At 43.6% G+C, this 62,500-nt stretch overlaps 2 protein-coding genes across 2 annotated transcripts; one reads left to right on the forward strand and one right to left on the reverse strand.

The window, feature by feature from the left end:
• Positions 1–23,428: 23,428 nt before the first annotated feature.
• Positions 23,429–26,000, reverse strand: LOC126993578 (zonadhesin-like). The gene is made up of 2 exons (XM_050852715.1): positions 25,907–26,000; positions 23,429–24,992 (listed from the first exon to the last, which is right to left on the reverse strand). The coding sequence occupies exons 1-2, from the start codon at positions 25,916–25,918 to the stop codon at positions 23,592–23,594; spliced, it is 1,413 nt and encodes a 470-aa protein (XP_050708672.1). The 5' UTR covers positions 25,919–26,000; the 3' UTR covers positions 23,429–23,591.
• A 19,760-nt stretch (positions 26,001–45,760) lies between these two features.
• On the forward strand, positions 45,761–48,948 carry LOC126993582 (uro-adherence factor A-like). The gene is made up of 2 exons (XM_050852717.1): positions 45,761–48,032; positions 48,749–48,948. Exons 1-2 carry the CDS (start codon positions 45,761–45,763, stop codon positions 48,946–48,948), a joined length of 2,472 nt encoding a protein of 823 aa, XP_050708674.1.
• Positions 48,949–62,500: the final 13,552 nt, after the last annotated feature.

Consider the following 62,500-nt stretch of genomic DNA (forward strand, 5'->3'; position numbering starts at 1 on the left):
ATAGTTTCTGATTTACACATTTACATTTTTTTACAGTCGCGTCTATTTACACTTATCTAATTGTTTGCGTTTGTATCGAATATTTACACACTTGCTATCCATTCACTACAACTAATTTGTTCTCACTTATAAATTCTGCGTCGGTAGTTTCTGATTATACACTTATTTACACTTCTTTTATAATCGCACCTGTTCGTCAGTGTTTTTTTGCGTTCCTATTGTTTATTGTTTACACTCTTCCTATCCATTCACTTCTTCAACTAATCAAACCTCACTTACAAATTCTGGTTTTGTTTGAGTTACACATTTACACTTCTTTTCCAATCACATCTCTTCTTCAGTGTTTTTCAGCGTTCCTATATTTTTTATTATTTACACTCTTCCTATCCATTCGCTTCGTCAACTAATCAAACCTCACTTACAAATTCTGGTTTTGTCTGATTTACACATTTACACTTCTTTTCCAATCACATCTCTTCTTCAGTGTTTTTCAGCGTTCATATCGTCTGTTATTTACACTCTTCCTATCCATTCGGTTCGTCAACTAATCAAACCTCACTTACAAAATTTTGGTATTGTCTGATTTACGCACTTATTTACACTTCTTTTACAATGGCATCTCTTCTTCTTCTTCAGTGGGTCTTTTTTTCATATCGTCTATTATTTATACACTCTTCCTATCCATTCGCTTCGTCAACTAATCAAACCTCACTTACAAAAATCTGCGTCGGTAGTTTCTGAATCACACACTTATTTTCCTTCTTTTCCCTTTTCTTTCTCTTTATCTATGTATTCCTATTTTTATTTATCTCCAACTATCTCCATTATCTTCCTTCCCTTCGTCTATAGCTACTCTTATTTCTCCTTTCTTCCTTTTCATGGTTTCAATTCATGTCATCTATAGTTCTGGGTCTGTTCTGACGTCTATATTAAGTTCACATCGTCTATAGTTCTCATTCATTATCATTTACTTTTTTTATATTTCAATTCCAAACGTTTGTATAATGTTCCTGTTATCTATAGTTCAGGGTCTGGGTCTCTGTTCTGACGTCTATATTAAGTTCACATCGTCTATAGTTCTCATTCATTATATCTTTTTTTTATTTCAATTCCAAACGTTTATATAATGTTCCTGTCATCTATAGTTCAGTGTCTGGGTCTCTGTTCTGTCGCCTATATTAAGTTCACATCGTCTATAGTTCTCATTCATTATCATTTGTTTTTTATTTCAATTCCAAACGTTTATATAATGTTCCTGTCATCTATAGTTTAGTGTCTGGGTCTCTGTTCTGTCGTCTATATTAAGTTCACGTCGTCTATAGTTCTCGTTCATTCAGTATTATTTTTTTTTTATATTTCAATTCCAAACGTTTATATAATGTTCCTGTTATCTATAGTTTAGTGTCTGGGTTTCTGTTCTGACGTCTATATTAAGTTCACTTCGTCTATAGATCTCATTCATTCTATTTATTTTTCATTTCAATTCCAAACGTCTATTTTCCCCTTTGTTTCTTTATCCCGTTTCTTATCTGGTGTAGTGGTGTAGTTTTTCCTGTCTTCATTTGTTATCTTCATTCTTTCTTTTTCTTCTTCTTTTCCTATGATTTGAGATTTTAAACTTTTCTTAGGCGAACCTTTTCTTTCCCCTCTCCTTTTTTTTTTTTTTTTTTTACAACAAAGGAGGCAGCTCAAGGGCACACAAAAAAAGAAAACAATAATAAAAAAAAAGCCCGCTACTCGCTGCTCCTAAAAAAGAAACAAAAGAGGTGGCCGAAAGGAAGATCAAATACGGGAGGAGAGGTGTCCTGATACCCTCCTCTTGAAAGAGTTCAAGTCGTAGGCAGGAGGAAATACAGATGAAGGAAGATTGTTCCAGAGTTTACCAGCGTGAGGGATGAAAGAGTGAAGATGCTGGTTAACTCCCTTCAGTTCCCCTCCCTTCCCCTCTAATCCCCTTCCCTTCAGTTTCCCTCCCTTCCCCTCTAATCCCCTTCCCTTCAGTTCCCCTCCCTTCCCCTCTAATCCCCTTCCCTTCAGTTCCCCTCCCTTCCCCTCTCCTCCCTTTCCCTTCAGTTCCCCTCCCTTCCCCTCTCCTCCCCTTCCCTTCAGTTCCACTCCCTTCCCCTCTCCTCCCCTTCCCTTCAGTTCCCCTCCCTTCCCCTCTCCTACCCTTCCCTTCAGTTCCCCTCCCGTACCCTCTCCTTTCCTTCCCTTCCCCTCTCCTCCCCTTCCCTTCAGTTTCCCTCCATTCCCCTCTCCTCCCCTTCCCCTCCCTTCCCCTCTCCTTCCCTCAGTTTCCCTCCTTCCTCTCCTTTCCTTCCCTTCCCCTCCTCCCCTTCCTTCAGTTTCCTCCATTCCCCTCCTCCCTTCCCTCCTTCCCTCTCCTTCCCTCAGTTTCCCTCCCTTCATCTCTCCTCCCCTTCCCTTCAGTTCCCCTCCCTTCCCCTCTCCTCCCCTTCCCTTCAGTTCCCCTCCCTTCCCCTCTCCTCCCCTTCCCTTCAGTTCCCCTTCCCCTCCTTCCCCCTTCAGTTCCTCTCCCCCCTCTCCCCTCCTTCAGTTCCCCTCCTTCCCCTCTCCTCCCTTCCTTCAGTTCCCTCCTTCCCCTCTCCTCCCCTTCCTTCAGTTCCCCTCCTTCCCTCTCCTCCCCTTCCTTCAGTTCCTCCTTCCCTCTCCTCCCTTCCCTTCAGTTCCCCTCCCTTCCCCTCCTTCCCCTCTCCTCCTTCCCTTCAGTTCACCTCCCTTCCCTCTCCTCCCTTCCTTCAGTTCCCCTCCTTTCCCTCTCCTCCCCTTCCCTTCAGTTCCCTCCTTCCTCTCCTCCCCTTCCCTTCAGTTCCCCTCCTTCCCTCCCTTCCCTCTCCTCCCCTTCCCTTCAGTTCCCTCCCTTCCCTCTCCTCCCCTTCCCTTCAGTTCCCTCCCTTCCCTTCAGTTCCCCTCCTTCCCTTCAGTTCCCCTCCCTTCCTCTCCTCCCCTTCCTTCAGTTCCCCTCCCTTCCCCTTCAGTTCCCCTCCCTTCCCCTCTCCTCCCATTCCCTTCAGTTCCCCTCCTTTCCTCTCCTCCCCTTCCCTTCAGTTCCTCCTTCCCCTTCAGTTCCCCTCCTTCCCCTCCCCTTCCCTTCCTTCCCCTTCCCTTCAGTTCCACTCCCTTCCCCTCTCCTCCCCTTCCCTTCAGTTCCCCTCCCTTCCCTTCCCTTCCCTTCCCTTCAGTTTCCCCTCCTTCCTCTCCTCCCCTTCCTTCAGTCCCCCTCCTTCCCCTCTCCTCCCTTCCCTTCAGTTCCCTCCCTTCCCTCTCCTCCCTTCCCTTCAGTTCCCTCCTTCCTCTCCTCCCCTCTCCTCCCTTCCCTTCAGTTCCCTCCCTTCCCTCTCCTCCCTTCCTTCAGTTCCCTCCTTCCCTCTCCTCCCCTTCCCTTCAGTTCCCCTCCTTCCCCTTCAGTTCCCCTCCTTCCCTCTCCTCCCATTCCCTTCAGTTTCCCTCCCTTCCCCTCTCCGCCCCTTCCCTTCAGTTCCCTCCCTTCCCTCTCCTCCCTTCCCTTCAGTTCCCCTCCTTCCCTCTCCTCCCTTCCCTTCAGTTCCCTCCCTTCCCTCTCTCCTCCCCTTCCTTCAATTCCTCCTTCCCCTCTCCTCCCCTTCCCTTCAGTTCCCCTCCCTTCCCCTCTCCTCCCCTTCCCTTCAGTTCCCCTCCCTTCCCCTCTCCTTCCCTTCCCTTCAGTTCCCCTCTATTCCCCTCTCCTCCCCTTCCCTTCAGTTCCCTCCCTTCCCCTCTCCCCTTCCTTCAGTTCCCCTCCTTCCCCTCTCCTCCCCTTCCCTTCAGTTCCCCTCCTTCCCTCTCCTCCCCTTCCCTTCAGTTCCCTCCTTCCCCTCTCCTCCTTCCCTTCAGTTCCCCTCCTTCCCTTCCCTTCAGTTCCTCCTTCCCTCCTCCCTTCCCTTCAGTTCCTCCCTTCCCTCTCCTCCCCTTCCCTTCAGTTCCTCCTCCCTTCCCTCTCCTCCCTTCCTTCAGTTCCCCTCCTTCCCCTCTCCTCCCCTTCCTTCAGTTCCCCTCCTTCCCTCTCCTCCCCTTCCTTCAGTTCCCCTCCCTTCCCCTCTCCTCCCATTCCCTTCAGTTCCCCTCCCTTCCCCTCTCCTCCCCTTCCCTTCAGTTCCCCTCCCTTCCCCTCTCCTCCCCTTCCCTTCAGTTCCCCTCCCTTCCCCTCTCCTCCCCTTCCCTTCAGTTCCCCTCTCTTCCCCTCTCCTCCTTCCCCTTCAGTTCCCCTCCCTTCCCCTCTCCTCCCATTCCCTTCAGTTCCCCTCCTTTCCTCTCCCTTCCCTTCAGTTCCCCTCCTCCTTCCCTTCAGTTCCCTCTTCCCCTCTTCCTGTCCTTCAGTTCCTCCCTCCCCTCAGTCCCTTCCCTCCCCTCTCCTCCTTCCCTTCCAATCCTTCCCTTCCTCTCCCTTCTCCCATCCTTCCCTTCCTTTCCTGTTTTTTTTTTTTTTTTTGCTTTATATTAATTGCAGTTTTTTCACATATTTTCTTACAATATTTTTTCTCGCTCTCTTTTTTATTTACTTTCTTTTCTGACTATCTTTATTAACTCTTTCATCACTATCTTTACCACTTTCTTTATTCCCACTTTCTTTATTAGCGTCATTTTCACTCTCCTTACAAATCGATTTTCTGAATATTTTTTCAATTTTTTTTTTCATCATTTTTAACTGTACTTTAAAAATCATTCTACGCCTATTTTTTTATAACTATTTTGAAAGAGATAATTTATTCATAATCGACCGTTTAATTCACCTATGCACACACACACACACACACACACACACACACACACACACAGAGAGAGAGAGAGAGAGAGAGCACATAATCTATCCAACAGGACAACCGCTAATCCCGTTTTCCTTAATTATATCAAAGAAAACGACACAAAAAGAAAACGGAGGTGATTAAAGGGAGACTAAGATGTAGATATAATTATGTGGACTAATTAAACAGGTGTGTGTGTGTGTGTGTGTGTGTGAGAGAGAGAGAGAGAGAGAGAGAGAGCAAAAAAAGTAACTAAAGATTTATATGGAATAGAGAACGAATGAGAGAGAGAGAGAGAGAGAGAGAGAGAGAATCAAGGAAATTCAGGTATTCATCTCCCCTTTACACCTGTCCATCAAGGCGCCTAATGAGGACAGGTGAGGGAGGAGGAGGAGGAGGAGGAGGAGGAAGAGGAGGAAGAGGAGGGTATCGAACTAAATAAGGAAGAGCAAAGGACATGTCAGAGGAGAGAAGAGGAAGAGAAAGGGGGAAGAAGAAGAGGAGGAAGAGAAGGAGGAGGAGGAGGAGGAGGAGGAGGAGGAAGAGGAGGAAAAAAAGGAGGAAAAGGGAAGTGTCGAAGAGAGGAAAAGGAAGAGGAAGGGGAGGAAGAGAGAAGGAAGAGAAGGGAAGGGGAGAGAAAGGAAAGGAAGGGAGGAATGATGGGAATGGGAGGAGAGAGGAAGAGGAGGGAAGAAGGTGAAGGAAAGGAAGAAAGGAGAAGAGAAGGAAGGGGAAAGGAAGGGAAGGAAAGGGGAGAAGAAGGGAAAGCAACGGAGGGGAGGAATTAGGAAGGGGAGATAAGGGAAATGGAGAGAGAGAGAGAGAGAGAGAGAGAGAGAGTAAGAGGAAGGGAACGGATATGAAGGGAAAGAGGTAGAGAGGGAAGGGAAGGGAAGAGAAGGGAAGGAAGGAGAGAGAGGAAAGAAGGGGAGGAGAGAGAGAATATGAAGGGAAGGGAGGGGATGGGAAGTGATGGGAGAGGAAAGAGAGGAGAGGGGAAGGGAAGGGAAGGGGAGGAGAGGGGAGAGAAAAGTGAGGTAAAGGGAAGAGGGAAGAGGGAGGGAAAGGAAGGGAAAGGGAGGAGATGGGACGTGTGTGTGTGTGTGTGTGTGTGTGTGTGTGTGTGTGTGTGTGTGTGTGTGTGTGTAAAATAATGAGCAGAAGAATCTCTCTCTCTCTCTCTCTCTCTCTCTCTCTCTCTCTCTCTCTCTCTCTCTCTCTCTCTCTCTCTCTCTCTCTCTCTCTCTCTCTCTCTCTCTCTCTCTCTCTCTCTCTCTCTCTCTCTCTCTCTCTCTCTCTCTCAAACGCATCTTACCTGAGATAAAATTCAAATCCTCGCCGCTTAATTAAGACCAAAGGTGGATCATGTACAGGTGAGAAGGAGGGGGAGGAGGAGGAGGAGGAGGAGGAGGAGGAGGAGGAGGAGGAGGAGGAGAGAGGATTGTGAAGGGGCAGGTTACGTTAATTGGCTCCTGCTCTTCATCCTCCTCCTCTTCTTCTTCTTCTTCTTCCTCCTCCTCCTCCTCCTCCTTCTCCTAACATCTGTCTCTATCTGTCAAAATATTGCTACAACACACAGTTACTACTACTACTACTACTATTACTACTACTACTATTACTACTACTACTATTACTACTACTACTACTACTACTACTACTACTACTACTACTACTACTACTACATTCTCTCTTTCCATAATCATCATATTTATCATTGTTTCTTCCTCTTCCTCCTCCTCCTCCTCCTCCTTCAAGCATCACTACCACCACCATCTCAAGTAGTGGAGGAGGAGGAGGAGCAGGTGATGGTGATTGAGGATGAGAAGGATTTGGAAGAGGAGATAAAGAGGAGGAGGCGGGAGGGAGGGAGGAGATGGACACATGGAAGGTCAGGCAACAGAAAGCATCTCGGCTGACTTGGAGGCCGCCTGCTCTTGTGACTCTAAAACCTCCATGTAATTATCTAACTTAAGCAATTATGAATGATTAAAATACATAGACATTGAGATTCAGGTTTCCGTGTGTGTGTGTGTGTGTGTGTGTGTGTGTGTGTGTGTGTGTGTGTGTGTGTGTGTGTGTGTGTGTAAATCAACGTCCTTCCTGCAATTTGGGGACCAGAACTGCACTGCAAATTCCAGATGAGGTTTTACAATCAAAGAGGAGGGGAGGAAGGGAGGAATGAGGTGGAGGAGTGGAGGAATGGAGGAGGAAATGACGTGATGAAGGAGCAAAAAGAGGATACTATAGATCCTTCAACTCCTTGGTATTGGTGGAAGTCTTCTCAGTATTTTTAAAGAATTTTCAACTAATCGATTACAGTGTGTGGTTGTTGGTGGCGCTGCTCTGCTCCTCTGCCTGTTGTTTCTGGTGTTCCTCAGGGCAGTGTCCCTGGACCTTTATTTTTTAACATTTTTATTTCTGACTTGGGCATTAACCTCGAAAATAAGCTTATTTCATATGCTGATGATACAACGCTATACTCCTCTGTTCACTCTCCTAGCAACAGAGGTGAAGTTGCTGCATCTCTGAATAGGGACTTGGCAATGATCGCCGCTTGGTGTCAACTTTGGGGCATGAAGCTTAATGCTAATAAAACGCATCCCATTACCGTCAGTAGATCCCGTACCTTGAATCCACCTCATCCTTGTCTGCATATTTTTGGTGGACAGATTAAGGATGTTTCTAGTATTCGTTTGTTGGGAGTCACTCTTGATTCTAAACTGACATTTGAGAAGCACATCCGTTCCATGTCTTCCACTATTGCACAGAAGACAGGCTTGCTTCGTGAGTGATTCAAAACATTTCCTCGTGACTCAACTTTAATCAAATATTTTTATGCATTACTTTTGCCCCACTTTGAGTATTGTGCTCCTGTTTGGATGTCTGCTGCCAATTGCCATTTAAAGTTATTTGACAGAGCTATCAATTAAATTAAATTTATTTCTCCGGCACTTGTTTTTTATCTTGATCATCGGCGTCACGTTGGTGCCCTTAGCATTTTATTTAAAGTTTTTAAGAATAATCGGCATCCCTTACACAATGCTTTGCCTGATCCTTTTACTCCTGCCCGGGTCACGAGGTTTGCTCTTAGTCAAAACGATCTTGCTTTTAATCCTATGAATTTTTGTACGACACAATTCTCACGATGTTTTCTTCCGTCGTTGACAAGTTTATGGAATCAGTTACCCAATGATGTTGTCCTTTCTGCAGACATTTCTACATTTAATTGTCTCGTGTGAATGTCGTTTTGAAACAGTAATTTTATTTTTCCTCCTTTTGGCTTTGACTGGCCAGTTTCTTAACTATTCGTTGGCTTTGCTTTTCTCCAGTACCTTTCTGTATTTTGTGTGGTTCAACTTGTTGCATCTGCACCCTGGAGGGAGGCTTTGGTAGCTTGTCATAATAATAATAATAATAATAATAATAATAATAAATACAGGGGTTATTGGAGGGGAAAGTGGAGGCAAAAGTGGAGACAGTGAGAAAGAGTAGGAGAAGGAGAAGAAGGAGTAAGTGGAGGAGGCACCTTGATACACACTGACACTTAACTCATGACACAACAAAGTGACGGTCAACGCGATTTTAAAGGACGGTTTTTGGCACTTACTGTATCTGAAGGTTGGTGGATGCGGTGAGCTGGAATCGAACTGGGAATCTTGGAATCGTGAATCGAGCACCGTTACCACTGAGCCATGCGGTCCTGTAGAAGAAGTAGAGATTGTATAAGGTGAGTTTTAATATTTGATCGAGGTTTATAAATGGATGAAGGTGAGCTGGGATCGAACTTGGGGCCTTGCAATCGTGAGTCGAGCACCGTTACCACTGAGCCATGCGGTCCTGTAAAAGCAGTGGTGAGGTGAGGTGTGGTACTTGGTCGAGGTTTATAAATGGATGAAGGGCTTTAATAAGGGTGATTTTAATAAGGTTTTGGAGATAAGAGACCCAGGTAGGACACGTAGCAATGGGTTAAAGTTTATAAATGGATGGATAACTTGAGGTTTTGGGGGTAAGAGAGCCAGGCAGGACACGAAGCAATGGGTTCAAGTTTATAAATGGATGAATAAGGTTTTGGAGGTATGAGAGCCAGGCAGGACACGAAGCAATGGGTTCAAGTTTATAAATGGATGAATAAGGTTTTGGAGGTAAGAGAGCCAGGCAGGACACGAAGCAATGGGTTCAAGTTTATAAATGGATGAATAAGGTTTTGGAGGTAAGAGAGCCAGGTAGGACACGTAACAATGGGTTCAAGTTTATAAATGGATGAATGAGTTAAGGTTTTGGGGGTAAGAGAGCCAGGCAGGACACGTAGGAAAAGGGAAGGGTCGAGGAGGGGAAAAAGTAAGAGGAAATGGAGGAAGAGAGAAGGAAGAGAAGGGAAGGGGAGAGAAAGGAAAGGAAGGGAGGAATGAAGGGAATGGGAGGAAAGAGGAAGAGGGGAAGAGGAAGCAATGGGTTCAAGTTATAAATGGATGAATGTTTTAAGGTTTTGGGGGTAAGAGAGCCAGGCAGGACACGTAGCAATGGGTTCAAGCTCCATAACCTCACATTCACCAAAGACACAGGCAGGAATTGGTTTGCTGACAGAGTGGTGGATGAGTGGAACAGGCTCGGCGGTCATGTGGTGAGTGCCAATACGATAGACACACTCGAGAACAGGTTAGATGAGTTTGTGGAAGGTGAGGTTAGGTGGATTAGGTTCACAGGAGAAGGAGGAGGAGGAGGAGGTGGAAGAAATGGTGGTGGAGGTACTGGAAGAGGAAATGGAGGAGATGGAGAAAGAAGTGGAGGAAGTGGAGAAGAAAGAGGAGGAAGTAAAGGAAGAGGAGATGATGATACAGGAGGTGAAGGAGGTGAAAACGAAGGAAGTGGAGAAGGTGGAGGAGGAGGAGGAGGAGAAAATGGAGGAGATAGAGAAAGAAGTGGAGGAAGTGAAGAAGAAAGAAGAGGAATTAAAGGAGGAGTAGATGATGATGGAGGAGGAGGAGGAGGTGAAAACGAAGGAAGTGGAGTAGGTGGAGGAGGAGGAGGAGGAGAAGGAGTCGAGGAGATGTTAGGGAAACGAGGTGTCCCTTTCTTCTCTTACTTGAGGAGTAAATGAAGCGGAAATAAGAAGGAAGAATACGAAGAGGAGGAGGAAGGAGAGGAAGGAGGAGGAGGTGACATGAGGTGGAGGAGGAGGAACAGAGCAGATATTCAGTTATTAAATTTGCATACAGAACTTGCTGGGATAGGTCAGCATGTACGTGTGTGTGCTGTGTGTGTGTGTGTGTGTGTGTGTGTGTGTGTGTGTGTGTGTGTGTGTGTGTGTCTGTCTGTCTGTCTGTAACCAAGAGTAGCTGTCTCTGGTCTGTCTACAGATCTCTCCACCTGTCAAGGCTGCACATTTTTCTCCTACCTTCTTTCCATCCATCCTCCTCCACCCATCCATGAGGCTGAAACAAGAAAAATGAGAAAGACAAAATAGAACAATGACAGAGATGAGCACGAGAGCCACGCTCCAGCTAGAGAGATGCACCCAAATCTCATCTAACCAAATTCTATACAGAGAGAGAGAGAGAGAGAGATAAAGGCCTATTTCTTTTGCTTTATTTATTTGTCAGGTTTCATCTTTCCGTGTGTGTGTGTGTGCGCAGGCAGGTAAAGTGAGGCTTTTGGACGTGCTGTGTTTTCTTTTAACACACACACGACACACACACACACACAGCTATGCACACACACACATACACACACACACCCTATTCACACAAGCACTTCTCTCCCTCCCCCATTCTCTCTCTCTCTCTCTCTCCTTTTTCCCTAACGCCATTTCTTCCTCCTTTCTCCATATCATACATACAGATTTTTTCCTCCGTCCGAAGCCTTCTTTCGAAGGTACAATATTTAGGGTCATGAAAGGGTTTCCAGGTCGGAGGAGGAGGAGGAGGAGTGATGAAGGATTCCCGGGAGGAGTCAAAACTGGCAGAGGAGGAGCTTCAGGAGGAGAAGTGAAGAGGTGGGATCAGGGATGGATGGAACCTGAGGGAAAATGAAAGGAACATTGGCTGATCTCTGGGGAGAGAGGGAAAGGAGAGGATTAACGTGAGAGCTGTTAACCCGGTCCTCCTGGAAGAGAATGGGCCAGGGACCTGATAGATGTGGAATGAAGGAGAATAGGGCGGAGAACTTAATTTCTCTCCCAATTCTGGAGAAGACATAAAAAAGATGAAGAGGGAAAAGGGTGGAGTATCTAGGTGTTTTGGGCAAGATTAACGCTTGCTGAGAGGACAGACGAGGACAAATAATGAAACTGACTTCTCCTTTGGGCCAGGAATCTATTGGGTCTGAAAGGAAAACATGGGCAGGAATATTATAAAGAGGGAGGAGAGAGAGAGGAGCGGATCAGGAATAGAAGAACAAAAATAAAGGAATTTAAATATCTCGGAAAAAAAGAGAGAAAGGAGGGAGGGGAGGAGGAGGATGAGTATCATGGTGTTCAGAAGTAAAGATGGGAACAGGTGATTGATCAGATAGAAGAGGAAGCGAGGAGTTTGCCGCGGACAGCCCGGGAGTATAAGAGTGAAAAGAGGGAGAAGAGTGAAAGAAGAGGTCTTATTTCAGCCTCGATCTCTCCCTCCCATTACCGTTTGTCAGTTACTTGCTGGGTAATTTACAAGGCATCATGCCCCTTCTTTCATCCCATTTAGCTCATCCTTTTCATCTATGCTTTCCTCTCATCCTCTCCTTTTTTCTCCGCCTTTCCTCCTCCTCCTTTCACTCCTCGGTATGCGGGTGAACCTCCTTGCATCACTATTTTTCACTTCTCAGGGAACTGGATCCTTTTGCCTCTCTTCAGTTCCCTTCTCAAATCACTGTCTTCCTGTGCCTTCTTCCTTCCTTCTTTCTTCAGCAGCAGTTTTCATTGACTGCAGGTGAGTCCTCTTCTCCTTCCTTTTTCTGTTAAGACAATGGATTTAAGTTTCCTGCCTCCTAGTCAGCTCCTGCCCTTCAATTTTTTTTAGGCCTGGTGGTGTCCTCTTCTTTCTCTCAGCCCTATTAAAGCTCTCCTCTCTTCCACTTCTCTTCGTGAGTCTTTTCCCTTTTCTCCTCTTTCATGTGGGATCTTTTCATCTCTCTCTCCACTGGCTGTTCTTCCTTTTCCACCATTCGCTCTCTCAGTCCTATTCTTGTACCTCCTGGCTTTTCCTTTCAGGTTTAATTCTTTTAGTGCTTTTTTTCCTCCTCTGCTTTCTCACTTTCGTTGGTCTCTCCCACCCCTCTGATACCCTCTTCTCTCTCTGCCACTCTTCTTCCAGCAGCCTTTTCGAAATTTTCCCAGTAGCCTTGGGTTCCACTTCTGAAAGCTTTCTGTCCTCTTCTCCGCTCCTCTGTCCCTCAGCTTGCACTTCCTGAAATTCTCCCAAAACCAGGGACAAAACTGAGGACAATAGCTGAAAAGCCCGGTTGTGAAAGTCTCTTAAGCTACTGGGAGGCTCAGGCCCTCAGATTGTCTTGACCATTTGAACTACTGTCTCATCTGTGGAGGCATCTAACTCCCAAGCATTTTGGATGAACTTGTGCTATTTTTGTTTTACACTATGTTTTGTATGTGTCACACTTGTCTAAGTGTTTTCTGATTTATTCATTAATATTTTACACACATTGCTAACTCGTTTTTTATGTTTGTATGTTTTTTGTTTGCTCGTGGTGTGTGTCCCGTGTGTGTCTGTGTGTGTGTGTGTGTGTGTGTGTGTGCTGCCTGTGTGTGTGTCAAAGATGTGTGTGTGTGCTGTGTGCTTACACCCAGAAAACCTGTAGAAGTGTCAAGTGTCAACAATACCTTGAACAATAAATTTGGCGAGTTCATCAACAACAAATTTGTTTTGACAATAATGTGGCAGATGACTCAATTATCGATGGTGGAATAAATAACCCAAATCCACCACCACTGTGCACCACCGACCACTCACAGACAACAACGGGAGGACAACAACAACAACAACAATAATGAATCTATAACAACAGGACAACCCCAGCCTGGCTCACAGGCTAACTCACAGCCTGGCCCTCACTTTTTCTGCATCCATGTGCCTCACAGTGTGTGTGCCCCTGTGTGTGAAATCCGTGTGCCTCACAGTGTGTGTGTGTGTGTGTGTGTGTGTGAGGTGTTGCATGCCTGCACTGACAAGTATACGAACACTTTTAATCTATGAGTTTTTAACCCCTTTTCTTTTAACTCACAGTCTTTACAACCTGCAGCCTTTTCACAGACAACTTCCGCAGCCTGCCCCGTAACTTAACGCTTCTCTCCTTCTCATGTTTCACAGGATGTCTTTTCCTTCCTGTAAGCTTCCGCAGCTAAACCGAAGCAGGCGCTTTTTTTTCTCTGTTCCTGACCACAGCTTTTCAATAGGTTCCCTTAGGTGCTTGCAGCCCCAATGGAGATCTTTTTTCGAGACTCTTCCTTTTGCTCTCCATGGTGCGTTTATTTCTGCTTTCCACAGTCGTGGATCAGAGAAAGAAGAAAACGTGATGACTGCTTTTAGTGCTTCAGTCAGACAGGTTCAGTTCTCTCTCTATTTTCGATGATTTTCTTATTTTCTTCTTATTTTATTTTCTTATTTTTTCATTTCACGCGGGGACAATGACGTAAAGACAATTTTTTCCTGAGGAATTTTTCTTGATTTATTTTCTCTTATTTTTTCTTTTACCATTTTTATTTTATTTGCCAGTTAACATTTACCTTATCTTATTTATTTGATTTCTTATTTGCCTTTTCTTATTTTGGCATGTTATTTTCACCCTTTGCTCACAAGAAAACGTCCCAGTTCGTGTTTTAACTTGTGAACAATTTTACTCCCCCCATCTCCATCTTCCTGTTCCTTGCTTGATGGGCATTCACTTAAGAAAACCCTGTTGCATGCATCCATTCTCAATCAGAAGGTTTATATGTGACCAAGGGCTCTTCGGAAAGCACACCTTCCCCTCTATAAAACCCATTACCTCATCTTGTGGAACAGTTTTTACTACGATTCAGACTTGTTCCTTGCTGTTGGCATCCGCCTTAACCCTGTTGGAAACAGCCACGTTTCGGGAGGCTGCTCTGTGATAATGGCTCTTCGAAAGCCAAAAAACGCGGAGGCGAAGAACACCAACAGCTCCACCGTAAAGGAGCACTCAACCACGCAAAGCGACTCGAATTACATTAAAGAAGCTTGCTATGTAAGCAGCTCATGTATGTAGCCTATAACAAATTTGAAGACTTAGAAGTCCTCACAGCTACAAATCCATTATCACATCATCAGGTCACAGAGATCTTGGATGAGACTCTTCAAATAGAAATTTCATTGCGGAATATATGAATTACCAGGTTATACCATCTTTAGCCATGAAAGAGAACAGACAGGGTGGAGGCGTTATCTTTTATATCCACAACTCTCTCCAGCCAGATCCATGAAAACAGATATTATAACCAATGTAGACACTGGTCTTCATTGAAATAAAAATAAATCTCATCACTAAAATAGTAATAGGACTTATCTACAAGACCATAAAGAGCAGACTCTTGATATCGACCACGCATTAAATTGAATTATTATTAGAAACAAGTACTTGCAGTTGCAGAGGCAGTAATTGTTGGGGACTTTAACTTGCCAGTGAAAAGATGGGGTAGAACCGTTGAACTGTAACCATACAGAGCTCGACACTGTTACCTGGAATTTACTAGAAAGTGATTTACATCAACACGTTCAAGAACCGACTCAGGAAAATAATATACTTGACCTTATCTTTTCAACGACAGCTGATCTGGATTAACAGAAGTAAATGTTGGTCCAATTTTTAGTTCTAGCGATCACCGAACAATCACATTCAGCATCAATATGAAAGAAAGTAAAATAACTCCTAGTAAAGAAAAGGTGCCTGATTATCAGAGAGCGAATTTCGTAAGACTCCGATCAATTCTAGAAAAATAATTCTGACCTTTGGACTGAAAATCACGGCGGAAACAGATATTAATAAATCTTGGGGGCCTTCCAACACAATATTGAACAATACCATAAGTATTTGCGTACCTATGTACGTAACAGACGTTCAGCTTTTAAGAAGAAACCCAAATGGTGGAATAACGAAATTCAAAATAGCCTATCTCTTAAAAAACGCAGTATACACAGTAGATACATATCAACTCAGAGTCGAGGCATTTGACAAACTGAAGTTGGACAGAAATTCGCCACGCGAAACCAAGAAATTAATAAAACGAAGCAGGAGAATTTTTGAAGAATATATAGCGGAAACGAGTACAAATCTAATCCTAAAGAGAATTTTTAGCTATAGTAAATAATAAAAGTCACTCACTTGTGGTATCGGACCGCTTACTTAATGAGAATGGTAACCACACGAACGATGAAAATGAAATGGCTACAATCCTAAATAACTTTTTCGCATCCGTATTTACCAACGAATTGTTTATCACCTCAACCGCCGGATGTTAGAAGGACCGAAAAGATGTTAAGTGGCGTGCTCATCGTGAAGGTGACATTTTATGCACAATTGAAAAGATTAAAATGAAGCAAAGCTCTGGTCCAGACAAATTACCCCTTGGGTCTTAAAAGAAATCAAACATCAGAATTTGTAAAACCGCCTCCATCATATTCAATAAATCTTTAACAGCTGGAAAAAGTTCCGTCGGATTGAAACTAAAATGTCACACCAATTTTCAAAAAGGAGTTGACAAGTCTCATCCAGAAAAACTATCGACCAATTAGCCTGACATATATTGTTTGTAAGTTAATGGAGACTGTCATTCGCAATCAGTCTTCGAACTGTCCTATCATTCCTACGGCCGATGATTCCTCTGCATTACTCAATAACTTCTTTTTAATAGAAGACCCACCCTACAGGAACTTAACGACTCAAGGCTGGAGGCTGCAGAACGCAGCCTCAGACCTTACTATTATTTCCGATTGGGGCAAGAAGAACCTGGTGCCCTTCAACGCCTCAAAACACAGTTTCTCCACCTATCCACTCGACACAATCTTCGAACAACTATCCCTATTCTTTGACAACACCCAGCTATCACCTTCCTCAACACTAAACATCCTCGGTCTATCCTTAACTCAAAATCTCAACTGGAAACTTCATATCTCATCTCTTACTAAAACAGCTTCACCTCGAGGCTGGGCGTTCTTACCGTCTCCGCCAGTTCTTCTCCCCTGCACAGTTGCTGTCCATATACAGGGGCCTTGTCACCTCGTATGGAGTATGCATCTCATGTGTGGGGGCTCCACTCACAGCTCTTCTGGACAGAGTGGAGGCTAAGGCTCTTCGTCTCATCACTCTCCTCCTCATACTGATAGTCTCCTACCTCTTAAATTCCGAAGCATTGTTGCCTCTATCTTCTATCGATAATTTCACGCTGACTGCTCTTTTGAACTTGCTAACTGCATGCCTCCCCCCCTCCCGCGGCCCCCGAGACTCGACTTTCTACTCTTGCTCTTCCCTATACTGTCCAAACCGCAAACCCCTTATGCAAGAGTTAACCAGCATCTTCACTCTTTCATCCCTCACGCTGGTAAACTCTGGAACAATCTTCCTTCATCTGTATTTCCTCCTGCCTACGACTTGAACTCTTTCAAGAGGAGGGTTTCAGGACATCTCTCCTCCCGTATTTGATCTCGCTTTCGGCCACCTCTTTTATTTCTTTTTTAGGAGCAGCGAGTAGCGGGCTTTTTTTTATTATTGTTTTTTTGTGTGTGTGTGCCCTTGAGCTGCCTCCTTTGTTGTAAAAAAAAAAAAAAAAAAAAAAAAAAAAGCATCTCCACAGTGACGAGCAAGAATGAAGAAGAGCCCCAGACGGCCTTACGGGTGTCTACACAGTGACAAGGACATGAACAGAGAACAATGCACAAAACAGTCTTTGGAGTCTCTACAATAAGGAATTGTATGATGCTGGGATAAGGCACCGGGAAGCCCTGAAGATATTTGCACTAGGTTTGATGCCCTGGAGGGGTGTTTCCGTGAGGGAACAGGGTGTCAGAGATAGATTGATAGACTGATGCCCAATATAGAGACAGAGGGTCACTAAAAGCCTGGAATGTCTTCACAATGAAGAAACCCGGGTGCAGAGATCCTTTCAATTGCTACATGGAGTATGAACATCCCTGCTTGCCAGTTTTCTTCATTGAGAAGTCCTCATTGTGTACTTTTAATGACACCTCTCCACATGTTAGATGGCCATCCAGATAGGTATCCTTTAGGTTGTCAAGTCCCTTTTCTGCGCATCAGTTGTCATATCTATTCATGGTTCTCTGGTGCCTAATCTCTGCCAAGATTACAGCACTGGAGGAAAGAACATCTACAAGTAAAGATTTGAAAATTAGAGGACAGCATGGAATGGTAGCTACTGTGTATAGTTTATTCGTCATGAATTTTCTATTCCTCATGCAACAGGTTTCTGCTGTAGTGAAGTAGGGGAACCTAATTTTTATAAATGTCTATAGTAGTAACTAATAATGAATGGTCTACCACCAGTGACGTACAATGAGACCAAACTTTCCAGAGGTGCTTCCGTGGTTCTGATGACTGAAATGGCTCCCAAGTGGGCCCACAATGAGGTGTCAAGGACCTCTGCTTCCGTCACTCGCTTCCTCCTTCATGTCTGGAGAAGTGTCCTGTAGAACTATTCGAGCAGCACGATGAGTGTCAACAGAGGATTCTGACTAGGCACTGTAGACATTATTAGGAGTGAACTTATATGGCTGCCATAGGAAAGCAGGGATAATCTCTATCTTAGATGTTCGCTGAGGGTTATTAAGACACCAGAAAGCTAGCAAGTGAGAGAAGTGTCTCCAGTCTCCCACCAAATTCCATATCTGCAATAGCAACTTCTGTGAAGCCCCTACACTCTAAAGAACTCCAATAAATGCTCATAATTTGAGATTTACCTTATATATCATAAAAAACGAGCCGTATGAATCATAAGCACACAAGTGCCAACTTTAAAAGAGCTACAAGTGTATAAGAAACTGCATTATCCTCCCAACTCGTGCGTCATATCCATCAGCCTCACCTTTTAAGACAAAGGAGGTCTTATAGGTTCTGCTCTCTTGCTGTTTTGACGCTTGTGGAAGAGTGGTTCTTGAGGGCTCAACTTGCCTCAGTTTTCCTGACAGCCTAGCAGCATGGTAGTTACTTCTCTCCCTTCAACTGACTGCGTTTGACACTTCATCTTTCCCCCAAAAAGCAATTAAATACTTTATTCTGATGAGTCCTTCAGTGTCAAGTCTTGTGAAACATGACCACCAGGGCACTGATGCTGTGATGCTGCAGTTTTTTTTTTTTTTAACAGTACAGGAAGCTAATCAAAAGGCAAGACAATCAGAGAAAGGCCAGTAACGTACTACTACTGTAAAAAGATGACAAGGAAAAAAAAAAAAAGAATGATTAAAGTTTGTTTGAGAGGTGTCTCTATACTCCCTCCCGGAAAGATTACTGATTTTAACTCGTCTCAGTCTTACAATTATAAACATAGTATGCAATTTGATTCATCCATCAGACTGTCATTGCTGCCCCATTTCCCATAAAAGCAAAGTCAGTAGAAATTTGTCATTTAATCGAGTGGCTATCCATCCGTCGGATCTCTCTTTGAAGCTCTTTACTAACTTTTTTACTCTATTGCTTCTGTGAAACTCGTGACTAAGATGTTATGGAAGAATTAATTATATACTGCAGTAAAAATCTAAGCATCATTCAGGTAACTCTGGTCATGTGTTCCCCAGAAGCAGCAACATTTTGGTTTGCATCAATCATGTCTTTTACAACCCTGAACACTCACCATTGCCCTGTTCAGTGGCTTAGCTAAGACTGGCACCCATCGGAAAATGCCAAAAGGATGCGATGATCAGAGGCGTACCCAGAGCTGTAAAACGATGATCAGGGGCGTACCCAGAGCTGTAAAACGATGATCAGGGGCGTACCCAGAGCTGTAAAACGATGATCAGGGGCGTACCCAGAGCTGTAAAACGATGATCAGGGGCGTACCCAGAGCTGTAAAACGATGATCAGAGGCGTACCCAGAGCTGTAAAACGATGATCAGAGGCGTACCCAGAGCTGTAAAACGATGATCAGGGGCGTACCCAGAGCTGTAAAACGATGATCAGGGGCGTACCCAGAGCTGTAAAACGATGATCGGGGGCGTACCCAGAGCTGTAAAACGATGATCAGGGGCGTACCCAGAGCTGTAAAACGATGATCAGAGGCGTACCCAGAGCTGTAAAACGATGATCGGGGGCGTACCCAGAGCTGTAAAACGATGATCAGGGGCGTACCCAGAGCTGTAAAACGATGATCAGGGGCGTACCCAGAGCTGTAAAACGATGATCAGAGGCGTACCCAAAGCTGTAAAACGATGATCGGGGGCGTACCCAGAGCTGTAAAACGATGATCGGGGGCGTACCCAGAGCTGTAAAACGATGATCAGGGGCGTACCCAGAGCTGTAAAACGATGATCAGAGGCGTACCCAGAGCTGTAAAACGATGATCGGGGGCGTACCCAGACCTGTAAAACGATGATCAGGGGCGTACCCAGAGCTGTAAAACGATGATCAGTGGCGTACCCAGAGCTGTAATACGATGATCAGGGGCGTACCCAGAGCTGTAAAACGATGATCAGGGGCGTACCCAGAGCTGTAAAACGATGATCAGGGGCGTACCCAGAGCTGTAAAACGATGATCAGGGGCGTACCCAGAGCTGTCATACGATGATCGGGGCGTACCCAGAGCTGTAAAACGATGATCGGGGGCGTACCCAGAGCTGTAAAACGATGATCAGGGGCGTACCCAGAGCTGTAAAACGATGATCAGGGGCGTACCCAGAGCTGTAAAACGATGATCAGGGGCGTACCCAGAATTGTAAAACGATGATCGGGGGCGTAGCCAGAGCTGTAAAACGATGATCGGGGGCGTACCCAGAGCTGTAAAACGATGATCAGGGGCGTACCCAGAGCTGTAAAACGATGATCGGGGGCGTACCCAGAGCTGTAAAACGATGATCAGGGGCGTACCCAGAGCTGTAAAACGATGATTGGGGGCGTACCCAGAGTTGTAAAACGATGATCGGGGGCGTACCCAGAGCTGTAAAACGATGATCGGGGGCGTACCCAGAGCTGTTACAGGGTGTGTGTGTCTTTTTTCTACTAAATGTGGACCTTGGTAGGCACTTAAGGGGTGATGGGGTTCGGGGACTTTTGTTCCAGTTTTTCTTTTTGATTTTCTTAGACAGTGGACCTTTTAGCAGATGGAGTCGTCTGGCCCCCCCCTGGGGTATACGACTCTGATAATTGATATGACAGAAATATGCACAAGGCTGAAAAAAATCCCTCTCCTCGAGGTAACTGTCATCTCATAGGCCTGTTAATCTGAAGACCCTTAGCTACGCCACTGACCCTGTTCTGACCAGGGTTGAATCAAATACTGATTTTTTATAAGTCAAATACAAATACAAATACTTTTGTTCCTGAATCTAAGAATACAAATACAAATACAAGTACTGGTTCAAAAACTACAAATAAAAATACAAATATTCCTATTCCAGATCTCAGATACAAATAAAAATTCTAATGAAATTATGCAAAAAATATAAACAGTTTTTTTTTTTTTCACACAAGTTTACACTTTACATATCATAATTGCATTTTATCATCATTTATGCCCGGAAGGTTTCTCTTTTACTCGCTCAGGAGTGTAAAAATTGCCGGCCTTGCTAAACACCCTCTCAGATGGTGCCGACGGTGCACAGCACCCTTGAATATTCTTGGCAAAGTGCTTCAAAATTTTGAAGCGTTTTTGTATCACGCCAGTACCTCAGTGGGTTGACATCAAAAGTCAGAGGGTTTAGGGTGGGGGAGCATATTTAAACTACTCCAACCGAACTTTACGACCTGCTAAAGGGGGGGCTTCGCCCCCCTCGATCTCCTTCTAACCAGGGGCTGCGCCCCCTGGACCCCCCCAAATGTATATGCTATTTATTTCTGCGAGAGGTATTTCTCGCAACACCGGCTGCACCACCGCCGCGGCCCCGCCAGAAAAACTGCGCTTTCGTGAATATTATCCCCTATTTTCAACAATAAATAGTCCTTGAATTGGATTTTGAAAGCGTTTCCATGATTGTTGAACGTTTGTAGAAAAGTTATATGAAGAGCTAGTGACGTTTCATAAGGTAGTTAATGAAATACTGGCACGGTACTAAAACGAATCTTAACCCTGATCACTAAACAAGAAAGTGACATGCACACCTGTATAAGGTTAACGCGGTGATCAGCAGGACAGCACGCGGAGACTGGGACGGCCACCTGCTGGAGATGAGTGACGAGTCGCTGCTGCCGCTCCACCTCGACGCGCCTCTGACCCACCACCGCTGTCCAGTCCTCGAACACTCCCACGAAGATGTAGCTTGAGTATCTCGTCTGTACACTCGTTCACCCACTCACCCATACACTCATTAGTTTCATGAATTACTGCTGCCTATGAGCGAGGTGAGAAAGAACGAGTGATAGATGTAAGGAGGCCTGTCTAAAGGTGACCTTTTAGAATGGAAGTCGTCCAGTCCACAGGGAGTAGTCAAGTAATTACATCGGTGAGGCTCGAATCATATTCCTTTCCACCTATACAGTTCAACTAGCTGTTACCCTACCCACCTGTTACAATATTTGATTAGTTCATGCTTTCAAAGCCAGCAGTATTTTATTAAAAGCTACCGAGATACGGTGGAGTGACATTTTGCAAGCACATGTCTAAACGTCAATTACCTGGTGAGTGGCGGCAGTCAGAGCAAGCAGCGGGTTCACAGTGAAGCCGGACACACCACCCTTCTGGACGCCGTGAGAACAACTGATGAAGGCCCGGGGGGCCGGGGCCCGGGCAGCGGCTGGTCCGTGGGAATGAAGCCTGGATTCGAATCACCATATGAAGGCGATGATGTAGCTTTGGCCGAGAAGCTTCTGACGTTCATTTGTAACTTGACGGCATCCGGTGGTAACTATATATCCGTCATAATAACGCGTCATGTATTATAGTAGATTGCTGCTTAGCAGAGATTGTAACGAAGGCAGGAGGCAATAATCCCACTTTGAAAAAAAATAACAAAATGCCGGGATTCGAATGTCACTACGAATAAAGAAGAATAAGAAAAAAAAAAAAAAAAAGGGCAGAGAAGGTAAAGAAAATTTCCACTGCCAGTTACATTTCTTTGAAAATATCCATTTCTCATTAGTTCATATAAATGTAGGGGCGAAATATATATATTTCCGGTGAACCTCACTTGATATTCATTATTCGGCAATGCACCAACAATACAACCATCTTTCTGACAATGCATCCGTGTCATGGAGCGAGTCTTCCACACCTGTTGTCCGATTCCGGTTACTCAAGCTGCGAATTTGGGGTTGAGAGATAGCAGATTTGGGTGAATGAGTTTTATTGTTCACTTGTAAAGAAATGGACAAGTCAGAGTGTCCTAATATATGACAGTGTGAATTTTTTTTTTGCCACAATCTAAGTCATTGATGGTGATATTTGCAATTTATGAAATTAATCAGTCATCCCAATCATTAATTGAAGATGTAGTAAGAGGATTGTTTATGATATGTCACAGAGTACGAGTGTGTCAAGAAAATATAAAGGAAAGTTAAATGACGAGCTAATTAAGCACCCTGTACACGGGGATGCCAACATTTATAAGGCAGATAGTCAACCATGTCTTGTCATATACAGAACAGCATGGTAAACTATAAACTTATTTTTAAACACATAACTCCTACTTATCAGTATATTCAATGAGATATTCTTCAAACATCACAGTAGCTACAAAAGGTGGTACAGCTGAGGAGAATGTTTGAACATCAATGAATACCTAAAAACTCGTCTGAAGAGGTTGATGCTCCTGTGAGTGAAGCCAAAAGTCAGTGTCACCAACGAAACAAATGAAAACATCAATGAGATAGCTTTGTACTGCACCACTGTTCCATAGGGCTGCAGCACCTCTTAGCTCACCTACAGCTCACAAACTTAGAACATATGGAATTGACATTTTTAGTGGTTTACATCCATTATAACTGTGTGTGTGTGTGTGTGTGTGTGTGTGTGTGTGTGTGTGTGTGTGTGTGTGTGTGTGTGTGTGTGTGTGTGTGTGTGTGTCTATATATATATATATATATATATATATATATATGTATATATATATATATATATATATATATATATATATATATATATATATATATATATATATATATATATATATATATATATATATATATAAAAAATCCAAATAAATAATTACATGACACTGGGGAATGCGAGTCAGAAGGCTGCTAACAGACACTGCCTTGCTCCAATGACTAGAGTGGCCCTTCTTCCTTGCATATGTACAACCATATGAAAAATGAGAATACCACAAGTATATATGCACAATGGCTCCTTTCAGTGCACACTGCGGAGAATCCGAGTGAAATAGTAAGCAAGTATCACAGTACTGATAGCTTAATAAAAAATAAAAAAACATTACTATACATGATGCATTACACTACAAATTTATGTTGAGACGATGATATAAAGAAATTTGCTTTTCAGCCCTATGTGCATTATGTACAAGTGACAAGGCTGGGCGACAAGATACATAATAGTAATTCCAAACTGACATGACTCCTGCACATGCTGCATGTAATGCATTAAACTTTCAGCAAGTGCTACTGCCATTGGGTGAATGCATGCACCTGTAGCGTTACCCTAAATGAGCATGACTCGTCCTACACTATCGCCACTCGTTTAAAAAAAAGTTAGCCAAAGCGCCTCTGTGGCAAAAGAGATGAGTAGTGCTGGAAGAAATTAATCTTTGCAGCCAATACATCAGGTGCATCATTAGGGAATATGAAGGATCTGAACTGAGCAGGCACTAGCGTTAGGGGATCGACTGGGGCCACTGGCGCCTGAGTTTGTTGGAAGTTACGAGTCAGCTGTCCTGTATGGGTGAAATGCGTGTGATGGCTGGCCGGTACAGAGAAATGCAGCTGGTGCTGAGGGGCGTGGTGATGGAAATTTGGAGAACTAAAGGACAGAACCTGAGGCCTTGCGGCCACCAGGTGGCTGACCACTGAGGCTGCAGGGCTGACATCACCCCGCGGGAACTGGCTCCCGGTTTGGATGACGGTGGCTTGCTCCACAGGGGCAGGGGTCTCTTCTACAAGGACCACGGCCCCTTCCACAGGGGCAGGAGTCTCTTCTACAAAGACAGGAGTCTCATCTACAGGGGCAAGAGTCTCTTCAACAAGGACCACGGCCTCTTCCACAGGGGCAAGAGTCTCTTCTACAAGGACCACAGCCTCTTCCACAGGGGCAGGAGTCTCTTCTACGAGGACCACGGTCTCTTCCACAGGAGCAGGAGTCTCTTCTGCAAAAACAGGAGTCTCTTCCACAAGGGCAGGAGTCTCTTCCACAAGGACCACGATCTCTTCCATAGGGGCTTCTTCTGCAAGTGCAGGAGTCTCTTCTACAAGAGTCTCCTCTACAGGGTTAGTTGTTTCTTCAATGACAATGGGAGTCTCTTCTTCTGGTAGAGTAGTCGCTTCCAATCGGGCTGGAGTCTCTTCCGCAGGGGCAGGGGTCTCCTCCTGGACAGCAGCAGCCTCCTCAGTGGGTACATTCGTCTCATCAATGGTCTTTGCCTCCGGGATGACGGGAGCCTCTTCTACTGGAGCCGCAATCTCTTCAGTGAGGGAGTTAGTTTCTACAACAAGAACAGGAGTGTCTTCTAAAGCAGCAGTATTTTCTTCTACAACGATACCTGCTTCCTCGGGAAGGACGGAGGGCTCGGCATCTAAAGTTTCTTCAACAACAGGGATGGCAGTTTCCTCTGCAAGAGTCTCTTCAACGAAAATAGGTGTCTCCTCAGCAATTGGAGCGATCACTTCAGTGGGGCCAGAAGTCTCCACAGCGGGAGTCTTATCTGCCGGATCAGCTCTAAGAATGATAGCAACGATAGGAATATCTATAGCTTCAGAGAGGACTGCAACTTCCTCAACAGGGAGAGCCTCCTCTGGGACGACTGGTGCCATCATCTCTGTCTCTGCTGCATCTGCCACGGCGAGGGCCGGTGCTGCTTCAGGGTCAGCTAATGGGTTTGTGACTTCTTCCATTACTGGTGCTGCCACGGCAGCCGCCACCAGCGTTGACAACAGCAACTAAAGAAAAAGAAAACATGAATGAGAAAAGGTGATTATTATTTAACTATAATTGTGTTAATTACCATTGTAATGGATATAAAGCAAAGGGGTGTAAAATGTCACCCCACAGGGCACTACAATGCAGGTAGCTAATATCCTCATCATACCATTGGATAATACCATCAGCATGTTGATAAGCTGATACCACCAATGGGGAGCACTACTGCAAGATGGACATCACCACCAGGGAACATTTATAAGGGACATAACCAGCACAGGATACCTTCAGAAGGATTACAGTCACCGGGAAGTATCACATGTGTCACAAATAAAAGCTACCACCAGGCACCACCACTACCCACGTGTGGCATTACCGGCCACCATTAGGGGACCCTCCACCGCGGAGCTCCATTTGAATAAATACCAAAAGGGGGCACTAATAATGACGCCACTCAGGGCTCTACCGCTAAAGGCACTACAGCCAGGGGCACGCCATGTACTAGGGGCATTACCGTCTGGGGTGCACCTCTAGGGACACACCACCAGGGGTTCCACTATGCTGGGTACCAAAATATGACCACCTACTACATCAAGGGGATCCACTAGGGGGTACTGACACCTGGGAGAGCATCTCTAGGGGGAATTAACATCTCAGGTACCACCACAGTGTGCCAAGGGGAGGTAATGCCTAAGTATGCAGCCACAGGACATAACCATTAGTGGGGTACTATTTGAATCATACCCAGGGGGCACCACCAAGGAAGTGCCACCCCTTGCGGGTGTCACATGGTTACAGCTGCCACCGGGGCACCACTAACTAGGGTCACAGGAGGATAATTCTCAGTGGCACCTACACCTGCCATCACACTGCACGAGAACACTACACACTGTTACAACAATACATGATGCCGAGGCACCCTCACGCTACCCACCAGGACGCGCATGTTTCCAGCTATACTCCGGGAGAAACAATGTACAGCCTCCAGGAGCCGCCGCTCTTATATACCTACACCTTGCGACGCCCCGCCCTCGGCCTCCCTCTTGCCCTTTCTGTAAACCTTCTTTTACGCCTCCCTGTTTCTAAGGTCTCGGGCCCAACCCCCGCGAGGAGTCGTAGCCTGTTCAGCTCTAGTTAATTAGATTAATTAAGTTGCTGGCTGTTTGTGTTTGTTTGATTGTTTGTCTGTTTGTTTGTTTGTTTGTTTGTTGGTTGGTTGGTTGGTTTGTGTTTGTGTGTGTGTGTGTGTGTGTGTGTGTGTGTGTGTGTGTGTGTGTGTGTGTGTGTGTGTGTGTGTGTGTGTGTGTGTGTGTGTGTGTGTGTGTGTGTGTGTGTGTGTGTGTGTCTTTGAATGTGTGTGTGTGTGTGTGTGTGTGTGTGTGTGTGTGTGTGTGTGTGTGTGTGTGTGTGTGTGTGTGTGCGTGTGTATGTGTGTGTGTGTGTGTGTGTGTGTCGTTACCGTCAGAGGACAATAGGTTATAAACTATCATCTGAAATTCAACACAAAACCCAAGGACAAGAAGCATGTCATGCCAATAGGTCCGTGACACAAGAAGACAATCCTTGCAAAGTGCAGCATCCTGGATTTGCGAACAGACGAGACTGACTTAATGGCAGGAAAGTGGGTGAGAGGCAACGAGTGAAGTGATTTATTTAATGTCAAATATCAAAAGGATGCACTATTTATATCCTCACTGAGCCTAGTCATACATATGTGATTAGAGATATCGGTGGTGCTTGCAGTGGTGGGCGTCTAGGAAGAGGTGTTGGAGGTGGTTTGTTTTGGTTCAGTGGGTGGGTGAATGCTGATATTTTGTCATCGTCGTCGTCGTCGTCGTCGTAGTAGTAGTAGTAGTAGTAGTAGTAGGAGGAGGAGGAGGAGGAGGAGGAGGAGTGGTAGTAGTAGTAGTAGTAGGAGGAGGAGGAGGAGGAGGAGTGATAGTAGTAGTAGTAGTGGCGGTGGTGGTAGAAGTAATAGTCGTAGTCGTAGTCATAGTAGAAGTAGTAGTAGTAGTAGTAGTAGTAGTAGTAGTAGTAGTAGTAGTTACCTAACATTCAAGCCGTAAATATATTTTCTTAATTCTCTCTAAATTGATATGCGTGCATGTCGTCGGAGTCAGGGCACGAAAAGGGTGACAGCTCACTTTTTTTTTCTGGTGGATAGTACACAGTCTCATATATCTTCTGTCCCCGTGCAGCAAAGGTCAGGTGTCCAGGGTGACCTTTTGAAGCTCTCTGCCTTGAACCGGCTGGAGGAGAATTAAGCCGCGGCACAGTGATTGATTAGACACACTTAAGTCACTCATATTTTATCTACACATGCTTGTATCAGGGTCAAGGCTGCGCACCGCCAAGCTTTTGTGTCACCCTGAACAAGCAGCAGTTGGGGTGTCGGGGGGGGGGAGGACGCGCAGGCAGCGGCGGCGACGCGGTGCCTCCCGAAAATCTGGCCATGAAGTTGACACGAGCGACAGACTCTGCGGACTCAGCTTGGCATTAATGGAATTGGAACTGTTCAGCTCATGAGTGCCATAACAACAACAACAACAACAACAACAACAACAACAACAACAACAACAACAACAACAACAACAACAACATTATTATTATTATTATTATTATTATTATTACTTAGCCACTGAAGACTGAAAATTTACAAGACTCTGTAGACAATTGAAAATAAAAAAAAGGATATTATAGTGAAAGTAATGAAATTAAGATGGATTATATTGCTGGTCTCTGAGAAAATTCTGAAAGAAAACATGTTAAAGAGCTTGCTCGAGAATTAGTAACATGGCATGGTATCTGGTATTCAGTGAGCATAAAACAATCTGAAACGTATTTCACAACCATATCACGGAAAATTTATTAATACATTTAAATGTATCCACAGTCTCGTTACGTGCTCCGCCGCAAACATCGAACTATGTGCGTCAAATACGTTCAATTCCGGGCCGGCCACATGGCGCCGACAGGAAGCCCGGGACCAGAGGCCAGCGACCCTCTTGCTTAGTAAATATGAAAACCCGTTTTCTTGAATTGAACTTATATTATAACCCATCTTGAGGATAAAGAAAATTCCTTCCTAATTACGTCAGACTTAGAAAATGCTGGTCCTTTCTTTCCCCGTCTCCAGCCAGCATCTACCCTTCACTCCATCAGGAAGTAATGACCCAAATGTCAGGGTGGGCCAGGATGTGGGAAGTCTAATTCAGGTAAGCGTCTAGACTACCTGCATTCCCCATGTGTTAGCACATGACCCGTGTGGCCAAGCTTGCCCCGCCCCGCTCCGCCCCGCCTTGCCCAAGCAAGAGGCTGTGCCAAGGCCGAGGCATCATATAGAGCACAGTTCAAGCTGCGGCAGCTCCAAGACTTCCCTGTCCGTTCCCTGATGGCATTTAATAATGTCGCAGCAAGGTGTCCAGACCTCGACAATTAAAACACATTATTTACTGGCTCTGTCTGGGCCACCGCCAGTACCGCAGGTCAGGGAAGGCATCGAATATATGGAGAACGTTGAAGGATCTGCGCCAAGCAGGGGTTGTCAGTTTCCAGGGACCTCAGGCCAGGACTTCCTTAACTCCCTAACATTTCGCACTCATGGTTCCACGTAACTTGCACAGCCCTTCAGACATGTGTTAAGGTTCATTCGTAGCAAAATGTGACATTCTTTGAGAGGTAGAAGGCACGCCTCTTTGGAGTGAAAGTATAATCCGACTGCTGATTGACTTTTATCATTGTCCATCTGGTGGTGTGGTCATGACTGTGTCCCCTACTATGTTTCCTTTCTATTTCCCTTTTCTCCCTTCTCTGAACGGCCACTTTCCCTCCTGCGACAGAAGGGACAAATAAATCAAGTCAAGCAACATTCCTCAGCAAGGCGGAACTTTTCATTCCTTCCTCATCGCCTACTCCTCATACTTTGTTATTGTATATGCTTTTGTAGACTCAGTGGCCTTACTTACAGAGAAGGCAAGACCCATCCGACATGCCTGATAAAAAAAAAAAATCCTACTCCGGAGTAATAGTCTTCTCACCCTCTTAGCATTTACGCACAGCCTTGATATAAAACGTAAACAAGCAGCCTCCACCCACTCAGGAGCCCCTGCTGCTTACGTTACACAAGCAAATTTACGTGCTGTTTTGAAGTAACATCGGAGACGTTGCCCTAAGCTAAACTACTTTTTCCAGTCTTACTCTGGCGGAGAAGCAATGCAGACTGACACTAGAGAGATGACCACTGACTAACGGACGGATATAGTTTATCTTTTTTATTCTTTTATATATTTTTTCATCAAGCAAGGAGGCTGTAGAATGTTGATAATTTAGCACATTAACAAAACATTAATACAGATAATAACACCTCGAAGACAATGCAACACACTGTCATAATGAAAGAGCCCAAGCATGTATTACAAGCTCCGGTGGCTTGGCGGGACATTCGTCAACGTATTACCGTCGACCACCACCACCGCTGTAGCGACAGACGACTAATGCTCTGCAAAATATTATGCTATGTTTTATCTCTAATTTTGAAATTCCCCTTAATTATAGCACATAGTAGACAAACCTATTTATCTGTCTATCTATATTATATCGACCTAGGAATAAATGCTAAAACAAAATAATTCAGAGCTGGATCGTAGGCTACTCATTTCCCTCCCCTCCTAACGTCAGGCGCGGCACACTTCCAAGACCTATATTAATCAACGTATGCAGCAGGGTCATCAAAGGACGCGCTCTACTTGGGGTACGCCAGGTACCCGGGTGAGAACAGCCCGGCACACACCGAGCGACCCAAATGGATAATTAACCTTTCATTTAAAAAAAAAAGGTATAATGTCACCGCCGAATTAAGGTCTTGTTTGAAAACAGTGTTGTTCATTATGCAACTTCACCTAAACAACGAAACATTTTTTTCCCCTTTTGCGACAGTTATTTCTTTTCCAGTCGCAGTACAAACAATACATCTATGCACCGCAAGGAGGCTGCCTCAAGCAATACTGACTGTCATCGTCGTCATAACCTTTGACACTGATGAACAGTGAACAAGAGTGAAAGTGAGGGAGGAGGAGAAAGAGGTGGCCGCCGCTACTGGTTACTCCGGCGAAAAACCAGACCAGGAAGAAGGGCAGGCAGCCTACCTTAACCCATCCGTCACTTTCTCCTCACCCTCAGCTTCAAACTTGACCAACATATATAAAGTCAAGAAGATATATGGTGCTCAGCCGGTCAGACGGATTAAAGCAGATATGTGTGACCTTAGGGGGTGACGGGATGTCGTCGATCCACCGTCACATTGTTTCCAACAGATTCAGGTAGTTGAACACAATGCCAAGGAAAATACCAATTAAACTGTGTTAGGAGGATATACTATTGTGCTGACTTTCAGTAAACTCAGTTCAGACTGGTGACATTATCATCAAAGAAGTGTGGCAGGGGACACGAGGCCACTCGTTCATTCGCTGTTTCAACTCACTAACTTCCTGCTATGCTCTCACCGGCGTCTTTTAAGGTTCCCCAGGGTTCACCCACCCCTATCCTGCAGGCGCGGCAGAGAACCATATATTTGAGAGTCGATTATTGTTTATGTCCTTCGGAAGGATAAGTGGTGTGAGTCTGTAACCTCCAGCCTTTACTTCAGCCTTGAGGGCGGACTAGAAAGCCACTGGTTAACATTTCCGTCCGAGGGCGTGTCTGGACCGACAGGCCTCCCTCCCCGGACGGACTGTGACGCCGACAGAGATGCTTGGACCCGCCGTCCTTGCCCGGCCACAGGGGAGGATTCCCCGCCACCGAGGAAGGATGTAGGCGCTTAACTCACTCCACTAGCGGGCGCCTACCACAAGCTCGGACGGTTTGGCAGGGTTATTTGGTGACCAGGGGCTGTTGTTGTTGTTGTTGTTGTTGTTGTTGTTGTTGTTGTTGTTGTTGCTGTTGTTGTTGTTGTTGTTGTTGTTGTTGTTGTTGTTGTTGTTATCAGTTTTATTACTCCTACTACTACTATTACTATTACTACTACTACTACTATTACTACTACTACTTTCAGTAATCCCATTGACAGTTACGATAGTTAATTATTATATTTCATTATTATCATTATTATTACTCCTGGTCATATTTTTTGTTGGCTGACTTTTCCTCGGCCTGGACTAAGAGCTATGACTTCCTTCTGCCAGCCGACAAAAACAACGTGAAGGATAAAAACAATAATAAAAACGCTTGATAAAGAAAGGTAAAAAAAAAAAAAAAAAACGTACGAGGAAATGCCCCCGACCACCGCCGCCGCCGCCACCCGCTGGCCTGCTAAGTATACACAGGGCCGCCGCCCTTCGCCCCGCCAGGCAACACCGTCACAGTATGTCCGCCACATTAAAAAATTCCTGGGATTTCTTACGACGAGACGCAAGAAACACACACACACACACACACACACACACACACACACACACACACACACACACACACACACACACACACGTTAAAACACGACATTTTAACTGAACAACAATTTCCTTGATTGTTGATTTCACAAATCATTACGAAACCTTTGTGAGCGAGCAAGTAATCAAGATGATGAAAATTGAAAAAGTGTGCCGCGTCATCATAAATGTCCCTCCCGAGGTGCCGGGCTGGAAGAGAAGAAGTGATCTTGGCGAGGCAAGAAGAAAGATTCATTTGCGCTATTCACGCCAACGACGACGAACTATATTAAAAGAACATCCATTCTTAAGAGCAGAGGCGATGCCCTCACACTATTAATGGAATGAAGGCTGCTGGGGCTTCGGAAGGGAGGGAGAGAGGGAGACGGAAGGTGTTGATGGGGAAGTCAAAAGTAAATGACAAAGGTTAGTGGAAATAGAAGAAAGATGACGAACGAATATAGAAAAAAAGGAAGGGGTGAAAAATAAGGGGTGAAAAGGATCTACATACGATGACGAAGTGAAAAAAGGCGTATCGCAAGGCCCAGATTCCCTTCATGGCAGAAAGTATGAGGCTGAAAAATAAGGAAGTCACACTCAAACACATCCACTTCCGGGCAGACTAAGTGGAGTGTCGAATAGTGAACCTATCCACAAGGCTCCACTCACGGGCACCCACGCTGGCGGCCCGGCCACTCAAGGTCATCACCAACACACGCTTTTGAGGCTGCGCTTCTACCGCTCTTATAATGTATTATTTAATAGTGGGATAGACATGTACAGTTTTCTTTTTTTATGGCAAACGCTTTACCTCGGTATGCGCAAAAAGTTCATATAAACCTGCATATTAAGTGCGTTTCCTGGAAATCACCGCACCTGTCCCGGTGTTCTAGAATGATCCAGGATACGCTTAGCACACACTCGTTATCCAGAGACCGCTCAAAGGCAGCTCTGGCGGGTGAAGGAACAACTTGTTGGACCAAACTACACACGCGTCGCACTCAAGTGGCAGTTCTTGACACAAATTTATACTCTAGCGCACACACACACAAAAAAAGTAATATTGCGAGCTTAGATAAAAAAGTGACTGCAATAGTTGAGCTCATCCCACGAACAAATTCCTTTGTAAATAGCGGAACGATTTACATTACAAAATATTGAATACCTAATAGGTGAAGGTGAGCTACAATCTTTTAAATAAGCAGTCAACTCGTGTTCTTGGAGAGTCCTCGCTTGAGCAAGGCTGATACAAAATGGTCATGCGATGTTGTCCTCACACACGGCACCTTTGGAGTCGGTTGCAGTCACCATATTTTTAGCAAATAGAGGTGAAATAAACGAGCTATTTAACGACTTTTATTCCAATAATTTAGCTTATACTGATGTATCAAATTTACTTTTTATTCGTTCACCTAAGTCGTCCCTGTCATTATCGTCGCCGTCGCTTTTCGTCGTCACCGTCGCCTTTGTCGTCTTCATCTAAGTCGTCCCTTTCGTTTTCTTTGACGTCGAACAATGTCAGTTTCATTTCTGTCTATATATTGCTTATCATTATTATCATCGTACTTATTGATAACAAAAGACAAAAAAACGGCAGGCAACTCAAGTTTAAAAAAAAGATCAGTCCATGTGCATAATGAACAAGTCTAAACTAATTACCGGAGGAAAAACTTGGACAAATAATGTTTTAGAAAAATCTTTGGTCGCAATGACGCAAAAGGGTCCCGTCCCGCCCGCGCGTGACGTCGGGAGCCAGGGCGCTCGTCGAGGCTGCTGGACGCAGCCTCTTTTTACGCTGCTCGGGCGGCTGCAAGGTTGGTGATTCCCTCGGCAGGTGGCATAGAGCACGGCGGTGAAGGAATGCGGCGCCTTTTTTCCAGCACACCACTGAGCGGGGGGGCAAACACAATGATTAAAGATAACGGTCAGTGCGTGGTAATTGCTGTTGAAAAGCGAATAAACCCACACTCACTCATGCATTTTTAATACAAACGACTTCTTTGGTTATATGGTTTTTGAGGTTGAACTCCGCCTCCCCGAACAGTCAGCGGCCGTCACGAACTGACTGGCCTCATGACAATGTGAATAATGAGTATTCCTCCCATGGACCGCCTGAAAACAACAACAGCTGCAACAAAAAACAACAGCTGCAACAACAACAACAACAACAACAACAACAACAACAACAACAACAAACAACAACAACAACAACAACAACAACAACAACAACAACAACAACAACAACAACAACAACAACAACAACAACAACAACAACAACAACAACAACAACAACAACAACAATAGTAATAATAATAATAATAATAATAATAATAATAATAATAATAATAATAATAATAATAATAATAATAATAATAAGAAGAAGAAGAATAAGAATAATAATAATAATAATAATAATAATAATAATAATAATAATAATAATAATAATAATAATAATAATAATAATAATAATAATAATAATAATAATAATAATAATAATAATAATAATAATAATAATAATAATAATAATAATAATAATAATAATAATAATAATAATAATAATAATAATATAATAATAATGATAAATAATATAATAATAATGGTAATAATAGTGTGTGTAATGTGGTGAGTATGAGTATGGTGTGTGTGTGTGTGTGTGTGTGTGTGTGTGTGTGTGTGTGTGTGTGTGTGTGTGTGTGTGTGTGTGTGTGTGTGTGTGTGTGTGTGTGTGTGTGTGGTGGTGGTGTGTGGGTGGTGTGTGTGTGTTGTTGTGTTGTGTCATGTAATGTGTGTGTGTGTGTGTGTGTGTGTGTGTGTGTGTGTGTGTGTGTGTGTGTGTGTGTGTGTGTGTGTGTGTGTGTGTGTGTGTGTGTGTGTGTGTGTGTGTGTGTGTGTGTGTGTGTGTGTGTGTGTGTGTGTGTGTGTGTGTGTGTGTGTGTGTGTGTGTGTGTGTGTGTGTGTGTGTGTGTATTGTTGTTGTTTATAGTACTTTTTCACAATATCTATAATAACCAACCAGTAACACTAATTGTATTTTTAAACATCTTTTTGCAGTTTTATCACTCAACAAACCCCGTCATAGGCGGGACCTTTCCGGGTCACAGTGGCTGCTACGGCTCTTAAAGGGCGCGGTTACTTTATTGAACCCAAAAAGTTTCCCTAAAGACACTTCGAAGGTCATCCCCACCCTTCGATGCAGAGGGTCCCGATGCCTCTGTCTATGGTCGCTGCGTGCTGCTGGGGCGGGGCGGGGCGGGGCGGGGGGCATAGTCAAGGTTTTTGCAGGCGAGTCATTTACCGCCAGGCAGAACTTCAGGCGTCGACACTCGAGGTGCTTTGAAGAAAAATAAACGTGTTGGGCCTTGATATTTAAAGGGTATGTACAGTATTTTTTTTCTCCCTCCAGGGTATTAAATAAAGCTTAAGTCAGTCAACAATATCAGGAACGTCAAGACCGATGATAACAAAGGAAAATAATATGTTGCGATCCTATAATATAAGTGCCCGATAGTTCAGTAGCGGAAGGATGAAACACGGCAGCCCAGACAAAATAATTAATGGATGAAATGATAAAGCTATTTATAATCAGTGTATAAATTACCACAAAATTTTAAAAAACAGCATCACCAGTGCGTAACGTAAACATCCGTACTCGCCACAACCCAGATGGCTTTTCATAGGCCAGGCATCTAGCCGAGTCTGAGGCGTGCTGGGCGCACCCAGGGGTGTGCACCGGGTGACCTCTGCCCTAAAGACGCCGCGCGCACCGGGAGTATGTCGGTCAGGGAGGCGCCGCTCAGACATGGCGCGAAGAAAAAATGTAAATAGGACACGCTTAGTGGAAAGGTGGGACAGAGACAGAACAAACAGATCTCCCTCCAGGCAAGGGAGCAGAGTGCCTCACTAACCGACTCCATGACTGCGAACCCACACCATGGCCCGGCACCCGATACACGCGTCCAGCCATCAAACAATGGTCCTGCGCATATTAAAACGCAGTTTCTTACTCTGTGAGAGTGTGTGCCTCCGTGCCTGATATTATGTTTATCTGTCAGTCAGTCAGTATCTGTGCGTCAGTTTTTCTGTCGATTAATATGTCTGTGTCCACATGTTTGTTTGTCTCTGTCTGCTACTCATGGTCTGCCTGTCTGTACATTTGCCTCTACTCGTCTGTCTTGTCACGTGCGCGGCAACGAACACACACACACACACACACACACACACACACACACACACACACACACACACACGCACACACACACACACACACACTCACCCCTCTCACCCCCTCTTTCTCTTTCTAATTATATTTATATGTGCAGAGAGAGAGAGAGAGAGAGAGAGAGAGAGAGCTCAGAGAGAGAGAGAGTCGCTAAAAAAAACTCCAGTAAATAAACACCCCGACAATGTTCGTCCAGAAATACGTCCTTGGCGGTGTGGACGGAGAGGTTAAAGGACTAGGGCGAGGCGCGGAGTGGACGGCCTCACGCGAACTTGGCCGCGAGATAAAATGAGGCCCATCAACACTTGTCCTCCCGTAGTGCCAAGGTAAGGTAAGGAAAAGGTTCTGCTAATTCACCTGGAGTGGATAACCTCAGGGAATGGGCGAGATGGCATTGCGCTGTAGCCGAATGATTCGTAATCCATATCTTGACATGATCTGCGTTTTTTGTCTTTAAGTCGAACGTTATTTGTTGTCATAAAAAAACAGTGGTGGTCGAAGGGTGAGCTGACCTTAATCATTTCGCCGTGTAGACCCTTAACATTTCGTCCGGGGCAGCTACTGTATTTTTGCTCGGCGGTCCCCAAATTTGGTGATTCTATGGCGCTCGCCTCACCCAGACTTCCTCCTTGCACTAAACCTCGCGGTGACGCTCGCAAAAAACACTCCACAATAAACATTTCCTGATTCACCTCGTTGTTTTACAGGATTACCTAACTGGAAAAAAAGATCTCGCAAAGTAAAAACACCGTGGACAGCTTCCGCCGTGCCAACCTGCTCTGACTTTGGTAATTAAGCCGCCACATGATATCAACTCCTCCCAGACTCCTTACACTTCCTACTTAACTTAAGCCCTGGAGCCGCCAGTTTTTCATCCCGGAGAGAGTGCATCCGAAAGTAGCACAGGAAAGTTTAACATTATTTCCGACTTAGCAAATGTAACATAATCGTGGGTATTGCTCAAACGATGACACCAATAATTGTTCTCTTACTTTATCTGCGGTGAGGGGAAGGTAAAGTAAATCTCGAGATAATTAAGCAAACTCAACAAAGAGTTTGGAAGAAGTGCAAATATTAAGACAGAATAAGAGAAAAAGAGCCGTTGTTCCAGTTTTTACAAATACAGAAATACAAAGTTTTCAAACAGCGTATAATTGATATCAAAAAGAAAAAAATATTAACATGATAATTTAGAGAAAACTAGTGTGCGATGTTATTGCTGAAAGTTGAAAAAAGCAGGAAAGAAGGTTATTTACGAAAAAAGGCGGGAAAAAATTGAACACGGGAACTTTTGAAATGTAAAACAAACAAGGGGATTACAATGAGGATAAAACGCAGATGATGACATTTTATTTAACTAACTAAGAGGGAACGAGAATGCTGAGCTCCCTCGGAAGTGGATGAAGAAGAAACAAGGGAGGAAACGAGGGAGCAGAAGTTGCATGTCTTGACAGTAACTCTCTTCCTGTCTATTCCACAAGGATGTCCGTCTCTTGCACACCGCTGTTGAAAGCCAAAGTTTCCCTTGCCACACCCACGTCTCGCCTAATACACCTGCACCTCACTCACCATCACCCAATTTACACCCAACCCTTCGGCCACGCCCATACCCCACCCACCATACCCACAAGAACACTCCTATTCTGATGATCTCACCCATTTCAACCCCTTCAACCATATCCACTTATCTACGTCCTACTATATCCGCCCAACGCCCATATCCTTCACACCTGCCAATAATTCTGCCTGCCACACACATGTCTTGCCCTTCATCTTATTATTTCCTCAACTTTCAGATCCTATCCAGGCACAGCTCTGCACCTCGCCCCACAGAACCCAATATTTCTTTGTGTGTGTGTGTGTGTGTGTGTGTGTGTGTGTGTGTGTGTAATTCACCACGGCGTGATCACGGGCAGGACTCGCTTTCATCAGCCGGTACCCTCCCGACGAGAGCAAGTACTCATTATCGTCGATCTCTGGGTACTGCCAGGACCTCACACACCACACAACCCATCCCCCTTGCTCAAGGGGGAAAAGAAACCACTCCTAGTCAACCGGGCGGCGCTCGAACCGCCGCCCGTTTGGCCGTTAAGCCTCGCAGCGCAGCGCTCTACCGATTGAGCCACCGGAGCGGTGTGTGTGTGTGTGTGTGTGTGTGTGTGTGTGTGTGTGTGTGTTTAGCATACAGTATTAATATTAACCTTGTATTGTCCTGTCTCTACACGAGCTCCGCATTCAATTAATTCCAATCATCAAAACTTCTCTTTAATTTGTACTCGTGACCCCGTGTTCTTCCATTGTCTCTCACCAGGTCTTCCCTGTCCACATTTACTGCTCCATTTACTGTTTTAAGCACCATTAACAGGTCTTCCCTTTCTCTACTCTCATCCTTTGTCAGTTTCAAATTATTCCATTCATCTTTATCCGACAGCTACGATAGCCACCTCCATAACATGTGTGTAATTCACCACGGCCTGATCACGAGTTGGACTCGCTTTCGACAGCAGGTGCCCACACGACGTGAGCAAGTTCTCATTATTGTCGATCTCTGGGTACACACCACACACCCCATCCCCTTTGCTCAAGGGGGGACAGTAACCACTCCTAGTCAACGGAAAGAATACAGCCTGAGCGGTGCTGCAACCGCCGCCTGTCTGGCCGTGAAGCCTTGCAGCGTGGCGCTCTAACCGACTGAGCTACCGGAGCGGTGTGTGTGTGTGTGTGTGTGTGTGTGTGTGTGTGTGTGTGTGTGTGTGTGTGTGTGTGTGTGTGTGTGTGTGTGTGTGTGTGTGTGTGTGTTCACTGCTAAGTTATTATTACATGTTACATGATCAGCAAAAACTCCGGAAAGAACCTAACAGAAACACGCCTGTGCCAGAGGCGGAGCCACACCAGGGAAACACAACACCCGCTCATTATAAAAATATTACAAAAATATTGTTCGTTTGTTCCACGTTCCCAGGACACATGCATCACGCTCTCTGACAATTACTGCCGAGCATACCTTCTACCATTCCAACTCAGTACCGTTACTCAAACAAAAGTGCATACAATCACACCAAAGATAACAGTGTTCAGAATAATTATTAAATATTATTTACGTATTTATGACTGTTGTTTTTGAATGAAGGCTTGGAAACTAACGACAACCTTGAACGGCGACACGTGATCGGTTAACAGACGCCGTCACTGGGAGGGAGAAGGGAAAAAAACAAAGGTCAGGCAGAGGAGGAGCCTGCTGCCCGCCTAGCACAGCCTCGCCCACAACCTCGCAATGCAGGCCTCCACGTACAGGAGGCGGGTGATGCAGCAAGTGCTCGACGATCGTGGCACTTCCGGAGTCCTCAGCTGTGCCATAACGCAAAAAGTCTGCTGAGTCACCGTCTTGTCATGCCGACGCCGTCAGTCACGTACCGGACGAAGGGCAGCGGCATGACGCTCCTGCCGGAGGCTGTCTTAGTATGGAGTCGGAACTTTAGGGGGATGGAAGGAATACGTTTTGAATTAGTACATTTTTGTGCAAAAGCTGTTGCTGAACAACGAGCAATTTACGAAGGACAAAATATCACGAAAGTGGGAAATCGAATTCATACATAAGCACATTACATAAGTACTTAAGCAACGTCAGCAAGTTTATTTTCTTCTCGATTTAAAAAAAATATATCTCATAATATGTTTACATACAGTGTCTCTCTCTCTCTCTCTCTCTCTCTCTCTCTCTCTCTCTCTCTCTCTCTCTCTCTCTCTCTCTCTCTCTCTCTCTCTCTCTCTCTCTCTCTCTCTCTCTCTCTCTCTCTCTCTCATTTTCCTCCATGTCTCTCATTATCACCTTTCCTTATGTATTTGACAAAATGGATATCGGTTGAATCTTTTCAAAGTATTATCATTATTTATATTATCATGATCATAATTATGTATTTATAATTAAATTTATATTTTTCTCCCAACAGAATGTAATATTGCATTAATGTTGATAAATACTATGGTGGTTAATACACCTCCCATCGCGCCCACAGCAGCTGGACTGCCCAAGCGCTGGCTGGTGGCCACGTCTTTATATATAGGTCATAGGCTGCTCTGGGGGTGCAGGGGGTGGGTGTACTGGGTAGGCACGGAGGTGGGAACCACGTATAATAGGTCAAAGCAAGGGCCTCCGAATGAGCGGGAGGTGGCCATGAGACATTATAATCAAACCACGAGCACTCATCAATTAACGACCTCGGGAAAATTTACAGCTTGGACATTTTCCTCTCCACATGGTGCCAGTGACTTCGTATAATTATGTCCTACAAAGCTCAGCCAGTTTGCTACTCGCCTTCCACGCAACAAACAATATTTCTTGATCGTATTCCTTAATAGAAACACAATGGTGTTTTCCTTTCATTTTAAGTGTTGTCATTTCATAGCAGGATTTAATCTTCCTTACAACATGCAGTCAACCACATTTGCAGTCCTCAGCTTCCCCGCAACGTCAGCTGGCATGAGGTCCAGCTATGGTAACCAGTTCTCCCGCTCTCCACCCTGACCCGTCAGGATGGATGGTGTGTCCGAGCAATTTGGTTGCTGTAAACTCTCTAGCATTGCTATGGTAGCACGGGGAGTAAAAGTTATAAAATTGTGGATCACAATGCTATGGTAATCTGCATGTCAGTCAGCCCTGCCTTTACCCGACACATTCAGAGGCCAGTTGAGCGGTCAAGGCGAGCTGTAGTTAAACAAGTAAGCAAGCCTTTATATGATGGCAAGACGTCTTTTCAATAAAACTTATTCATAAAGGATTACTCAGTCTCCCGTATTATCTGTAAGACAAATCAAAAAGAACGAAATATTTTAGGAGTTACTATGGTAATTATACTAGACTGAGATGTTAATTAAACTTATTGCAATATTTGCTCGATTTTAATTCGTTGCTTTGTAGAATTCTAAGAGACATTGAGAGATTTACCTAAAATGCATGGACTCAACCTGTTAAGTCGCGTCCACACTTCATCACGTTGTGCCCCTGGCTGCGTGATGTGCAGCAAAACAGAGTGTCTTCCACTGCACGCAACATCACGCAATTCTTGAGATGCGACAGACCGATTTGATCGGCGTCAGCCAATAGAGTCAGTCTGTCGGCAAACTCAACACTCTCTTCATGAGCCGTTACCCGACAAAGGCCCATGCAGGGCCCATATGGTCCTTCCGCGGAGGGACTAAATCAGGGCCGTAATTTCAGGGGGCTAGTGGAGGTTATAAGCTCTCACAGTGTTTTCTATATTTCATTTAGTCCTCTATGCTAATATCTCCAATGTTTTTGCTTGCCATGTTAAAATATCATGCACATAGCAACAATCTGCTCTCTAGCCGCTTTTTTCAGTTTATTAATTTTGATGTTCAGGCCTACATGTATAAAGCTTCAAATTAAGAGTGAAGTCTAGTCAGTGACTATTATTATGCAATAACATACAAATTCTTATTGAAATATCATTAGGAAAGAATTGAACAAGGAATGCATCTGAGACTCTAAGACACATTTACTTTGGATTTGAGAGCACAGTGTAATAACATATGATATTATCCACTTCCTCTAGAGTATATATATATATCTATAGATATATATATATATATATATATATATATATATATATATATATATATATATATATATATATATATATATATGGGACTGATTCACCTCACGGTGAAAATACCGGCGACGTTATTATCACTGTGCGCATATATATATATATATATATATATATATATATATATATATATATATATATATATATATATATATATATATATATGTATATATATTGGGGAGGCAGTGGCTGAATGGATAACGTGACGGCGCCGTGTTCAGGACGACGAGTTCAATCCCCTTGGTGCCACCAAGCTGGGATTTTCAGCCGCCGCCGAGTGGCTTAAAACTACCCACATGCTGTCCAGAAGACCACCTATCAACCCGGACTCTAGATTCTAGGATTAAAGATGAGCTCCGGGAGGGCAGCATGAGCCAGTTCAAGATGGCGCCACTATAAACACTCGCCTGCGCCAGAACGGGCTGGGCCGACCATCAGGCCCCACCGGGAGGAAGCCTTGGGCCGACCATTAGGCCCCATCGGGAAGAAGCCTACCGGCGCAATAGGCCGCGACGTAAAAAAAAAAAAAAAAAAAATATATATATATATATATATATATATATATATATATATATATATATATATATATATATATATATATATAAGAAAAAAGTATATCACTAATCTATCATTCTAATGATAGAGTTTTCCTTTTTAATTTGACTCACAAGCAATAAATCTGTAAAATACCTGATAAAAACATTTGCTTATAAATAAATGAAGGTAACTACTTTGTTGGGGGTGAAAATATCCATTTAATGATAAAACAATTATCATGTCATTAATTTGACTTTGCTTTCTGGCAACTACCAATGGATGATCTTTCCGCTATTTATATTACTATAATGTCCAACTCTTTTAATCAAACCGTAACATAAAATCAATAATCAATGTTAATGCTTTCACATGATTTTAACTCGTATGATAAAATGATACTATTTGAGTGTGGAAGAACAATGGACGAAGATTTATGAAACGTTATCGTTCAGTGTAGGGAGAACTCTTTGGGATGATAGGCTACACACATCATCTTAAAAAGTTATTATTAGCCTTATATTTTAATATGCTATATATATATATATCTATATCTATATCTATCTATCTATCTATCTATCTATCTATCTATCTATCTATCTATATATATATATATATATATATATATATATATATATATATATATATATATATATATATATATATATATTAATAATGACACGGCGGGCGCCATGGAAAACGATGCTACTATGTAGGGAACACCGTACGATGCTGGGCTACACACATCTTACAAGGATTATATCAATAGCCTAATAGTTCGTGTGTGTGTGTGTGTGTGTGTTTTTACATTGCGCCCTATTGCGCCGGTAGGCTTCTTCCCGGTGGATCCTAATGGTCGGTCCAAGGCTTCTTTCCGGTGGGTCCTGATGGTCGGCCCAGCCCGTTCTGACGCAGGCGAGTGTTTATAGTGACGCCATCTTGCATTGGCTCATGCTGCCCTCCCAGAGCTCATCTTTGATCCTAGAATCTAGAGTCCGGGTTGATAGGTGGTCTTCTGGACAGCATGTGGGTAGTTTTAAGCCACTCGGTGGCGGCTGAAAAATCCCAGCTTGGTGGCACCGGGCGGGGATTGAACTCGCGTCCTCCTGAACACGGGGACGTTACTATGACGACTCAGCCGCCGTGTGTGTATGTGTGTGTGTGTAAATATATAAATATATAAATAAGTGAATAAATAAATATATGAAATAAAAAAAAATTAAAGCATGACCCATGTACCGTTAGTACCGGTACCATTACTGGAGTGTGCCGGCCCATTCTCTCTGAGTACTTACTTTCTATATAAAAAAAATCAGTATATAGGTATTTTGAAAAGACTCATTTTCTAATAACACTAACAGCAGATATTAGCAAAGTTCTGGTGCCAACTTTCCCTATCTATCATACATACTAACAGCATATATGGTACCGGTACTACTGGTACTGGAGTTCTCAGGACCGGTATTACCGGTACTCAAACTAACGGTACCTACATATTAGTTGCCAGTTTTCGCCAGCTGACTGAATTGTTCTGAAATCTGTGTCTTTACTTCTGTCCGCGACTGTACTACGTTGTACTGGGTAGTACTGCGTATCCCGGTATGGTAATGATAAATTTCGTTTAGTTGGGAGTCCTCGGCTGGGACTCACCATGTCTGGAGGTCCTTGCAATGGTTAAGTTTGGGAACCTCTGTCTTAGAGTCTCAGATGCATTTTTGTTCAATTCTTTCCTAATGATATTTTAATAAGAATTCATATTTTTCAGCCAAGATTATTTTCTTGCTTTATTTTTTACCATTTTCATTAAACTGAATAATCATCTTTAGTAGTCAAATGTACCCCTCCATTGGCCTCAAAATGCCCCTAAAAATGTTTAAATTAAAAAAAAAATGTAAAATGTAAATCTTTAATTAGATAATAACATCGCACAACTTGACTAGCACCGGGGAGAGGCGGAGGGCACGGCTGCCACAACGCCTGTCTCGAGCAACAACTCCCTCGAACGATACGCAACAGGAGAATCGAATTTCCGGAAGGAGTTGCGCAACACGTGCCGCAACTTGAGGCCTGCCATGATCTGGACTTGAGGCGCATAAATAAAATCATTATATTAAATGTTATCTCATCCTCAATTATAACTGTCGTAAGATGCCAAAGAAAAAAAAACTCGTTCACTGAATGGCTCTTTTCAGAGCAAATTGATGATGACAGTGTGCACAAAATCAGGATGAACACTTCGTTTCTGGAGCGGCCTTGACGACTGGCAATAATTACCGCAATGCTGCTATTGTGTTGCTGATAGATTTTTTTCTTCTCCGAATTACGCTATTGTCTGCCCTTCCCGTGCCGCGGAGGAAGAACGATTGAGGCAAGACCGGAAAACTTTACGTTAATGAGCACCACAAGAGTTCAAGGTAACTTGACGCAGGTGTAACCAATCATTGGGTTAATTAAGTTACATGATTAACACAATAAATACCTTGTGGGTTTCTTTACACTCAGAGATCATAACTAGAAGCACACAAAACAGAATATGAGAGAGAGATCTTGTGTGTGTGTGTGTGTGTGTGTGTGTGTGTGTGTGTGTGTGTACCTCTCACGGAGGGGGGGCCTCATTAGCCTGCGTCCTAGCTGGACAGATTGCGTTGCGAATAAAAATGCCGATTTTCCACCTTTTTTCCAGTTTGTGACTAATTCACGGATGTCTTAGGCCAAAGGCTGAGTTCTTCATTGTTGTGTTACCCTTTGTTATTATTCTGCCGCCGGCAACCACCATCCCTGAGAAGTACATAAAGTGTGTCCCGCTAAATACACGTTCAGTGGGCTTCGCACCTTCTCTCACGTGGAGTGTTGTGTTCTTGGGCGTCGTCCTGTCTATACTTTAAAGAGGTCACCTCATGGGACGCTATGGAAAGCGGCTGCTGGTACGGCTTGTGTGCGTGCGTGCTCTCGTTTGTGTGTGTGTGTGTGTGTGTGTGTGTGTGAGAGAGAGAGTGAGTGAGTGAGTGCGTGCGTGCGTATGTGCGTGCGTGCGTGCGTACACGTGTGCGCGTGTGTGTACATGTGTGTGTGTGTGTGTGTGTGTGTGTGTGTGTGTGTGTGTGTGTGTGTGTGTGTGTGTGTGTGTGTGTGTGTGTGTGTGTGTGTGTGTGTGTGTGTGTGTGTGTGTGTGTGTGTGTGTGTGTGTGTGTGTGTGTGTGTGTGTGTGTGTGTGTGTGTGTGTGTGTGTGTGTGTGTGTGTGTGTGTGTGTGTGTGTGTGTGTGTGTGTGTGTGTGTGTGTGTGTGTGTGTGTGTGTGTGTGTGTGTGTGTGTGTGTGTGTGTGTGTGTGTGTGTGTGTGTGTGTGTGTGTGTGTGTGTGTGTTTGTGTGTGTGTGTGTGTGTGTGTGTGTGTGTTATAAACCATCACTAGCATGACATGGTTCCCTTTCTGCAGGGAGCAGCGGGTGTCCTGGCTGTGATCTCAAGAGCCTTAGGTTTTTACCTTCCGGCGGCCCTGCACCCTAGCAGCCTCCAGTGGACAGGCGACGTAACTTCCAGCCTAGAAAAATGGAGTGGAAGTTCAGCGTCCAGGAATATTACTTTCCCAACAGTGCCCTACAACCCACAGCCAATCTGGCCAAGCGGAGTAAGCCCATTCCCAAGAACGCGGCGTGGATATTCACCTTCAAGAATTAGTCTAGATCCCTATCGTGATTCACCTTCAAGGGTTAAAAGATCTCCTATACAGGCTACTAAACCTGCTTTCTTGAGTTCTCAGGGTTTACCTTACGGCGTATCCCTCTCTGAATCACGGGGTTATCCTAGCCCTACTTACGGTGTCCCTCTTTCCTCTGCTCCAGGATACAAAAGTCTTCTCTATGGGGTACCCCTTGAGGACACCAGAGGCATTCCGGAATACCATTCAGAATTCCACTTAAATTAAAAAGAATATCATCGTCGGTCAAATCAGGGACACCAAATGAGGAGACACCCACACCTGTCAAGATGCCATCAAAGACACTCGCAGATCTGCCCAAAGCCTTGCTCAAGGCACCTTCTCAAGATATACACAAAAAATCACCTAGTACGGCCTCTCAGCCCACAACGTCTAATGTTCAACATGGTGCTCCATTGACTCCATCCAAAGAAAACCAGTCACCCGAAACTGTAGGCCAGGACAACAATCCCTACCCTGTACTTGAGACTAGAGAACAACTTATGAAGCCACAAGAGATCCAGCATAAGACAGTAGCTGCTAGTCCTGCCACCACTGGAATTTCTGACAGTCAGTTTGATTCTTCAGCTGCTCCATCTAGTATCATCATGACCTTGCTGGAGACTCCGCTGTCATTAGAACCAATGACTAATGTAAATGAGGAACCCGTTGGGGTCAGCAACACTATGATCAACAAAGTTGAAGGTTCTACTCCTTCCGAGGATATTACTAATATAATTTCAATGGTGCCTGAAACACTGTCCAATCCTATGGGAACACTGCCTGCAAGATCCGAGACACATTCACCTGGAGTCAAGGCAATGCCTTCAGGGTTTGAGACACAGTCTGGTGGGTCCCGGGTATTATCCGTAGGACCTAAAAGCGGAACTTCTTCCGTTGAGCCAGACACAGTGTCTTTTGAGCCTAAAACACTTCCTGCCATTAATGAAACACTGTCTGTTGAGTCCCTAGTGCTGTCTTTGGGAAGAGATATTATATTTGAAAGACCTATGACATTGCCAGGCTTGCCAAAGGTTGAGGCACAGCCAGAGGGGTCTGTGGCATTGACTGGTTTATCTGAGACTGAGGTACTGACTGTTGGGCCTGAACCTGAGGCACTGTCAGGAGGATCTGTGGCACTGACTGATGGGCCTGCGGCTGCGAAAATGACTGGTGGGTCTGAAACAGAGGCACTGACTGGTATGACTGAAACAGAGGCTCTGAGTGGTGTGACTGAAACAGAGGCACTGAGTGGCGGGACTGAAACTGAGTCCCTGACTGATGGACCTGTTGCTGAGGCACTGACTGGTGGGTCTGAAACAGAAGCACTGACTGGTGGGTCTGAAACTGAAACACTGACTGGTGGGTCTGAAACTGAGGCACTGGCTGGTGGGTCTGAAACTGAAACACTGGCTGGTGGGTCTGAAACAGAAGCACTGACTGGTGGGTCTGAAACAGAAGCACTGACTGGTGGGTCTGAAACAGAAACACTGACTGGTGGGTCTGAAACAGAAGCACTGACTGGTGGGTCTGAAACAGAAGCACTGACTGGTGGGTCTGAAACTGAAACACTGACTGGTGGGTCTGAAACAGAAGCACTGACTGGTGGGTCTGAAACTGAAGCACTGACTGGTGGGTCTGAAAATGAAGCACTGACTGGTGGGTCTGAAACTGAAGCATTGACTGGTGGGTCTGAAACTGAAGCACTGACTGGTGGGTCTGAAACAGAAGTACTGACTGGTGAGTCTGAAACTAAAACACTGACTGGTGGGTCTGAAACTGAAACACTGACTGATGGGTCTGAAACTGAAACACTGACTGGTGGGTCTGAAACTGAAACACTGACTGGTGGGTCTGAAACTGAGGCACTGACTGGTGGGTCTGAAACTGAGGCACTGACTGGTGGGCCTGAGGCTAAGGTCTTGTCAGTGGGGCCTGAGGCTGAGACACAGTTTCAAGGACCTGTGATTCAAGCACTTTCTGGTGCACCCGAGGCCAAATCACCGACTGATAGGCCTGAGACTGAGGCATTGACTGGTGGGTTTGAAACTGAGGCACTGGCTGGTGGGTCTGAAACTAAGGCACTGATTGGTGGGTCTGAAACTGAGGCACTGATTGGTGGGTTTGAAACTATGGCACTGATTGGTGGGTCTGAAACTGAGGCACTGACTGGTGGGTCTGAAACTATGGCACTGATTGGTGGGTCTGAAACTGAGGCATTAACTGGTAGGTCTGAAACTGAGATCCGGACTTATGTACCTGGGACCGAGGGACTGACTAGTGAGACTGAGTCTGTGACACGGTCACAAGGATCAGTTGATCAGGAACTTTCTGTTGGGTTTGGCAATGAGGCACCGTCTGGTGTGTCTGATATCTCTGGTGGGCCTCAGGAGCTGTCCATTCGTTCTGAGGTGATCTCTGGTGGACCCTGGGTAATGTCTGAGGCACTACCTGTTAGTCCAGAGACACATCCTCTCGGAACAGAAGCAATATTTGATGGGACTGACGCACCCTTTGTCTTCCCTGAGATACTGTCTGATGGGACTGAAATGATGTCTGTGGGTATTAAAGAACAGTCAGAATGGGTTGAGGCCCTTTCTGGCAGGACTAAAGAACCTATTGTCATTATTGTGGGACTGCCTAATGCGCCTGGAAGCGAGGTTAATGCTGTTGTGCCTGATACTTTGTCTACTCGTATTGGAACACCATCTGTTGGGCACCAAGCACAGCCTCTCGAAGGTGAGGTACCAGTTGTTGGTCAAGGGGAACTCCCTGGGGTACCACCTGAAAAAAACGAAGCCAAAGCAATGTCTCATGGGTCCAAAACAATGTTTGCTGGTACTGAGATGCTGTCATCTGGAACAATGAAACAATCTCTTCCATCTGCGCCACAGCTCGGGCGTGCTGAGCTACAGCCTATTGAATCTAAGGTCTTGTCTGCTAAGTCAAAAGTTGAGGCACAGCTTGCTGAAATCGAGCCAATGCTTGTTGAATCTGATACCCAATCTACACGGCCTGAGACACCCTTTCCGACTGATGAAACTCCCTCAGCAGTTGCGGAGGCTGCCTTAATTGCGAGTGAAGCAGCATTGCCTGTGGATAAAGCACAGTCACAATTAAGTGAAACTATTTTGCCGGTAGTTAAGCTAAGACCTGCAGTAGTGGAACCATTTCAAAGGCAGCTTCAACAGCAAATGATATAGTACAGTCACCAGTTGAGACACCTAGGAAGAGTTTAGGAGTGGCAGTTCAGACACCTAAAACCAAAATCAACACAGCAGTACAGTCACCAAAAGTGGGCTTGGACGACCAAACGGTGGGGTTCCAGCACCCCTACATGCCAGACCTGTCACTGCTGTCACGGTTCCACCACGAGTACGAGACTGCAACACACGGGGTGGATCACGTGCTGCCCTGGGACGCGGCGCACGCCCTGCTCCTGCACCAAGACCCTCAGCTGCCCCTGCACCTTCCCTAGGAACGAACTAAAATTTGGGAGGGTGGAGTGTAACGGAGAGCAAAGCAATGCCTCAGTAGAGCCCATGTTACGTCATCGCGTTACGTTGTATAAAAGTACAAATATTTCCAACAGAGGATTTTGTAAACCACAACAATAACAACAATGGCAAGTCGTAACGGTTATATATATATATATATATATATATATATATATATATATATATATATATATATATATATATATATATATATATATATATATATGTGTGTGTGTGTGTGTGTGTGTGTGTGTGTGTGTGTGTGTGTGTGTGTGTATATATATATATATATATATATATATATATATATATATATATATATATATATATATATATATATATATATATATATATATATATATATATATATATATATATATATATATATATATATATATATATATATATATATATATATATATATATATATATATATATATATATATATATATATATATATATATATATATATATATATATATATATATATATATATATATATATATATATATATATATATATATATATATATATATATATATATATATATATATATATATATATATATATATATATATATATATATATATATATATATATATATATATATATATATATATATATATATATATATATATATATATATATATATATATATATATATATATATATATATATATATATATATATATATATATATATATATATGTAATATACTTTTGTTTATAAATATACCATAAAACTACCACCAAGTGTTCCAATGACCCTTTTTTTAACCTGCAGTAAATGTTCAACTTCATGAAGAGTGCCGTCACACGAATATTTTCAATGAGGAGTCAATTTAGAATACAAGATTAGCAAAGTGACTTAAAACTCTAAATTCCATGCTATGTGTAAGCGCAGCAGAGCTGGCTGTATGTTTTACGAAGAGACGAATAGGTTAAACACTGATGATGGCAGTGGAAGGCAAACCCCCGACACTTCTTGGGGGGTATAGGGCCGGCCAAGGAAGTGCCACTATAACGTCGATAGTACGAGTTTCGCATGTTTTCGTATTTTGCCGTATTTCGATCGTTGTCAAACTTTAGTATGCATCATGGTAGGAAGGAGTCACTCGTTGTCTTTGTCAGTAAGGTGTTGCAATAATAAATGCTAGTGATAATGTTTATCATGGTGAGGAGTCTCGGCCAGATCTGTTAGGTGGCACTGTGACCTCATCCTCGGAGTTATAAACCAAGTGGGGCTTTCGTTAGCAGCCCCACGCCGCCCCTGGGCCGTGAATAGGCGGGAAGGCACTGGAAGGCCAGAACAGCTCTTGCTACAAGAGAGATAGAGGACATGAGCTTGTCTCCTGGAGAAAGAGTTTGCCAGGAGACGGATCACGACAGCCTCAGGTGGTCGAACCCGTGTGGCGTCTGCAGTGAGCTGACTGTTGAGAGGAGCCGGCTGCTGTTGAGCTTCGGAGAGGACATGTTTTGGTATGTTACGAATTATATTATCTGTTCTTTTTATGTGATGATATACATGTCATGTGTCTTTGTACGTAATGAATAGGACGACTCAGGTATACAGTGCATTGTTTGTTAAAATCTATTGATGCTGTAGGTCACATTATTGTTCTAGTGCCGTAGATCAAGATATTATATAATGATTTGCACTGAAAGGTAACTGTCCAGGAATGCAAGGTATAATTTATAATAACTTTCAGACGCCCAATTAAAGACAATTGTGAATTTGCAGAAACGACTACACCAAGACTTGTGTGAAGAGATACTGATAAAAGATGAATTTAGTTAATCTTGGAGTTTCAACTACCTCAGTATAGTACCGGGGAAAGCAGTGCGACGCCTACGCCATGAGTGATTCGTAAAAGTCAGGAGGCAATCATCGGTGACGACCTAGTCCACAGATCTCGCGCAGAGGGAGATACACATTATTGTTATTGTTATTATTATCATTATTATTATTATTATTATTATTATTATTATTATTATTATTATTATTATTATTATTATTATTATTATTATTATTATTATTATTATTATTATTATTATTATTATCATTATCATCATCATCATCATCATCATCATCATCATCATCATCATCATCATCATCATCATCATCATCATCATCATCATCATCATCATCATCATCATCATCATCATCATCATCATCATCATCATCATCATCATCATCATCATCATCATCATCATCATCATCATCATCATCATCATCATCATCATCATCATCATCATCATCATCATCATCATCATCATCATCATCATCATCATCATCATCATCATCATCATCATCATCATCATCATCATCATCATCATCATCATCATCATCATCATCATCATTATTATTATTATTATTATTATTATTATTATTATTATTATTATTATTATTATTATTATTATTATTATTATTATTATTATTATTATTATTATTAATATTATTATTATTAGTTGTTGTTGTTGTAGTGGGGTGATGGTATTAATGTAGTCCTAAAAGTAGTAGTAGTAGTAGTAGTAGTAGTAGTAGTAGTAGTAGAAGTATAGTATAGTCTATCCACCTCGGGTTGAACCCAGTAGCTCATCCCCACAGGCGATGTAGGAAGAGCATAGCTGCTCTGTTGCTGGTGATTGGTTGATGGTGATGGGCAGCTAAGCCAATTTGGTTTGGGTGAAACCTGTAGGAGAGCGGACACTCAACAGGGCTTCCTTAATTTACTAAAGTTTCTTCATATTTTGTGTAATGCGTGAAATACATAAACAAACGAGAATCGTGAATACATTTGCTGTCACCTAACATAAAAAAGTAAAGGGTATCCGTAATCGTGGAACAGATATTGGGTGAGGGAATGGAGATTTCAAAACAACCTGAGTGAGAGAAGGAGCAGAATAGGTCAGATATATAGGATCGCCCACCATCACCAATGGAACTCTAATCCCCCTCCCCTCATGCCCCTCTTGGGTCAGGACACGTGAGCTCTCTCTCTCTCTCTCTCTCTCTCTCTCTCTCTCTCTCTCTCTCTCTCTCTCTCTCTCTCTCTCTCTCTCTCTCTCTCTCTCTCTCTCTCTCTCTCTCTCTCTCTCTCTCTCTCTCTCTCTCTCTCTCTCTCTCTCTCTCTCTCTCTCTCTCTCTCTCTCTCTCTCTCTCTCTCTCTCTCTCTCTCTCTCTCTCTCTCTCTCTCTCTCTCTCTCTCTCTCTCTCTCTCTCTCTCTCTCTCTCTCTCTCTCTCTCTCTCTCTCTCTCTCTCTCTCTCTCTCTCTCTCTCTCTCTCTCTCTCTCTCTCTCTCTCTCTCTCTCTCTCTCTCTCTCTCTACCTCTCTCTCTCTCTCTCTCTCTCTCTCTCTCTCTCTCTCTCTCTCTCTCTCTCTCTCTCTCTCTCTCTCTCTCTCTCTCTCTCTCTCTCTCTCTCTCTACCTCTCTCTCTCTCTCTCTATCTCTCTCTACCTCTCTCTCTGTCTCTCTCTGTCTCTCTCTCTCTCTCTCTCTCTCTCTCTCTCTCTCTCTCTCTCTCTCTCTCTCTCTCTCTCTCTCTCTTTAAGTCTATTGATGCTGTAGGTCAAATTATTGTTCTCGTGTCGTAGATCAAGATATATATTGGTTTGTACTGAAAGGTAACTGCCCAGGAATGCAAGGTATAATTTATCATAACTTTCATACGCCCAACACTCTCTCTCTCTCTCTCTCTCTCTCTCTCTCTCTCTCTCTCTCTCTCTCTCTCTCTCTCTCTCTCTCTCTCTCTCTCTCTCTCTCTCTCTCTCTCTCTCTCTGTGTGTGTGTGTGTGTGTGTGTGTGTGTGTGTGTGTGTGTGTGTGTGTGTGTGTGTGTGTGTGTGTGTGTGTGTGTGTGTGTGTGTGTGTGTGTGTGTGTGTGTGTGTGTGTGTGTGTGTGTGTGTGTGTGTGTGTGTGTGTGTGTGTGTGTGTGTGTGTGTGTGTGTGTGTGTGTGTGTGTGTGTGTGTGTGTGTGTGTGTGTGTGTGTGTGTGTGTGTGTGTGTGTGTGTGTGTGTGTGTGTGTGTGTGTGTGTGTGTGTGTGTGTGTGATGGGTTGGGTTAGGTCGCTAATCCCGAGGTTCGAGGGAGAGCCTGCGAACTTGACCTCCGTGCTGCTGTCCACCTACCCCCACGCTCGTCACTAAACAAATTTTGACGTATTGCAATGCAGGGTTAAAAGAGGTACTGGACTGGGTTAGGACAGTGATAAGGGTCCGGACTCACCCACTTTATCTAACCTCTTCTTGAGTGGTATTCGCACCCACAACATGGCTGTCAAGCCTTTTCCATTCATCTACCACTCTATTGATGAACCAATTCTTGCCTATGTCTTTGCTGAATCTGAATTTGTCTAATTTAAAACCATTACTGTATGTCCTACCTGGCTCTTTTACTACCAAAATCTTATTGACATCAGATGGGAAGGGGGCAGGAGGAGGAGGAGGAGGAGGAGTTGGAGGAGGCGGAGGAGGCGGAGGAAGAAGGAGGAGGAGGAGAAGGAGGAGGAGGAGGAGGAGGAGGCGGAGGAGGAGGAGGAGGTTGGGGTGAGTGAAGGAGGGTGAAGGGTGATGGGAAAAGGAAAGAAGAAGGAAGGAGGTGTGAGGGGGGAGGTAAGGGAAGGAGGTGATGAGGAGAGGAAAGAAAGGAGGAGGAGGAGGAGGAGGAGGAAGGGGTGGTGAGTGAGGTGAGAAAGGAGGAAGAGGAAGGAGAGGAGAGAGGAAGAGAGAGGGAGGAGGAGAGAGTGAGACGAGTTTGGGGAGGAGAGGAAGGTGAGGAAGAGAAGGAGGAGAAGTCTACGGAGATAATGAAATGTGGTAATAAGTTTCCCAAGACTTTCAGAGCTTCCAATAAATTCAACTTTAACGCAAGGTTTCCATAAAGACGCTAAATATTTGTTCTACAGTATACACCATACTAAGATAAATAGACACGGAATAAGAAAAGACAAGAAAACAAGGAACACTTCCAAATGGGAGTTTAGTTTTGGGACCTATCATAACAGCTGGGCGTTGAGGGACATTTGGTGTTGTTGACTATCGGTTTGGTGGACAGTGACAGCCTTTTCCCTTACAGAGGTTACAACTTTCCCAGCTATTGTGTTATGTTGTGTTCCTAGGAGGAGGAGGAGGAGGAGGAGGAGACTAGAGAGGAGGAAGAGAAGGAGAATTGGACGATAAGGAACTGGGGATAGAGGCGCAGGCAGATCCGGCTGAGAGAGAAAGGAAAAAGGAAGAGGAAGCGGAGGAGGAGGAGGAGAAGGAGGCGCAAACAGGAAGAAAGAAAGGAAGAAGAAATCGGTAAACGAAGAGGAAAAGGAGGAGGAAGCTATTCAGGAAAGAAAGGAGAGAAAGATGGTGACAATTGGTATACTTGAAGAAAAAGATAAAGGGGGAAACTAACACAATCTTCTCACAGAGACAAATAACACGACAGGAAAATAACAACCATCAGACTGATCACTACCAGGAAGGATAAAATCACGCCCTCGGGCAGAGAAATAAACAAAAAGAAAAATACACAATACACGATTCCACAAGAGGTGTATAACGAGCAAGCGTAGGATTGGAGCAATATTCAGGTAACTTCAGGTAGAAAGAGTTAGGCACGTGTGTGTGTGTGTGTGTGTGTGTGTGTGTGAGAGAGAGAGAGAGAGAGAGAGAGAGAGAGAGAGAGAGAGAGGAGATGGGAGAGAGAGAGAGAGAGAGAGAGAGAGAGAGAGAGAGAGAGAGAGAGAGAGAGAGAGAGAGAGAGAGACAGAGAGAGAGAGAGAGAGAGAGAGAGAGAGAGAGAGAGAGAGAGAGAGAGAGAGAGAGAGAGAGAGAGAGAGAGAGAGACACACACACACACACACACACACACACACACACACACACACACACACACAAACATACATCCCTACCCTACCCTTCCCCCCTCCTCGTAATGACCAGCAGGTCTGCTGTTGTTTGTTCTTACTTTGTGTTCCCTCCAACTCTCCTCCCCACCCCCCCCCCCCCCCCCACTTTCCCCACTCCTTCCTCTCTCCCTCCCTCCACACTTACGGGGGAAGAAAAGGGAGGAAGGAAAGTAAGAGGAAAGTAATCAAGGAAGAAAGGAAAGAAGAAAGGGAAGGAGAGATGATGATGAGAGGGAGAGAAAAGATCAAAAGAAAGGAGGGAAGAAGGGGAGAGAGAAAGAGATGGTAGAGAAGGAAGGAAGAAGCGAAGCGATAAAGGAAGGATGGAAGGAAGGAAGAAGGGAAGAGAAAAAGAAAGAAAGAAAAAAAAGAAAAAGAAATAAAGAGAAAGAAAGAAAAGAATGGCAGAATGAAGAAAAGATAAAAAAGAAACTTGCAGACATACACAGACACACGAACACACACCCTCCCCCCTTTCCCTACTCCCCCCCTCCCCCTCCCCCCTTTTCCTCTCCCCCCAACGCCCATTCCCTAACACACACACACACACATTCAAACCCACACGTTTGGCGATAAATATCTTTTGTTGAGAACTGGAAGTGTAGCACAACACACACCGCCGCACCACCTGAAGCTCATGTGTTCGCCTACCCAGTTGTGTTCACAACTTCACACTGCCCAGCTATCCACGTCCAGACACCAATAACCCTCCAGACTATATCAGGTATGTTACTACATTTCATATAGGATTCTGGTATTAGTAATTGATAAACCTAAAGACTGTGTATGCATAATAAACTTCATTTGAGGCCCGTATACAAATGTTTATCAACATTTGTTTATTAAGCTAACTAGCTGGCCTCTTTTCTTCTCCAGCAGCAAGCAGAGCGACAGCAATCAAGAAGTCGTTGTGGTTAATGCTGTCCATGTTTGTCAACGAAACGCGCGCGACGAAGGGACGGAGTCTATCTCATCCGTCCCGGGCGGCCACTGTTTCGGTGACGTCATTTTGACGTCATTAACGTCGACGGATCCGTCAAAACGGAATAGGGGAACCCGGTTTTAGTTCGCTTCCGAGTGAAAAGTAGCCCGCCCCAAGCATGACGTATATTGTTACCCGGCGGCCGGGGTCAGAAGGCAGAAGAGAAGACAGGTCAGTCCGACCATGTCACCATGACCTTCCCAGCGTTAAGAGGAAGTCCGAGTCACTCCGCGCTCCGGACGCTTATTGTTCGGTGTATGGATGCAGATCTGACCAGGGCCAGAAAGTAAAGGACTGCACGTTTACCAATAACGTTGACAAGATCCCATAACTGTGTGTAAGAGACAGAAAGAGAGAGTATGATGTGTATGCGCGTGAATGTGCGGGTATGGCAAGTCTTTTATAGTTACCCCTCCGGTCCACGTTTTCTTTTTAGTATGGCCTACCCAAGATCTATATTTAGATTTTGACCCTGCCTTCCCTACCCTCTTCCTCCTACTTGGGGACTAATCCACGTCACAGGTCTGCGCAGATTAAAAGCTTTCAAACCATCTCTTCTGCCCTCTAGTGCACTGCACCTCCCACTTCCCTAGCCAGCCAATCCCGCATATTTAATTGGAGTCAGTAGGAGGGTAGCGGGCGGGACTCCTGGGGTCAACTCGAAACAAACGGACTATAGTAGTAGTAGGAGTAGTAGTAATAGTAGTAGTAGTAGTAGTTGTAGTAAATAATAATAATAATAATAATAATAATAATAATAATAATAATAATAATAATAATAATAATAATAATAATAATAATAATAATAATAATAATAATAATAATAATAATAATAATAATATAATAATAATAATAATAATAATAATAATAATAATAATAATTATAATACAACAACAACAACAACAACAACAACAACAACAATAATAATAATAAAAATAATAATAATAATAATAATAATAATAATAATAATAATAATAATAATAATAATAATAATAATAATAATAATAATAATAATAATAATAATAATAATAATAATAATAATAATAATAATAATAATAATAATAATAATAATAATAATAATAATAATACAAAAATAGTAGTTGTAAAAATAATAGTAATGAAAATACCTCCCCTTAAATACTACCACCTCTCGTTTTCTACAATGATTCATAGAAAACTTGATTTATACAAAGCAAACCTCTTTTATCCTGCCACAATAGGAAAGCAAATGGGCCTAGGGCTATAAAGAAGTAAGCGATTGTTTGCCACCTCTTGTTTTCAGCTGCAGCTGACGGATAGCTCCAGTGATGAGAAGGCAGAGTGTGGAAGTTCTTGCTACCGGTACACAGCCTCTTCCTTTGTGAGCATCTCGGAGCAGATTGGAGCCCGGGCAATGTTAATTGTGCGCATGGCCCACCGACATGTGGATACGCGGCGTGTCCAGGGCGTGTCACACACTCTGCCACTTCACCAATCCATCCCGGCGGTTGGGTGTCGTAGCCACGGTAGGCAATCCATCTAGGAGAGGGACAACTACTACAAACTCGGGCAGGTGGATCTCGTTAGCCATGGTAGGCAATTCACCTGCCCTTCAGCCGAAAGCTTTAGTTACCTGTCATGAAGGTCATCTGAGGCAGAATATATCTGGCTCCATAAAAGAACGACAGACGACAACGTCTTCATCGACCCGTCCAACCCCAAAATGGACGGGCGTTAAACGAACAACAATAACAACAACTACAAAAACAACAACAACAATAATAATAATAATAATAATAATAATAATAATAATAATAATAATAATAATAATAATAATAATAATAATAATAATAATAATAATAATAATAATAATAATAATAATAATAATAATAATAATAATAATAATAATAATAATAATAATAATAATAATAATAATAATAATAATAATAATAATAATAACAACAATAATAATAATAATAATAATAATAATAATAATAATAATAATAATAATAATAATAATAATAATAATGTGGAAAAGCTGCTACAGAAGGGGCGCGTGGCTCGCTTCGCTTTGGGTTCTTGATCCTTACTTTTTTTTTTTTTCATAAAGTCCTCAAAGGAAGGCACGGACAGGAATGGTTTAGATTTTTTTTCTTTCATCCCACTTATCATTTTCATATGTATTCTCATTTGCTTGGAAAATAAACAAAATCAGTCGAAAATACCTCGCTTCGCAAAGAGGGAGCAATGAAACCAAACGGCACCTTAAAAGTACTTGTATGAGCCGGCCTTCAGTCGCACGTTCGTCTTGACAACCAAGTTCAGTAAGGCTTATTCAATTCATGTAACTCACAATCGATAGGCCCAGAGTTCGATTCCGTGGGGAGTGGAGACGGATGGGCAGTCTCCTTTCATCCGTGCGCCCTGTCCACCTAACAGTGGATAGTGGATGTCAAACGGGTTTGTGTCCAGTTTCCCGGATGTTATTAATGGATGAAATGTGAGGTCCCAGTCATGCGCAAAGACGCGTGAACATGCCTCCTCAAGCTTAAAACGGCGAGAATACCAAGCCGGCGATCGCCAATTTATCACATGATCAGACCAGGTAAATGACACACACACACACACACACACACACACACACACACACACACACACTAACTTGACTACATAGATTGATAAACCTACAACCTTCAACACATCAGTAAAATTTCCCCGAGGAACATACAACCATTATGTGTGGTTTGTGGGAAGTTTGCTAATACAACCTACCTTCACAGAACCCCTTGTTTCTGTTTCTGCTTCTGGTAACAATGCGCACGACGTCCGGGTCGGTGCATAAAACGTATATCCCCCTCACCTCGGATGGCACGGGGATTCACGGGGATCTTTACTTAGACACTGAAAAACACGGGCCGTCCAGCAACGCCCACGGCGGCGGCACGTTTACGAACTGAATAATGGCGAACTCATTGGAATCATTTAGACTAGTTAACTAACTCGACATTCGAAACTTTACCATGATAAATGAGTAGTAATCATAGGCTTGTAATGTATGCTAAAATGACATATCTATATTTGTAAAGTAAAGAAAAAAAATCTTTATGAGAAAGCTGAATGAATGGTGATGATTTGAATACAGGGCTGAGCCGAACCAGTAGGAAACTGTTCGAAACCCAAGGGTCTCGGTCTCGGTTTTGGTTGAGGTAGACAAGTGTAACAGCGTCCCTTGCAGCAACGCGTTTCGCCACCAAGTGTCTGCAGAGCTGTACCCACATGACGAGTGTTGAAGAAATGCTGGAACTCTATGCACCACAACTGTCCTATCGCACTACTCCATGTTGATCTATAATACAATGCCCTGAAAAAAGTTCTTTATAATGAGTGTGCATGACTCCAGGGGTGAACGTGAAGGTTTTCAAATGCATAATGAAAGATTTTGTTGCAAAAAATAAAAAAAATAAAAAATTATATTTGTGCTAAACGTAGTGTGCCCTGGTCACCATATTAAAAAAAAAAAAAAAGAGATAGGTCTGAATAGGAAATAAATATCAATACGATTTATTTCATTGGGAAGCTGAGGCCTTGTCTTGCGGTCGTAAGAGGGTTAAAAGGTTACAGTTACCCCTATCCGTTTGCAATTGCTTTGACCATTGCGCATCACGTCAGGCTCACGTCGTGAAGGCCATGTATGGTGACGGCCTGCTTGCCTTTCACCTTTGCTCTTCCAGTTCCCTCTAATCAAAGAAAACTTGTGCAACTTGTGTAGTCTCAAGGTCGTTTTAGGTTTCTGTTTTCGTCATTGTTTTGTGATGAAGTGTTTGGGTCATGGTTTGGTATATGACATGATGAATAGAGATGGATCAGCATATTTTGTATAGCCTGTACTGTCAAACAATGCAACAAACTGTTATTAGTCACAGGCTGTGCTTCGTTCTCTTGGTCGTTTACGATTGTTCATTCTTATGAAGATTTATGGACCCTTGTGCAGTGATCGTGATTCTCCATTAACGTGACATGATTTTATGATTTTGCACCTACATCAGCGAGTGTGTGTGTGTGTGTGTGTGTGTGTGTGTGTGTGTGTGTGTTCCGGTGTCGCCCTACCCACCTCGGCCTGGAGGCGGAGCACCGTTACTCTGCGGGCAGCCCTTCCCTAGAGCGATGTAGACCTCCGCCTGGTGGGTGGGTGGAGCTGTGTGGCTGACGGCTTGCTGACAGATGGAAAATGCCTTCCATCTGTGAAAAAAGAGTAAAGTATGCTACTAAGTAGATATTTCAATGCACACACAGGAAAATATGGAGTGGATAACACCAGGAAGAGGAGGAAATGGAGCACGAAGGAGGGCACGAAGGTCAGATGTGTGGATCAGTGACGAGAGTGAAGACAAATGTTGCGATCCTAGTTTCTCTGGTTTTGGGAGTAAGGAGTCGGCTGTGTACAAAAGAATGTTGTTGATGGAGAAGAAACTAAACAAGTGGATTGGAAAAGTGAAAAACATGGAGGAGGAGGACATACAAGGTAAGGAACTACAAAGTGATCTCCGGTCAAGAGTACGCAATTTAGAAGACAGGGAAAAAAAAGCTAATTCAAGAATGTGAAGAGTCAAGAGAGAAGTTGGCAAAATATGAAAAAAACGATGAAGAAAGGCCTAGGAGTCGCAAGAAAGGAAAATGAAGACCTGAAAGGAATAGTGAACAAAGAGGAGCAGAGGGTCAGAGAGGAAGTGTTGGGTGAAATGAAGACCTGGAAAGTAGAACATGAAAGAGCTAATGTAAACCTCAAGGAAGTAATTGAAAAGCAACTGAAGGAAGAGAAGGAAAATGTAGAAAAAGAGGTGGTCAAGGTTAAAAAAAAAAAGAAGATCTAGTAAGAGATGTGGCTGACAAGAAAAAGAGTGTAATAATATTTGGAATGAAGGAGAATAATATAACGTATAAACCAAGAAGGAAAAAAGAAGAACTAAAATCAGTGAAGGACTTACTGAAGAACCTGAATGATGAAGAATTACAAAACCTTGAGGAGGAGGTGGAAGAGATTGTTAGGCTGGGTCGTTATGTAGAAGGGAAAACGAGACCAATGAAATTAAGGCTAAAATCCCAGCAGATAGAGGAAATACTGTATAGAACAACTAACTAAAAGAAATAGATGAATGTATATATATATATATATATATATATATATATATATATATATATATATATATATATATATATATATATATATATATATGAGAAATAGAAATGAAGAAGAAAGGAAACAATGGAATGAAATGCAAGCAGAGGTAAGGAGAAAAATAGTGCAAGAACAGATGAGGAAGCTTTTTTTTCTTTTCTTATTTTTTTTTAGTCTTGGGGGACAGGGTAAAGAAATGGTACATCAGGGAAAAGCCATAACTGTTCAAAAAATAAGAGAAAACTGGAACAACTAACGGTTTAAGTGTGATGTATACCAACGTAGATGCGATAATACCTAAAAAATTGGAATTACAAGATTACCTAAAGGAAAAAGAACCCAAGATTATGTGTTTAACGGAAACAAACAAACAAAAGAGGAAATTCAAATAGTGTTTAGCAATAACTACAATGCATGGAGGAACGATAGGAGGGGTAAAGGTGGTGGAGGAGTAATGATAATGACGAGAAAGGAGTTGTTGGTGAAATCAGTAATATATGGAAAAGGAAAGGCGGAAATAGTGAGTGTTAACTTGGAGAACAAAAACAGAGAAATGCTGACGCTAATAGCAACCTATGTACCACCAGGAACAAACTCATGGAACAGAGAAGAATATGAGACGATGATAGAGGATACCATTCAGAGTTTGAGTAGGTTACTTAAAGCAAATAAAAGTCTTGTTGGTTGGGGACTGTAACTGCAAAGAGGTAAATTGGGAAACATTCGGAAGTGGAGGAAGTGCGACGGCATGGGGGGAAAGATTTCTAAAACTGACTATGGTAAACTTAATGATGCAGTGGGTGACTGAGAACACAAGATACAGGAGTGATGAAGAACCAGCAAGACTGGACCTGGCACTCATGTTAAATGAATTAAGATATGTGTGTCCCATGGGAAAAAGTGATCATGTAGTCTAATAATAGAGTTGGAAACCGATGAGGAAGTCACTAAGGAAGACGAATCATACAAAGAAAAAAGGAGAAACTACAGGAAAGCGGACATAGAAAATCTAAAGAAATATTATGAAAAACTGGAATGGGAAAAGCTAGAAAGAACAAGTGAGGTGCAGGAAAAGTAGATATTTTCATAGAGGCATATGAGACAGGAGTCAAAAAATATGTCCCATTATATAAACCAATAGAAAGAGGAAAACAAGATTGGTTCAGTGAAAGATGTGCAGGTGCAAAGAAAAAAAGAGACAAAGCGTGGAAAAGATTGAAAAGAAATAAGAACCAAAGGAATAAAGAAGACTTTAAGATAGCAAGGAATGAATATGTGAAAATAAGGAGGGATGAAGAAAAGGATACGAAAAGGATATTGTTGAAAAGTGTATGAGGAACATATATTTTTTTATAGATTTATAAATAGAAAAATAAAACCAAAGAAAAAAAAAGACGGAAAGCTGGAAATAAGATAATTGAAGATCCTAAAGACATGACTGAGCTACTGAACAAGAGGTTTCAACAAGTTTTTTACAAAGAAATCAAAATTTAATG

The sequence above is a fragment of the Eriocheir sinensis genome, unplaced genomic scaffold (genome assembly GCF_024679095.1).
Source record: "Eriocheir sinensis breed Jianghai 21 unplaced genomic scaffold, ASM2467909v1 Scaffold637, whole genome shotgun sequence".
NCBI lineage: Eukaryota > Metazoa > Arthropoda > Malacostraca > Decapoda > Varunidae > Eriocheir > Eriocheir sinensis.

Excerpts from the sequence above, each read along its gene's own strand:
- LOC126993582 (XM_050852717.1), top strand. The coding sequence starts at position 45,761 with ATGCCATCAAAGACACTCGCAGATCTGCCCAAAGCCTTGCTCAAGGCA. Across the intron at positions 48,033-48,748 it reads GACTGAAATGATGTCTGTGG|CAGTACAGTCACCAAAAGTG; the intron begins GTATTAAAGAAC and ends AAATCAACACAG.